At 34.1% G+C, this 63,519-nt stretch overlaps 2 protein-coding genes and 1 pseudogene across 2 annotated transcripts; all 3 read right to left on the bottom strand.

Annotated features, from left to right (window-relative positions):
• Positions 1-31,073: 31,073 nt before the first annotated feature.
• Positions 31,074-33,154, bottom strand: LOC131945205 (uncharacterized). The gene is made up of 2 exons (XM_059306270.1): positions 32,844-33,154; positions 31,074-32,463 (listed from the first exon to the last, which is right to left on the bottom strand). The coding sequence occupies exons 1-2, from the start codon at positions 32,969-32,971 to the stop codon at positions 31,074-31,076; spliced, it is 1,518 nt and encodes a 505-aa protein (XP_059162253.1). The 5' UTR covers positions 32,972-33,154.
• Positions 33,155-44,958: 11,804 nt separating this feature from the next.
• LOC131949437 (dynactin subunit 5-like) lies at positions 44,959-45,504 on the bottom strand (annotated as a pseudogene).
• Positions 45,505-49,567: 4,063 nt separating this feature from the next.
• LOC131945121 (hepatitis A virus cellular receptor 1-like) lies at positions 49,568-51,331 on the bottom strand. Its single transcript, XM_059306157.1, has one exon. It carries the CDS (start codon positions 51,329-51,331, stop codon positions 49,568-49,570), a length of 1,764 nt encoding a protein of 587 aa, XP_059162140.1.
• Between the last annotated feature and the right edge of the window lie 12,188 nt (positions 51,332-63,519).

The following is a 63,519-nucleotide window of genomic DNA, read 5'->3' as shown; positions in this document are numbered from 1 at the left end:
AATTAATATCTAATTTGTCATACTTTGAACACAAACATTTAAACAAATAGCTTTAACAATAAATAGACTTACTGTCTACAATAATATAAAAATAAAAGAAACCCACCATTACTAAAGAATTATTTTAGAAATTCCGACAACCACAGCGAATCTGAATCCAAGTATTGCAAGAAACTATTCATTTATCTATATATATAATTATCTTCTGGGAGCCGTTAGAAAACAAGCTGCAACCTCGCCTTACAGTCCCCTCTCTTCCTCTCTATCGCTACTACCCCCCACCCCCACCCCGTCACATGGTTTGGTGAGCTGTGGTTCACGCTGTTTACATTTTACAATCATAGAGACGGGTTTGGTGACGGCTATTAGGGGCAGATAATTTAGTTTGAAACGATTTTAAACTTAGAGGAGGTAACTAAGAGGAGGCTGCTATCACGTGGGGGGGAGGGGGGTTTAGTGTCTTAAAGAAATATTTTCAGTGTCAGCGTTGGTACTGTCGAATTCACAAATTATGAATCACTGAAAAGTAGAAAAAAACAACAACTAAATAGCGGCGCATGTTATGCCGCGGGCCGGCTCGTATTACTATATTTATGCAAAGCTACTGAAAGTTATTTCTGATATTTACCCCGTATTTTTAGTTAAACAGTGCCTACAAACTACTTAATCACTAAATGTATCTGTATTTTATGTACTAGAGACAATCTAAATTCTTTGGGTTAGCTTTCTTACAGTTGGTTTGATTCTAAGAAATAAATCACAACTTAAATGTTTATTCTACTTCATAGCTATGGCTTAAAAGGCATACATTTCACCGATGGGTACCTACCTATGGATAGCTAAATTATATTATACTATTTTCTTGATAATATTATTAAACATAATTTATACATTTGATACTGATTATTTCTCATAACAGTTAATTTGCATTTAAATAAGTTCAAACAATAAATGCTATCTTTTACCTGAAAAAGTTTGAATCATTAAAATTAAACTTTTGGTTGCTCGTAGTAAACACAATTCTTCCATCAAATTCTGCTTCCTTGAAAATCATCCAAAGCATACACAATTGTAATACAATGCAACCTATTTTAATGTATGTATGAATGGTTCTGCTTCCGATTAAATATTTGATTCGGTGAAATGTGTAACACATAGCGAACTGTGTAGGCGTTCAGATATAGACTTGAATTTATAGTCGATACTAAAATTCATTCATTAACATTTACTTCGTTATAAAGAGTTTTTTTTTATGGTAAGCATAGTTTTGCATGACCGAATCTTTATGTAATAAATCAAGTGGATCAAAACAGCGGCTGTCAATGCATAACGTTGAAGCATCCGGGTATCTATGCCGGGTCTAAGTCGAAATGCTTGTATCTGTGCTGGAAACTTAAAACTTCAACGTATGACCTGGATTTACTTTTAAAGTTAAAGCATTAGCGGAGCATGATTTTATCTTGATAAATAAAAACGAAAGGGTGTGTGGGAGGGGTAAGAGAATTCGCAACCCAGTTTTCTGTTACATTAACCACGATATCGTAGATGTACGTTACTCTACATTTGGTTTTATTACACTATCCAGTGATGTTGTTTTGAATAATTTAGTTTATCAATGTAGAATCCATGGGGTTGTGCCGTTTAAACGGAAGAGCACAAGATACAAATCCAAAGAAAATATGATCTTGTTCAAGAACTCGCATTTGGTTGTGTATACAATGTGCATCTACTAGAAGCTGAAATTAACAGAAGGATATAAATTTGCGATATGTTGTTACATCTATACACTGACATTGTGTCTATACACAACACACCATGTGTTGAAAGTGTGTGGGTATGGGATGTGAAATGTGTTGAGTCATATGAAATGACCCATTGAACGACACCATTCTCTGACCCACTTTTTAAACGTCCTCTTTTTAATACATTTTCTCCAATCCTTCACTTCAAACATACCGGTAGGTGTGTTACTGTCAAATTGTGTTTCCTGACAATAATATTACCAGCATAGATAACTGCAGGAGAACCTGTACGTTTGTGAAATCATAAAATTTACGGTTCAAGTCTTGTTCATTAAGCCACAATAAAATTACCAACTAAAGTGGCCGTAGATTTAATAAACAAAAACGCAACATCTGAATTTTAGCCGTCTTTTTTATCCATTGCTTTTATGTATACACATAGATAGCACAAGACGACTCTAATGCTAAGAGTAACCAACTGCTAGTGTAAACAAAACCAAAGTTTTGCTTTTTTAACAAGGAAGTATATTAAGATGTGCATTTTCGTTAGAATAAGATACCAGTCTTAAAGGGTTGCGTATCACAAGGTAAAGCCTCGACTTTTTACAATGCACGTAATGGTAAGAGGTAGAAATTTAAGTCGAGGATATGGTATACTGCAAGTTCTGTTTTTTGGTCGTAGGTTCACTTAAGAATTGTCCATAAATAAGGGGCTGCTGGATTTAAGGGCGAATTGCTTAATAGTGGGAGGGGGGAGTTGAGTGGTAAGATACGTTTTATGTAGCGTACATTGTTTATTTCTTTTAGCAAGGATAATTCTTTGTGATGAAATGATAGGTATCAAAATTAAGGGAGTGGGGGTTATGTGGTAATGGGGGGCTAATGATTGTAAAAATTAGGAATTTTGAAAGAAGCGGATGTTATGTCGCTCAAGAACCCCAAGAGACAATAATATACGTTAAGTATTTTAAACACAGACCCATTGACATATTTTACCTTACTGATATATGCATCTGATGTATAACTCTTGTTTGTAAACAATATTTTGTAAACAGATTGTTTGTTTGACATTCAATAGCATGCAATTTTATGGAGACATTTAAGGTCGTATTTATTAAGATTCCTTGTAATATAAGAAATATCTGCCAATGCATAAACCAACCTTTAAGGTGATACCTATACCGTTATACCTTTTTTTAAGATCATTACATTTCAGTCACAAATATTAAATGAATAATAATAGTTCGACAATTCAAAGACAAAAAAATAAGCAAGTTTTGAAAAGTTTTTTTTATTACTTTTATTGAGGAAAAGCTAATTTCTTTACAAGTTTACAAATTCACAAAAAAAAAATCAGGAAAATAGAAACAAGATATAAATGAAAAATGAAGAATGATATTACAAACATAGCAACATTAAAATATGTTTAACCCAGATTTTTAAAACCGTCTTGCGTATGCATAACACCGTATAACCCAAACGATCGACTTGGTGTCCACTATAAGTTAATCTTTGGGTGTGAAGTCATATTGATTCGTGTAGTTATAGGGCAGGTCTTCTCTAATCTCCACTGTATCACCGGAGTTATTTACCCATGCCCCGACATCAATAATCTGTAGAGTTGTCTTCCCTAAAACAGGTTTAGCGAGAGTATAGGGAGATAACTCTTGATCTGCCATCACGAGTTGTTCTTGTTTTACTGGAAGTAACTGTTGGTAAGGGTTTTTTAAATCCCGTATTTCTTGTCCTAGTCTTTGGTAGTCACTGCTGGCTTTTTCTACAGTACTGTAGTTCTCGACACCGACATACTCTTTATTGTTTTCTACAGCAATGTTGTTATCGATGTTAGTTTCTTTGTCTTTAAATAATCCATCTTCAGTAACGTTTTCAGTTATAGTATTGGTTTCATCAAGTATTTTCAAATTTCGTTTAATATTTGATGCATTGTCTATCATGTTCTTTGTATTAAAGTCTCTTGAATTGTTATCTACTTTTATACCGGTACATCTCAAGGATTTTTCTTCATCTACCTTTGCATTTGCGTAATTATCTTCAATAATACAATTAGAATACCCAGCGAGAACATTAATAGGCATACTATTTAACACATATTGCGATTCAGTGATTGTTGTTCTATTAGTCGTAGTTTCTTGAACTTTCGTTCCATTCGTGTTCTTATGGTACCTTCTCCAGACAAGAAAACCTATACCACAACACAGAAGAGATACTATAACTCCAACTACACAAACACTGATAATTATTGGTGTATTTGAGGTTTGATCAGGCGATTCTGTGTTTGAAGTCAGCATTGTGGTATTCAGTGAACTGCTGCTAAAAAGAGTTGTTGAGGAAATCGTGGTGGTTGAAAGCTTGGTTGTGGTGTTAATCTTCATCGGCGTTGAACCATGTGGAGGCTTAGTAGAAGATAACGTTGTTCGTATGGTTGTAGTCTCGACTTTACGATAGAACGTTAGGTGATAACCAAAGCAGTATTGAGTACAGCTGCTTAGCATACTGCTGTTCATAATAAATATGTAATCTGCGAACAGAACGATGCTATCGTTTTCTGCATAACAGTTTTGTACTAAACTATAACAGTAACTAATTTGACTAGTGAAACAACGTAATGTGTTGATATCAGTTGCGCATTGATAAACATTCCTTAATGTGTTTACCTCGGTAGTCATATTGATGTCAGTCACGTTATAAATATACCAATTATACTTGTTAATGCTCTTGATACCTTCAAACACAATGTGAGCAGAGCATTCATTGCGTTTCTCAAGCATGCAGTCGAAAAATTTGAAGAAATTAATAAATTGACATATTTAGAGCACTGAGTGGATATATATAACAAATTACCTGATTATAAGTATCTTGCCACACAAACTCCAATAAAAATTAAAAATATTCCTAAAGAAAACTTGAATCACTTTTTACATAGTAGCAAAACTGAAATGATTCTCATATCGATTATATATATATATATATATATATATATATATATATATATATATATATATATATATATATATAATATATATATATATATAATATATATATATATATATATATATATATATATATATATATATATATATATATATATATATATATATATACATACAAATTTATAGAGAAAAACAAATTCCAAACTTAAAGGTCATATTATATATATATATATATATATATATATATATGTATATATACTATATTTATATATAATATATATGAATGTATATATATATATATATTTCTTTTCAAATAGATACTGATTCTTAAAGTAAGTACACCTTAATTTAATATGACAAAAATGATTACTATTTCAGGGAGTAAAGCGCTAGAAAATCCAACACTGTAACACTAACTAAAGGTAACATAAAATTAAACATCGGGTTATTATTTGAGTTCTCTTTGGTATGTTCGATTGTATTCAGATATTCTTAAATTTTATAATATATTTTTAAAGCAGGTACTATTTCGCATTTTCAGAAAATCTTAAACTCAACGACAACACAAAATTATCTTACCGGAATCTACTTGATATTAAATTTATAGAGAAAAACAAATTCCAAACTTAAAGAAGGTCATATTAAAACTACAAAGCAGTATTTTCATCACATTTTTTTTATTGACAACGAACATGACTGTATTAATTAATAGCGTGCTCATAGTTCTCAGCCAGTGGCGTAGCGAGGTCGGGTGTCACCCGGTGCGGCACATAATGGTGTCACCCCCCAGAGGCGCAGCGACCCTTCCCGGGGACAAACTTTCAAATTTTGGATTTGCACCCCTCCCCCCTCAGACTTTCGATTTGCACCCCCCCCCCTCCAAGTTTTTCTCTATATATTTTGCTATTTTTTACCTTGGTGTCACCCCCCTAAATGGTGTCACCCGGTGCGGTCCGCACCCCCGCCCCCCCCCCCCCCTCGCTACGCCTCTGTTCTCAGCGTAGAGAGACGTAACGTTTTAGGGCTTTCGGCAATACGTGAACTTTTATGACGTTTGACTTTGTTTTCTAAAAAGGAGTTATTTAAATGTAATCAGAACCGATGCCATATTTTTGGATCGTGGTTGTCCACAATACCGTCGCAATAACCCCAATGGTTGCTGTATGAAAGCCTAGCGCGTAGGTTGAAAACCCTTCGTAAGAAGAAGACCGTATCGGGGATGTAGCATGGACTCTTGTGATCCATCAGTTGCATTATCGTAATCAAATGTATAGTCCCACTATGCCCCTAGTGTAAGGTGCTCTTTAAACTGACTGTAGTATCAGAGGCGTAGCGACCCTTTCCGGCGCCCGGGGTCAAACTTTCGATTTGCACCCCGCTCAGACTTTCGATTTGCACCCCCCCCCCCTTCCGATTTTTGATTTGCACCCCCCTTAAACTTTCGATTTGCACCCCCCTTCAAGCTCTCAATTTATTTTTCTAACCCATTTTGGCGACCCTAAGGTCGGCGACCTGGAACATATGTCCCCCCGCCCCCCCCCCCCCCTCGATACGCATCTGCATAGTATACACAAGTAAGCTGGGACATAATACGTTACCTGACCGCGGGGACGCCGGTGCACGCTCCTGGTTCGATTTCGTCAACTATCATAATATATCTTTTTATCCATAGTGAATGGCACTCTTTAAAACAAACGTAGGCTCTATTGTGCTGCGGGTCACCCGGGGCGCCGGCTAATGCGCCTGATGTAGTTTGACTTTTAAATTAAGTATTATTTATGTTCACAGAACAGGAATCCCGATCAACAGATCACAAGATAGCCACTAGGGAGCCAATGGCCTCCCAATGTTAAGATGCCGCCCCTCCGATGTATTTACTCATGGGGAGAAAGCTCCCCAGGATTATTCTCAACAGCTTTATAGTAAAAAGTATTTTCCTGTTTCTACTTAAAAAATATAATTAACCTAACATACTTTGAAGGCTACTAAGTGTGTATAATATCATTGATTTTGAATATAAAAACATACAAAAATGAAAAAAAATGATCAATAAATTCAACGATTGATTGAGCTTTTAGAATGTTTAAACATATGTATAACAAAATAAGATCTTGTTTTAGTTACTTACTTTGTAAAAAGTCCATCATCAAATCTAATATAGATAAACGGAATAGCAATAAAATTATGGCATTCAATTAGTTTAAACACCACACAAAAAATACACATTTGTGACAAGATGCAATTGATTTTAGATGTCGGCATATTTTCTACAGTTAATTTTAAATAATATATTAAAATAAATGCACAATACTCCACTTAAATGGTCTACAGTTGTTTCATTTTGTCATTCTTAGAAGACTGGGAGCTTCAGATAGTTGCGAAGTTTAGTAAATCTGAGTATTTAAACAACACATCCGCAATGAGGCATTACAAATCACACTATCAGGTGCGGGGAGAGAGCGGGTGATGGGATTTATTTTTTCTCTTTGCAGTCACATGTAGGAGGATGCAAATACAGGCGACTAAATTCTTTGGTCCACTTACCCAGCGGCCTTCGTTGCACATGTTTGTTTTTACAAGCTTTTATTTAACTCACTTCCTCTGTCTGTCTGTCTAGACGGAAACGCAGGAGTGAAAATTCGGACAGTTCTACTTGACCGATACGATTCACAGTTGGCACGTGGGTCAAGACATGAAGACAATGCAATCTGAAACTAAATTTGACTTAATTGGATGCCTAATTAATTTTTTATGAATTAATTAAAATTTGGACCGAATTAGTAGGCATGTCTAGCCAACCACATCACCTTCAATAGCTTCAATGGCTGCGTTCAAAAACCATTGCGCGCCTACTGAACGTGATGTTTAGTAGGCGCGCAATGGTTTTTAGTCATGTAACTCTATTGTAAATAAAACATGTAAAGTACTGAAAAAAAATTCATAAAAAACGTTTTAATAACAAGCTTTTATGTAATGATGCACTAAAAAGTAGAAAATAAATTATAGACTACTATTTAAATAACTATAAAAAAGCGTGGGTGTCTTCCTTTACATTAGTAAAGGTATCCAATAGATACTAAAGTGACCCACGCTTTTCTTTATAGTTATTTAAATAGTAGTCTATAATTTATTTTCTACTTTTTAGTGCATTATTACATAAAAGCTTGTTATTAAAACGTTTTTTATGAAATTTTTTATACTTATTTATTCAACACCCGAAGTCTGAGTCTGAGTCTTTTAAAGTAACTTGTGCTTTTCGCTAGTCTACCATGTTGGTGACGTGGAATAAACAATTAGGCTAACTAGTTCAATTATGTAGAGTAGAAAATAATAATGTAGGCAAAGAAATTGATTAAGCATACTTCATCGGTAAAAAAATTATTTTCTACTGCGACAAATTAGTTTATTTGCATATGTATATGAACAGGATTGTGTATTCGTCGTTCTTGGAATTACGATAATCCCGTAAATGGTTTGATGTATTTGAACATAACAGTTACGTCTCGCTGCTTTGTTGAGTGTGGTTTATGTTTAGACTAGCAGTTTTCTAAGTCATAATAGATTTACGAATAAGAATTAATCTAAACACAGCATTTCACACAGATGTCATTGCAAATTGCATACAAGATACAAGAGAATAAGAGACGGATTAAAAAACAATTAAAAAAGATCTATCAAGTGTCACAGATTACAGCACAATTTACATCCGGGTTACTCAATAACAATCCACGACAATCTAATGCAGGGGCGTAGCGAGGGGGGGGGGGGGGCGGGGGGTGCGGACCGCACCGGGTGACACCATTTAGGGGGGTGACACCAAGGCAAAAAATAGCAAAATATATAGAGAAAAACTCGAGGGGGGGGGTGCAAATCGAAAGTTTGAGGGGGGGGGGGGTGCAAATCGAAAATTTGAAAGTTTGTCCCTGGGAAGGGTCTCTATGCCTCTGGGGGGGGGGTGACACCATTAAGTGCCGCACCGGGTGACACCCGACCTCGCTACGCCGCTGATCTAATGTATTTTCTGTTTATTGTGTAACAAATACAAGTCAAGGACAAAGCATTTACAGCAGTGAAACATTCGTAAATTCGTAAATTGTATGTTTTAATGCTTGCAATTTGAACATTATCATCTTGGTATAACAGTAGATCTTTCATAACATATAGTTAGCTGTGAAGAACGTAGTTTAGCATCAACATAGTCATGGAAGGGCGTGGTTAAGCGGTAGAGAGCTAGACGGCTAACCCGAAAGACTCGAATAATAGTCCAAGTAGAACGTCCCTGTGTCCACCCAGGTCTGACCTAATTTACATTAGGGAAACAAGGGAGGCTGGGCATACTGCTGAATACATTATCTTTTCATATACCGAGGTCTTTGAAACATATGAACTCTACTTTATCTGCCCCCTGTGTCTTGGATACGAAAGTAAAAATATGATGATGATGATAAAATATTGTTAACTGTCAGTTTAGTCAGTTTTTCTTTTATCACCATTATTATTAACGAATCGTTAAGGAACATGTTTTAAATCTGTTACAACCAATCAGACACAAACAACCGACAAACACCCATATAATGAATTATATGTTTATTTACTTCTTAAACTCAAAACTTTCATGTTACAAATGAAATACGTGAGTTTGGTATAATTACTTAAACTTTTAAAAAAAAATTATAATTCAGTGCAGTATAATTTTTTAAACGTTTTGACTGTAATGATACTAAGATGAATGATAAGTCATATAAATAACGTAAAATGACTACTTAAGGACTATTGAATGAAAACCTAAATCAGCCTGCCATCGTAACCTACTACCCTGTGTGTAGCTACGCTGGTGATGTTAACATTTGTTAACATTACAGACTTCAATAGTAAAAACAGGTTACATGAATAGAAAGAGGAAGTAAATACAGACTAATCTCTGTTTTTTTTATTCTCAGACATTTTTTCTGATAGCAAAGTTATCTTGACTTTGAATAAAAAATAATCATTCGCTTGTGGCATTAACGTTGGAGACACTGCTATGTGCAAAGTAAGCATTATATAAAGTAACTGTCTTATAGATAACGTTATCAATTTACTTCCTGTTAACAAAAAGAGCTGCAAAATAGATATTTAGAGATTGAAACAAACCACAATTTCTTTTGTAAACTTGCTTAGGCTTTTATATAGTTACTTGTTCAACCCAAACTATGACGGTCACGTTCGCTGACTTGTATTGTATAGATTTTTAATTTTTTTTATGATTATACTCTACAAGTCCCTTTCTAAATCACAAACGTTATCTATCCATGTCCTTACGTCAATCACCTGTAGAATTATCTAACTAGTGGCTCACAAGAGCGCCCAAAGACGTCCCAGACAATTTAAAATATTAGTCACGAGCTGACCCGCGACGTAGCACACGCCGCTATTTAGTTTAATTTCTATGTTTAGTAATTCATAATTTGTGAATTCGACACTACCAACGCTGTGACTGAAAATATTTGCTTTAGAGCACTATCGGTTGATAGTGAAGGACGATTATCGTCACCCGTCACTTGTAACTCCCACCCCCCTACCCCCCAGCCTCCGTAAAAGCAGCAGTCTGTGACAACAGTTTAAAGACTACAATGACAAGAGTAAGCAGAACATGTTATTACCTCCCCCTCATTTCAAGTCGTTCAACAACTAAATTATCTGCCCCTAATAGCCGTCACTACGATTGTAAACAGCTCATCAGACAGGTGGGGGTGGGGGACGTAGCGATATGGTCTGCTGAGCTTACGTCTTGTGGTGTTTCGCATGGTCCCCACGTAGATAATTATATACAGAGATAATAATTTAGTTTAATATTTAGTTAAAGTATGTCAAGAAAAGTTATATTTAAAAAAAATAAGCACATGGATCCAATACGCGAAAGTCAACAAATAAAGTATTGGATATTTTCTTAAAACACTTGCGTCAGGCTATGTATACAATGTGTATCTATTTAAAGCTGAAAGTAGCAGAGAAAGCTCTAAATTTGCAATATGGTATTTCATCTACGCAGCAATGTGTGGGAAGTGTGGGGTTTGGGGATGTCAAATGTGTTGAGTCATATGCATGGACACATTTCACAACACATTCTCTGGTCCACTTATCTAACGCCCTCCTTTCAGTTTATTTTCCTTAATCGTTTATTTCAAACACACGGGCAGGGGTGTTAGAGTCTAATTGTATTTATTGCCCTAATGCTAGGAACATTGCATTACTACATTGAACCGTAATGTTATGAAATTGAAAACCTCCTGGTTCTAGATTGTGGTACACACAACTAAAAAAAATTGTATAAATACCGCAGGAGTAATTTTAATATCGCCAAACATATAAGCTGAATTGTAGACGTCACACTAAAATTATTCTTTATTTTATACTCGTCACGTATAAACTCACGGAGACACTTTTGCTATCAGTAACTGACAGTCAGCCTTACCAAATTTCACGGTAGAACAGGGAAGTATATTAAAAATGTACATACGCTCAACACAGATAACAATCTAAGCGTGTTGCGTGCCTCAAGGTAAATTCTCGAATTTGTACAGTGCATGTAATAGTAGCGTGGTATGAATTAAAATCAAGGATATGTTAGAGGGCGATTTTGTTTGCTATACATTTACTTCGGTAACGTCCATAAGAAAACATTCAAGTGAGATGTGAATGTTGGCTTTTGTGAAGATCTGCTTTAAACAAAGTGCTGCTTGTTTAGAGGTTTATTACGATGGCAACATGCACAGGGTAATTCGTGTTTTTTAAAACAATTATATTAACATTCCATAAAAATGTGTTTCTAGATCAGTAGTATTGATGAGAGAGGTATTAAAAGCGGGGTGGTAGTAGGGGTGTAGGGGGTCTTAGATATTGTGAATACCTGTCAAGATAAGGATAGTCGAAATGTAAAACGCAGATTGTAATTTTTAGGTTGCTCAAGAAAAATTCCACAAATTAAATTTTAGAAAAAGAAAGAAGCCATACATAATTTTAACATATATACAAAAAAGCTTCATTAAAATTAGATTAGGTTGGATTATTATTGACGATGAATGGAACCAAAAATATACGTTTTCTATATATACTTTCTATTTATACCTATTCTTAGTTAACACCAGTAATTATATTTACATATAATACTGAGATACCATAAAATAGTAGTTTCTTGCACATGTACATGCGTCTCAAAAGTTCGAACTTTAGAAAAATAAACAAAATATTTATTCACTTCTTTTAGGTATCAGCTTCCGATTTTAGTATTGAGAATAAGATATTTTAGATACAGAGAAATTCTTACTCATCTGCATTATGGGCAGTACGACCGAAACTAGGGGTTAATTTACATACTAATTTATTTACATTTCATAAAAATCACAAACGTAAACAAAAAATACATATTAAAGTACAATTTAGATCTAGAAACGAATAAATGTAACGTCAAACACATTAATAGTAATAAAACATAATGTTTTTTTGTTATTTTCACAGCTCGTAAATATTTCGATATGTTACCCATTTCACGACAGCTGTCAACATTGACGCTAGTCAATTAACAATCACCAATCAATGTTAAGCATATAACCAATTACAAATAATCTGTATCAATCACAATAAATATAATTAATGCATAGCAGAAAGGTAAATGGCAAATCAATGGATTTTACATTCTGAGAATTAAGTTACAAAATATATAAGCATTTTTTAATAAGCAAACTTAATTAATATGCATGCTAATTAATTCAGACTACCTTAACTTCATAAATTTGCATTAAGATTACATATGTCATTGACAGCTAAAGTGAATGGCAGCATCAAATTTGTTTTAAAGATTTTAAAAGTCTTATTGCTTAGACATTACAACAGTGTAATCCAAACTATCGCGTTTTATATCGAGAGTAGGTTCATGTGGTGTGAAGACATCTTGAAGGGTGTTGTTATAGGGTTGGTCGTCTTTAGTCCTTTCTGTGTCAATAGAGTTATCTATCCAAGCCCCTACGTCAATAATCTGTAGAGTTGCTTCCCCTAAAACAGGTTTAGCGAGAGTATATGGAGATAACTCTTGGTCTGACAGCACGAGTTGTTGTTCTTTTTCTACTTGAAGTAACTGTTGGTAAGGGTTTTTTAAATCCCGTCGTTCTTGTCCTAGCCTTTGGTACTCACTGCTGGGTTTCTCAGCCGTGTTAATGTAGACGGCGTAGTCATTGTTAGATTTCTCGACAGTGTTGTAGTACATATCGGCGTCGTCAATTTTAGAAGAAATATCGTTAGCAATATTTTTAATACCATTATCTGAGCTATTATTGCGTTCATGATTGGTTGAAGTTTCATTTAAAGTTTCTGTAAAAATGGTTTTAACATTTTTCTCAGAATCAGGACTATTTTGTAAAGCAGTGTCATTTCCACCTTCTGCTATGGTTGTGTAATCACCTTCTACAACACAATTAGAGTATTCCTTAATATTTCGTTTACGTCCAGTTTTTATCAAATCTGGTGGATTGCCAATAAATTCGTTTACGTCTGATACAGGCACGTTACCATGGTTACCTTGTGCACTTTGGTTATTGGCATAATAATGACATTTCTGAACACTTTTATCATTGTAGTTGCCAGCTGTATTTTTCCGATATTTTCTCCATAGCAGAAGGCCAATAACAATACATGCTACAAGCAGTGCAACACCAACTATACAGCCAATGATGGTTACAGTACTGTGATCATCAGTTTTGTCATTGTTTAAAATAAGACTGGAAGCATTTACGGTACTGTTTATAAACAAAGCTTCTGTTGATGAAAGTATCTGGAAAACTGTTGTGTTTACTGATGAAGTCGTTGGTAACGTTGTTCTTAGTGTTGAACTAAGTGGTTTCTTTGTTGTGGTTTGTTTAGTTGTTGACCGGGTAGTTGATGGATCTCTATAGTAAAGAGTTAGATGCTCAAAATAGCACATATATGAGCAATTTCTTATGTTATATCCCGAAATGTACATGTTCTCTGTTAGAATCACAACTTCGTGAAAATTTGAAACACAGTTTAAAAGTAAATACACACATGTTTTCCAGTTTACATAACAGTTTAAATTACTTAAAGTACCAGGATACGATTCATACGTGCATCTATAATAGTGTCTTTCTGTTAAATGATACCTGAAGTCGAAACAAAGTACTGTTTTTCCCGATTCGAAAATTTAGCTGTACATGTTTCGTACTGATCAAGCATGCAGTCAAAAAGGCTGCAAAATAATAAAAAGTATGTCTAAATAAAACATGGCGGGCCATAATGCAAGTAAAAGTGAAAAAAATCATAATTTAAAAAAAATCTTGTTGATTTTAATTTTTATAAATTAGGATAATACATTTTATAACAATAATTAAGCAATATTGGAACAGCTTGCATAAACATGTTATTTTAATACATGTATGAGTAATGTTTAGTCGTATTGATTTCATAACATTTTCGAACTAAATTAAAATCAATACAAGTCGTCTAAATACACACACACACAAACTAACTTAATCATGAGTAGTTACTGGTCTTATGAAATATACTATTTAAAGGGAGTTGTCGTGATTCGTATTTTTAAAAATTGTTTTTGTATTCACGTTATTTTGCGAAATATTATTTTACAATGTTTTTTAACATACTATCTATATACTACTAAAACTCAAGTTTGTTTACATGTTTGAATATTTCTTTTTTTTGTTTGTCTGATTGAATACTGGAGAGAATCTGCGCTAGGTGGAGAGCTGTAAAATAGTATGTAGGCAGAGAACAATTTTTGTTTTCAGACAGACTGTTAATCACAAATTTATTTAAAGACGTTAATTAATTTATTGATTTATTCATTGGTAGATTAAATACATTAATTTTAAATTTTCAAACAATGGCTTTACCTTGACTGAATAGTGAAGTCACATGATTTGTTTATTTTTTTAGTACAATAATGATGGCGGCTTCCATTATAGACTTTGTGGCCCATTCAAAAGTTTAACGCGTTCTAAAGCTAATTATATGTCGGCCATAACTTTAACAATACGTCCGTTTGCTGTTTTTATTACGTTCCAACACTTATATAAATTTTCGAATGTCTTTTTCATTTAGTTTTACAATAAATTTCTCTAGCTATACAATCTGTCCAAGAAAGTTATCTATTTATTTATAGATCTAAATATCATGTGGCCAAGAAAGTTATTTATAAATCTAGATATAGAATCTAGGTAAAACCAACGATTAATTAGATACAAACTAAAGATTAATAAGATAAAAATACAATCCATTTTATAATCAAAATACATTTTTAGTCCTTAAATATTTGATATACATATTTGTGATTTATCTATCTAGATCTAGAACTATCTAGCTAGAATAGGTCTAATGATTAGATCTAGATCTAGATCTAGCAAGAGTTACGCAAAAACTAGACTCAAGACTTAAGCAAACGAGTCGTAGAATCTAGATCTAGATAATTCTATCTAGATCTAGATAATTTCAGACCTTCATTATTTTTTATACATCTTTGTTTGTTTAGCTATGTAATTGGCTAATTTAAGATAAAATTTAATTTGAAAGTTACTACTACTAGACTTGGATCTAGATCTGTGCGCGTAAATCAAGTAGCATAAGGAAACTCAAAGTATTAAACGATACTATAAAAAAACATCTATGACGTCACGAGTTAAATAGTTAAGTTGTTAGTGTAATCGGCTTTCATACGGGTGGCACAGGTTCTAGACCAATACGTCAAAGTTAATTTTTTTTTTCAATTTTATTTTTTTATTTTTTAGATGTGAATGATAAAGTTGCCTATCTGAACTTGGCGGGATACAGGGCAGGTGAAGTAGAGTTCATCTGTTTCTTTGTCCTAAGCATATGAAGGGATAGTGTGGTCAGAGACATGCTCAGCTGGAATCGTTTTTTAATACGATAAAAACATGTTGTTTGAGACTTGGCGGGACACTTGGCAGGTGAAGTAGAGTTGAGTAGGTCACATGTGACGTCAGTATATGAAGGGATAGTCCGAAATCGGTGTTTTCGGTGTTTTCAAAAAATAAAAATAAAAACTTTTTGAATGTGGGGGTCTGGTTTTTTGTGACGATAAGTGACAGACGTGATGTTTTTTGGATGACCCCCGAAACCCACAGTTATCCAAGGGATGACGGGTAGTCTAGTAATTTATAAAAGTAGTTAAAGTGCCAAATTGTGTTCACACAATGTAAAGTCGACTTTTCTTTGAATATGTATCTAATGATATTTAAACAATTGGCTATACAAAAATTGTCTATTTAAATAATGCAACGAGATTATAATTTATTAGATACGGATCATTAAAACCCGATTATTCATGGGTATTTTTAAGATTTCTTTTATCCCTGTTTTTATCTTCTTTTTTCTTAGCGGATTAAAGAAAAACGTGGTAGTTGTACGTTCACCAGTATTGGTTTTCAATTTGTTTCTGCAAACAAACAGCATGTAGATATTCATTGAGCTGGATTGCATTTTTATAGAAATCTATGAGTATGCAGTAGTAGGCTATATTAAAATATTTTACCTTGAAAAGACTGAATCACTAAAACTTAATATATTGCCATTAACTGAAATCACATTTTGTTCATAAAGCTCAGCGATATTAATTGTCCAAATAATAAACTGTTGAAATATAAGGTAAACATATTTATTTAGTGGCATTGTTCAAATGTTCGACTAGTTGTTAACTTTTCTCAGATAGTACACGTTAAAATAGTCTACGATGATAAACACAAAACTAATAATCACTCATCTGAATGTATTTTTAATTTAAAATGGAATATTGAACACACTGAACCAGATGGTTGTAAACATAACGTTTTGTATCAAAAGAATTTCCTATCACAATGTTCGCATGATCAGCAACATTTGTCATTAATCCAATGAATCCCAACAGTGACTGTCAATCCCGCTGTTTCTACTATCTAAACATATAGGTGACTTTGCTTTTGTGGAATCTTAAGACGACTTGTATGGCCCAAACTTTGGGCTTTCGTGAAGTGACACCAACAGGAGTAGGGCATGTGGTGGTGCAGACAAGTAGATATGAGCGAGTCAAGAGGACTTAAACAAAAAAATCCGTGATATGGCGCATAAGATTTTAACCTGTTCCCGTATTTTATTTTCACTTAAAGATGTCAAGTTTCATATTACTTTAACGATCCATAACTTTTTTTTAACGACGGGGAAAAAATTTACTCAATGAATTTAACAAGTTAAACTTTTATTTATCACACATTTTCGTCTCGACCTTTCACACACAAATTGATTCTAGAGAAACAACGCCTGATGTCCTTGCTGTTTTTAAGTTTGTTACTAAACAGTGAAGTATTTTATTCTCCTTCATGTAGCCAATGAACTGCTATCTGAACAAGAACGTTTTTTAAAATATTGCATGCCTTCACCAAAAGCCAATCTTAAAGTTTTATTTCAGTGTTTAACTTTTTACGAATGGACGTTAGATGGTTGATTTTAGTTTTTAATACTTCACCCACAACATCTTGTGTGTCGTCCATAAATAAAGACACAAATCAAAGTTGGATTTGAGTAATAGCTTTTGCGACAGTGTGCAATACAAAATAAAAAAGTCTGACAAAGAACCAACTCTGATATTGTACTTTCTTTCTATTAAAGTATCCCGGGGTAATTCCACACACGGGGTAATTCCACACACCATATACTGAATACTCTCTATTTTAAAAGGGAGTAAAGTTTTAATAAAAGTTACTATTCCCTGTTTCTAAGAGGTCATTTCTTGTACTTTCTAAAACTGTTAGAGAAGCGTTCATCTACAATCAGAGCAAGAATTTTTGTTTTATCTGCATCTTTATTCAAACATCCTTATGTAAGTACAACCCCTGCACTTTTTAAAAATAGTTTATTTTGTCTAAATATTAATTGTTGTCAATTATTTATTGATTTTATGAAAGCTTAATCATTTTTGTTAATGGTGACAATTAATGATGCTAGATTCAGCCTTTAATTTAGAACAGGAAAGCACATTTTTCTCATTAGTAGGTGTGGGGCAATTCCACACACATGGTGTGGGGCAATTCCATACCCTATAGTTAGGGATTTCCCATGTTGCTTTTTATACTCTTTAGAGGGTTTAGCTATTATTTTAAATCATTTAAACTGGTTGTGGCTAATTCTGTAATTCAGAACTCATGATTAAATTTTAAAAAGTACTTAAATAGTATTAGATCTAGTACTATTTATTTTTAATAAGACTCTGCTTTAAAATTAAGTAAAATTGCCAAAGACTTCTTTTATTTTTTATCTATTATTATTTTTACAGTACCTATATTATTTATTATAATGTATGCAATATTTATAGCTAAACATTCCCATACACACATTAGTAATTAGACTTTCTAACATTTAATTTTTTTTTCTTATTTTAGAATGGTCCCCAATTACAAACGAATAACTTCGGCCTATGACAGCTGAGAGTAGAAATGTGGAGGAAGTAATTTAGGCTTTCTCTTCATCCAGTGATGAAGAGTGGCTGCCCCCAAGCAAAATTGTTTCCAAGGGGAAAAATGTTTTCTACACATTTTTAAATACATGAATTTTTACATTTTCATAATGTGTGTGGAATTGCCCCACTTGCCATGTTTTTGTAATAAAAGTGAAATATTTAAAAATTGTATTTTTTTTGTGAATTATCTCTATATTTGTTTGCCATCATATAAGTTATGCATGTCTTGTTATACCATCAATATTATATTGTGGTAGTGTTAATTTTAGATTTTTTTACACATTTTTTAGAAAAGTAGTGTATGGAATTACCCCGGGTTACCCTACGTAAATATATATGTGACAAACATTTTTGTTAATATCAATATTTACATACAATGATTTCAACGAGATTTCTTAAATAAAGTAAAACAACCAAGGTTAGAGTGACAGATTTGAATTTACGAGTAACTAAAAATATGAAAGAACAAGTTATAGCTAAGGCAGGGGCGGAACTACAGTGCCGCCATATCCCGCAATGCGGGGGGGGGGGGGCACGCCATTTAGGGGCCCATAGCCGACCATAGTAATTTTTTTTTAGATAAAAACATAATTTTCTTGCATTTTTGACTTGACAGTAAAAGCTTTAGTAAATAACATACAGATATAATACAATAGTGATGTTATACAGTAGCTAACACATGCTGTTGCGTAAAGAAAATATACATGCCTGAGCTGCAGTGTGAAAACGTTCAGAACACTTCCATGAATTATTTCCCTTTTTTAAATGGTTAAATAAGTGTGCTCATAAGCTCCTTTTAATATATTTGTACTAAACAAATACATACTAAAGATTGAAATAGCATAAAAAGGAGATATATTTTAAAAAAATAATACAAATACAAAAAACATACAAATAAACATAACACTAGAAACCATTTACCAATACAAAGCTTTCACTCTTTAAATTCTTTTGACCGGCTTATTACTAGAGGGCAGGCAGTTTACAGCAAACATATTGAATAAACTAGTCAGTGGCGTATCCAGGATCGTCTCAATGGGGGGGCTCCAATTTTTACCCGGGGACAAACTTTCAATTTGCACATCCCCCCCCCCTCAAACTTTCGATTTGCACCCCCCTCATACTTTTTATGACCCCCCCTAGCCCCCCCCCCCCCCCTGCCTACGCCACTGAAACTAGTTCTAAATCTACAAAAAAAAATAATTCAAAACAGACTAGTGCACTTACACACATGAAATGTTGTAATATGTTTAAATTGAAAATAAAACATTTTTTTTTCAAAACCCGATCAGGCCAGCAATTACTATATATATATATATATATATATATATATATATATATATATATATATATATATATATATATATATATATATATATATATATATATATATATATATATATATATATATATATAGGGGGGCCCAGAATTTTTTTTTGCGGGGTGCCCCTTTTTTTCTAGTTCCGCCACTGAGCTAAGGTGCTATTGTTTATCAACATGCATCGATCGTTGTATTACAAAATTGAAAGAGGAAGTAAATAGTGGCTAATCTCTGCATTTTAATGTCAGACGTTTTCACAGATAGCATAATTATCTTACCTGCAGATAAACTTGGGACATTTATTTTGGAAATGGCATTGCAATTTTTTATATAATACGAAGACAACTTAAAAAATATTGTCATACACATGTTGAGGCTTTTCCATTGTGTGGATTAAATGTATCCAGGCTGTAGTTAAAATCGTCTAAATGAAGTTTAGTATTTTGTATATGAACTCAGAAACATATTAAGTCTACATCTTCTGCCTAATGGAGCTCAAGACCAAAAATTGTTCTTTTACAGAAAAATTGGTATTCTCAGATATAATAACAGGATAACCAAAATTTTCCTATTTGACAATTCCCTAACATGTCAAATTTTGTTTGAGATATTTTGTTAAGGCTTATTTTAAAGCCCCTCTCCCCTTTAATATATGTATTATATGCAAAAGCATAAATCATATTTATTGTCCAAATTCTAGTTTACCATTGTAAAAAGGAAAAAAAATACTATGTTTAACATGAGGTACGGGGCACACAAAAACTGTTTAAAATGGCATAGGAAGAATGAGTTATATTTTAAAATAGATTTTTCATTCATGCTATGAATACATGTTAATAAAAACATATGAATAACAAAGCATGTGCAAATTATATATATTAGTTATTGTTCATATATCGTAATTATGCTAATAATATGTTCTTCGTTTCGCAACAATTTGTCAACATCAATAATAGTGTCGTCAATGCCATTTTTTTTATTGTAAGTGTATTTTGCAATAGATATTACTAAAGCATCGAGAAGGGTGTTTTTTTTTATATTTATATAAACATATTCTGTATTTGGGAAAGGAAGTAACAAAATGTATTAGCATTATTTTTTAAAGAAGCGAAAAAAAATATTCAAGCTGAACATTTCAGATTACAGCAGCGTAATATATTTCTTTCTAAGCTAGATGAATAAGATGAACAGTTAAAATTGAATGGCAACTTCAATATATTTGTAAACATGATATTTTCAAATTTTATTGTTTATGCATCACCATAGTATAACCCAAACAATCGTGTTTTATTTCCACTGAACTTTCACGTTGTGGTGTGAAGACATCTTTAATAGTGTTGTTATAGGGTTGGTCTTATCTATTCCCCACTGTATCACATGAGTTATTCACCCATGCTCCTAAATCAATAACTTGTAGAGTTGTCTCCCCTAAAACAGGTTTAGCGAGAGTATAGGGAGATAACTCTTGATCTGACATCACGAGTTGTTGTTCTTGTTCTACTTGAAGTAACTGTTGGTAAGGGTTTTTTAAATCCCGTCGTTCTTGTCTAAGCCTTTGGTACTCACTGCTGGGTTTCTCAGCCGTGATGTTGTAGAAGGTGTTATTTAGGTTGTTATTTTCTAAGGATTTATCCTGTATGATGTTTACATTGCTTTTATCCGCTATATAATCACGGTTTGTATTGTTTAAAATGTCACTGTCTGCTTCTAAAACGTTATGAGTTCCAGTGTATGTTTTATAATCGAGAGATGTTGAAGTAGCTGAATTGTTTTCCTCTTCCCCAATAGTTGTGTACTCCCCTTCTACGATAAATGTTGACTGCGTGTTTATGTCATGTTTTCAGTAAATCGGGTGGTGCAACCGCTTTTTTATTTCTATATGACATATGCTCGTTACCTTCCGTCACAAGGTTGAGATGAGGACGGTTTTCGAGTTAACATCATGCTTTTCTAATTTCGTATCATTAGAATTCTTGGGTTTTTTTATTCTGCGTCTTCTCCAGAATAATATGCCAAGAATAGAAAATATAACTAAGCATACAACACTAACTACACAAGTAATGATGATAATTGTTTCGCTTGTGTTATCGACAGTTTCATTGTTAGAAGTTATCCCGGATACATTTACTGAACTGTTTTCATGCAATGTCTTGATTGTTGAAGATATCAGGAAATATGTTGTATTTGTCGATTGGGTTGTTGGTAATGTTGATGATGAGAGTGTTGTTCTTAACGTAGATTTGGTAGTTCTTGTGGTTGTGGTACGTAGAATTGCTGACGTAGTTGTCGTTACGACTCTATAATAAAACGCTTGATCAGGGCAGCCATTATAACATGAATCGATACTATCACCGTACATGTTAAAGTTTTCATCTTTTAGAACAAGCACGCGGTTCGAGGATATGCAGGATGTATTATAAAACGCACATCGAATTTGTTCCTGTGATACACATTGTACGCCATAAAGATAAGTAGAGTAGTTATAATGCTGAGCGCATGTGTATGGTTCAGGTTCTGTTGATTTATCATCTGAGTGCAAAATGTCAACCACTTTATTACTATACCAATCAGTATAGACTGTGATACCTGTACACCTTTTGTATTGATGCAACATACAATCAAAAAATCTGGAAAATAATTTTAAAAAATTACAAGAAAGAAATAAAAGACTTTAAATCAGCGTTTATTATGTCAAACGTTTAATATATGTTGGCTTTCTGTTAAGACTTAAAATAGATTTAGAAGGTTAGCAAATGGAAAATATCTCTATACAATATTGTCATTTTTTCAACAAAAAATAAAAAAGTCGAATGCTGATCAACACCTTTTATACAAGTGCTATGAAGATTTAGGGAGTTGATGAAAATACTCCGTAGAAGGATTCTGTGAACATTAAAATTTCTTATGGGAGGCACCACGGGAGGGTGCGATTTTTGTCAATACACGGTTTGGCGCCCAGAATTCTATAGCGGCTATCTTAGCACTTTGTATTAATCAAATGGGCGTCCTGCATAGCGGTTAATGGGTTTTTAAACGCTAAAACTTAAACAGGCGCAGCCGCCGGCGCCCCAGCTATTGCCTGACGTTATGTGACCACTATGGTGCCTACCTTCGTTTTAAGAAAAAAAGGTAATACATAAAGCATTAAAGACACGATGGACAACAAAAATCTGTGACTATATTGAATCGGGCGCCTCCGTCAGCGCCCCTGCGGGGTACGATTTGGTGCGTGGGGCTTTCCTATGAGCATTGTGTCGCTTACGTTCGTTCTAAACATTGCGTAAGACTCTTCTTCTTCTTTCTTCTTCGTTCTTAATTTTTAGTGTTGGGAGGGATCGGGCCTTATCTGATAGAGGGTTTGAACTCGAGACTTTTTTTTTGCCGACTCGACCATGCTTCCATCACAATTAAGGATTACGTGTCAACTGGTTATGCGCCATTGAGGCCATTGACTCCGATTTCAGCCTGCTTTTCTTTTTGGATTTGCTTCCATAGCCTTTGTCCAAACAAGAACAAACTACAAGGCAGCAGTTGTTTGATTTTGGAGTTGTCTCTCCTAGAAGAGTGGCTGCTCCCAGCTAACGAGCCTCATCTGCCCGAGGGTCCGAACTCGAGACTTTTCGGTTTAGCAACCATAAGCTTTTACCGACTCGACCACGCCGACCCCTATTCCGTAAGACAATTGATAAGATGGGGCGTTATAGTTGCTCACTAAATTCAATCAGGCGCGTTTGCCGGCGCCCCAGCAAGGTGCCCCGGCCATCCATTGATGGTACGACGCCTACGTTTGTTTTAAGGAGCATCCTACAATGCTTGGCGGCATACACCAATCGATAATGAAGCCGAGTCAGGGCTCACGAGAACGCCCCTCTACGTCCACGATACGAAGGCGGTGAGTGATTTACGGTGATAATACAGTTAGTGATTAACGTAGTTTAGATTAACCCGTGTCCTGATAAATATGATCCAAGCGCAGGTATTGTTTACATTTCAAAACTCAGTTTTAGAAAACAAGGTCAAACGTTTAAAAATATGGGATTGGTAAAGCATTGATGAACCCCCCCCCCTAATATATTTCGTCGGACTTTATGGGTCTATTATGCATTACCACACCTTTCAACCGATCGCTAGGATACTTTGGAAAATAGTTGAGAATAAACCTCGGGAGATTTGTGCGAAAAATTTTTTATTTCGCACGGGTCGCGCCAAGCTGGGTGCAATTAGGCGCCCAGGGCTTTGTGAGCGCGATAGTACCTACGTTCGTTTTAAAAAGTGCGATAGACTATGGATACAATTGGAAATTATAGTCGTTCACTAAACTGAATCAGGCGCGTCCGCCGACACCACTTTGTGGGTTGCTTTTTGCCCCGGGCTGTCCTCGGACTTTCTTCTTTCCCCGCGGCCACGCACGGGGAGGGGGGGGGGGGGATGGGGGGGGGGGCACGCTAGTTTTTAACCAAAAATATTTAGATTGATCAACATACAAATTATAAAAATATTTTTTCTAAAAGTAAAACAATATCAGCCAATGTATAAGTTGTCACTATCAATTAACAAATGTAAAGCACATTTCAATGCTTTCATTTTTTGTTTACCTGAGAAAGAGGGAATCGTCAAAAGTTAACTTCAAGCGTGGAGAAAAAAACTGAATATTTCCATCAAGTTCAGCTTCCTTTAAAATTACCATAACCAAAAACACGTGTAACACTATGAAGAGGAGCTTAGATTGCGACATCGTACTTTTAAAAATAATTCAGAATCACTTTAAATAAAAGTAAGTCATAATTCTACTACACAAAATTATGCGTTGTTTGCTTTAATTTTCAAGCCCATTCGAATTACATCAAAGTTAACTGCAAAAGCAGGTATTTAAAATGATTTAATACATTTTGCACTGTTTTGGCTTTATTTTTTTTTTATTTTGGTAAACGGAGTCTTGAATGGCTAGCTCTCTCCATGTAATAATACAAGCGGATCAAAACACTTGCTTTCTATGTATTATATATCCTGCTGTTCCTGTTGATTCAAAGTCTAATCTAAGCGATGTTATCTGAGGGTAAACTGTGGCCCGAACTTTGGGGTATTTTTTTTTTTTTGCAAAGTGACAGCTTAGCTTGACACAACAGGTTGTAGTGATTGTGAGGGTGGTTGGGAAGGGGGGAGTAGGACTAGGTAATAATGGATGTCATGTGTAAATACAAGACTAGAAAACACATGATGTGGCACATGTATATAAAGGCCGGAGCCTATCATTTTTCAAAAACTGAATACACTGTACATTGTAAGACATCATATCAGTTCAATAAGATTATCAATGTCTGATGGACGATATAGTGGGTTTTTTTTTTAATCGAATTAGCGTACCCGGCAAGCGTTGCATCAATCTATACCTACATTTCACAATGACGAAAAGTTCTGAAGAAACATCTCATACTGGTCAACTTTTTAAGGATTATTACAAGATCAAATATAATGTGAAATTGAATACCTCATGTTAAATTAAATCAGAAATTACAAATTATTTTTGTAGAAATGCTACTTGAAAAAAAAATTCCTTTTCTTATGTATGCGAGTATTATTTTTTTTTAAATGGTTATAATAAATATATAATTGTGCAGAAAGAATGGGCAATTACAATTCAATTAATTCTCGACATACTTGGTAAAGATTGAAACCGTTGAAGTTGTAAAATGTAGGTAATTTATTTTATTTTTAGACCGTAGTACACAAAGCATACATTGTTTAAATAACTAAGACAGCTGTGAACAGAATACAGTACTATACAGTGCAATGTTTTACTACTTGATAATGCTTTAAGGAAGACCAGCTATTTGAACGAGGAAGTATATTAAAATCGTGCATGCGTTCAATAGCTACTGATATTAAAACCAACTCAAGATTTGACTTTTTATTTTTGTACTAGTTCAAAGTCAAGGATATGTTAAGTGGTTGATGTATTGCTTATTACTTCACCCACGATAGTTTGATGTCGTCTATAAATAACAAATCAAACCGAAGTTGTATTTTAGTTGTTGGCATTTTTGACATTGTGCTATGAAAAGCCAACAAAAAAGCAAATCTAGTTAGTTTATGAAATGGACCATATGGCCATAAATGGTACTAACTATTTGATAAGAAATGTAATAGTTTTATTTTTTCCTGACCTTTATTATCAAGTGAGACAAATGCAATTTATTCTTATTTTATGTCGTCCCTGTTAGAAATATGTTTCATAACATTAAGTATTAGCTAAAGCGTAAACAAATAGTAGTTGCTCAAAACATAGCAGGTCTATATCACGTGACAAGGGCGAAATGTAAACACAGTCTTCAACAAGATTCACGAGTAGCTTAAAGATGTCAACAAATCAACCTTGTGCAGAAATAAATAAATGTTACTACACAATGTATGTCCTAGTTACGGCATTAAAAAACAAAACGGAAGTAAATTACAAGTATTAATTAATTTAAGTATTAAATGCAAAAGTATAAGCTAGTTTTATTTGTACTAACTCTAGTTTATCGTTGTAAAAAGCAAAAAAAACACTATCTTTAACATGAGGTACAGGGCACACAAAAACTGTTTAAAAATGGCATAGGTAGAATGAGTTATATTTTAAAATAGATTTTTCATTCATGCTATGAATACATGTTAATACAAAGCATACTAATAAGAAAGCATGTGTAAATTATATAGTTATTGTTCATACATCGGAACTAAGCTAATAATTTGTTCTTCGTTTCGCAACAATTCATCAACATTGATGATATTGTCGTATTTTGCAATAAATATTGCTAATGCATAAGAAAATGGTGTTTTTATATTTATATAATCATATTCTGTATTACGGAAAAGAGGTAACTAAAGGTATTAGCATTATTTTCTAAAGAAGCGTAACAAAAAATAATTATGCGGGCTGAACATTTCAGATTACAGCAGCGTAATAAATTTCTATCTAAGCTAGATGAAAAAGTAGAACAGTATAAATTGAATGACAACTTCAATATATTAGTAAACATGATATTTTCAAATGTTATTGTTTATCCATCACCATAGTATAACCCAAACGATCGTGTTTTATGTCCACTGAAGGTTCACGTTGTGGTGTGAAGACATCTTGAAGGGTGTTGTTATAGGGTTGGTCTTCTGTAGTCCTCGCTGTATCACATGAGTTATCTACCCATGCGCCTACATCAATAACTTGTAGAGTTGCCTCCCCTAAAACAGGTTTAGCGAGAGTATAGGGAGATAACTCTTGATCTGACTGCACGAGTTGTTGTTCTTGTTCTACTTGAAGTAACTGTTGGTAAGGGTTTTTTATATCCCGTCGTTCTTGTCCTAGTCTTTGGTACTCACTGTTGGCTTTCTCATTCGTGTTAATGTAGAGGGCGTTATTTGTTTGGTTGTTTTCTACAGATGTATCCTGTATGGTGCTTACATTGAACTCATCCGTTTTACAATCACGTTTTGTATTGCTTAAAATGTCAATGTCTGTTTCTACAGCGTTTTGAGTTCCAATGTTTGTTTTATAATAGAGAGACATTGAAATAGCAGAATTGTTTTCCTCTTCCCCAATAGATGTGTACTCCCCTTCTACAACACAATTTGAATAAATTTTGACTGTATGTTTATGTCCTGTTTTTAGTAAATCTGGCGGTTCAACAGAAGTTTTGTTTCTATACGGCATATGATCGTTACCTAAGTCACAAGGTGAGTTGAGGGCGTTTTTCGAATTAACATCACGGTTTTCTAATTTCGTATCATTACAATTATTGGTTAAATTTGTTCTATGTCTTCGCCAGAAAAATATACCAAGACTAGAAACTATAAATAAACATACAGCACTAACTACACAAGCACTGATAGTAATTGTTGAGCTTGTGTTTTCGTCAGTTTTATCATTGTTCAAAATCAACCCCGAAAGATTTACTGAACTGTTTTCATGTAATGCTTTGGTTGTTGAAAATTTCTGGAAATCTGTTGTATGTTTCGATGTTTTTGTTGTCAGTTTTGTTGTCGGAAATGTTGTTCTAAATACAGATTTTGTAGTTCTCGTGGTTGTTGAAGGTTGAGTTGTTGACGTGGTCGTTGTTTCGACTATGTAGTAAAACATCTGATACAAGCAACCATTATAAAAATACTTGATATTATCACCAGATAAGTTAATGTTAACAGTTTCCAAACCAAAACAGCGGTAGTTGGATCTACAGTAAGTAAATTCATTCTTACATCCTGTTTGTTTTCGTAAACTACAATACAAGTTGTAGCTGTCATAATTGCAATGATATATGTATAGTTCTGGTTCTGGTTCTTTGTCCATTGACTCCTGAATGTCGAATACTGTATAGAAATTTTGATTTTCTGCAAAACTCATACCCGTACATACTTTGTATTGATTTAACATACACATAGCAAATCTGAAAAATAAAAATCAATTCTTGTTATGCAAATGTAAAACTCATTTTCATTTTCTTTAATGACATTAAATTGATTTAGTAAATTAGTTAACATTTTTTAAAACTCATACTATGATAATCACGTTAAACACAAGCTCTAAAATATGTATGTATACATTTTGCACTAGTTATCTTTTATTAAATTGGAAAAAAAACTAAACACAAGTCTATGTTTTAATTGTAACTATCAATCAGTATGTTTAAAGAGAATGTGCAGGTTTTCACTTTTTTTTTACCTATGAAAGAGAGCATCATTAAACCAAAACGACGCGTATGGTGAGAAAAACTGAATTTCCCCAGAAAGTTCAGCTTTCTTGATGATTACCATAATCAAACACAAATGTAACACCACGCAGACGATTGTAAACTGTGACATCGTTCTTTTTTAAATTATTTTCACTTTAGTTAAATGTAAATCGAAAATCTTGAATATGGAGTGTTTCTTTTAAAGTTAATATCCAATCGAATAACACCACTGCTAACTACTTAAACACGCATGTAAAATACTACAGAAAGATTTCACCGTTTTCATTTTAATAATTTTTAATTTTCGGTAACTGAGCCTTGCATAGCCAGCCCTTTAGGTAACTAATCAAGCGGATCAAAACAGTGGCTGGTAACACATAACATATCCGGCTGTTTCTATTGGTTCAAATTCTAGACTAGGCGTCGTTATCTGTGAAGCAATGTGCATTGACAGTGTTTGTCTGAACTTTGGGATATTTTAAGACGCCGGCGCAGCGACAGCGTGACAAAACATAGCGTAGGGAGTGTGAGGGTGGGGGTTTGAATAAATTGATGTCACTTGGACTTGGTCAACATAACGTGATGTGGCATCATTCTGTTTTTAAATAAACTTTACATTCTGAGACATATTTTAAATATAATAGGATCTAAAGTAGATTTTACAAGTGTATATCGATTTTAAATCCTTTGACTGCTACATGTAAAGTCACAATAATTTAGCAAGAAAACATGTAATTTGTCACGTAGCTATTCCCCATTTTTCACACGTTACTTCTAAATAAATTAATTAATGTCCGTGATAAGATCATTGTAATATATATAGCCTATATATATATATATATATATATATATATATATATATATATATATATATAGGCGTATACTATTGAAAAGAAAAATAGTTTGTCATTAAAATATACCTTTCAATACTTGACTTTTTATCGCTAACGAAAAATCTTTGACTTTACTGTTTGGACAATAGACAATATAATATTGTTACTCTCAATAGTAATTCTTCATGCTAAACCATAATGGTCATAAATTACATATCATACCATCTCTGCTGGGCTAGGTTCTAAGAACAGTAATCCATGTTACCTACAAAGAGATGAAATTTATGGTGGGCAAGGATCGTCTACTTAAACTTAAAACGCAAACAGTAATACTAACTGTGTATTTTTATTTTGTATTTTCGGCCACATATTTATGTCATCCACGAAACTGTCAACAACAATATAAGGATCTTCAATTCCTAAGAGTTCAAGTTTTTTAACGTATTGTTCCTTTTCCGCGGGTGCACTGTGAACGCGTCCAGCGCTGGTGAACAGCTGATTGTGTTTACGTCCGGTGTACACCACCGTGGCGGCGGACGTAGGTATCACGTGATTTAGGTCACGTGTTTGTAAGGACTCTATTGTCTGCGTTTTTATTTGTAATGTGATTGCATTTTTGGGGCTATCCTTCTGTTTCCTTTTAGTTCATATTGGCTCAGTATCCATTACTATGTCTGATTGTGTTGGTTAAGGAAGCCTCTTCATCTGGGATTCGGTGTTCGCTATGGTTATTCGAGCCGTTGTGGCTAAGCCCTATTTGAGATTTGGCTTCAGAGAATTTCCGGTTCCTGTCGTAGTTTTTTTTTTCTGAGAGTGATTTTTTCTTGAGTGGGTGGTGTATCCACATTTGTTAATGTTGTCGATAACTCATTGCAAGGTGTATTTCGGTGTGTTAGATGACAGTTGTTTGTCAAGTAGTGAATGTAATAGTCTTCTCCCCGGAATTAGGATTAGAATATTTTTGCTGAGTTTTCGTAGTTTAGTTTAATGTAATGTTGGGTGTTTGCTTCTATTGTTGGTGATCAATCGTGCTTATTGATAGTTACCTTATGCTGAAGAGTCGTAGTGCTTGCTGGAGTATTGTGTAATTGAATGCTGTCTTTTTCGTAAACTGAGAAGTGCAGTGTGTATGGACCGTGTGTTGTAGTTGTTTTGTATACTGTGGTAATGTCGAAGCTGTCGGATGAGAAGTACCAGGTTACAGTTCTACTATAGTATAGAACAATTAAGTGTGTGCTGTTATTGAGCTACATTATTATAGAGTCAACTCCGATATATAAAAAAAAACTTTCATCTTTATTGTATAAATCGAAAAATTAAATTTTACCAACATCAGCAGTGATGTTGTTCCCACTTGAATAAGTTCTAATGCTAGAAACGTTGAGAAGAACTACTTGAGCCACAGATCTAGCAGTATAATTAAACAATAGGGCTGGTAAGTAGGTCACCAACCAGTTCTATGGCTCATGCAGGTTTTATTGAGCCGAAGAACTGGATGGTGACCTACTTACCAGCCCTATTGGCCCAAATTTTTTCAGGTTAAACGTTTTTACCAGTAACACAAAGTAAATTTACTTTAAAAATAGTATTGCATATTTTTTATCGTCATCGTCACAATTTTCACTCTTGAAAGTTAATAACGATGAGTATTTGACATCTACTGTGTAAAGATGTTTTGATCAATTTTTACCAATTTATTGCAACATTTTTATAGGATAGGCTAATTCTTTTATCACAAAGATGATTTATGAATTCATTAGTAAAAAGTATAGGTAAAGTTATAATCAATATTTACAAAATAATAAATAGTGCTGATAACTGATAAAAACAAAACATTACAGATTACAGATACATTATATATATATATATATATATATATATATATATATATATATATATGTGTGTGTGTGTGTGTGTGTGTGTGTGTGTGTGTGTATGTGCACGCGAGATACAGATAACAAATTACAAGCAAAAAAGCACGTGAATAGAAAATGTTATTGAGATTTTTAAACTGTTATTTTTTATCCATAGGTAATATCATTGTATATCCCAAACAATTACGTCTGATTTTCACGGTCGGTTCATGTTGTTGCATATTGGTAACGTGTTGGATCTCATCATCATCTGGAGTGTTGTTGTATGGCTGATCCTCGCTTGTGGCCCTTTTATCACAGACTTTTACGTCAATAATCTGAAGTGTTGCCTCCCCTACAACAGGTTTAGCGAGAGTATAGGGAGATAACTCTTGATCTGAAAGCACGAGTTGTTGTTCTTGTTCTACTTGAAGTAACTGTTGGTAAGGGTTTTTTAAATCCCGCAGTTCTTGTCCTAGTCTTTGGTAATCACTACTGGTTGATTCAGCACTATTGTAGTAGTCAAGAGTAGAATCTTTATTGTTACAAGATTTACCTGGCTGGGATTCTTGATTTATTCCTTCAGATTTGTGACTTCGTTTCACTTCCCACTCAGAGTCTATTGAATTGCTACTTATGGTCATAGTATTTGCATACTGATCTAAGTTTTCATGGCCAGTTGACGCAGCTTGCATGTCCCCTACCTCTACTATTGTTGTGTAATCAGTCTCAGCCAGACAATTAAAATATTCCGTAACTTGAAGTTTATGTACAGTTTTTACCAAATCTGGTGGATCTTGAGTTGTATCTTTTGTGTTTGTTGCATGCTCGATTTCCTTAACACGTTTAGAGATTGTGGTGCTTTTCAGTTTAGGTGTATGGTTATTTAGTGTTGTATCAGTAGAAATACTCTTTAGATACTTCTGATGCCTTCTCCACACGAAAATACCAATGATAAAACATAGAACAAGAACCACAGCACCAACTACACACACGCTGATGATTAGTGTTGTTTCAGCGATGTCATCACTTGTATCGTTGTTGGAAACTATCCCAGAAACATTCGCTGAACTGTTATCACGTAATGCGTGTGTTGTAGATGGATAGAAAATATTTGTGTTAATTGATGCTGTTGTGGCTGTTGTACTTGATGCTGAACTGGGTTTTTCCGTCGTCGTCGTCGTCGTTGTTGTTGTAGGTACTGTTGTTGATGTGGTGGTGGCTATGGATCTATAATAAAATGTTAGATCTTTAAGCCAGCATAAAATTGAACAATTCATGATGTTATCACCAGAGATGTAGATGTCGTCTTTTTGCAAAACTACTCCAGCTCTATTTGAAGTGCAGGTTTCCGGTAATTTTAGACAGTCTTCTGTTAGTATGTTAGCAGTACACTTAAGGCTATACAAATTAGGGTAGACGGTGCAAACATAGTATATATTTCCTGTCAATGTATTATTATTTCCTGAAGAATGCACTATGTATTTATTATACATAAAATTGTAGGTAGCTGTGCATTCTGTTATGTTTTCACGCATGCAGTCGTGAAATCTGCAATATAAAATTGCTCTTTTTTACTTGGAAAAATATATGACTTTAATTATTGTGAGGTGAAGTGAAGTAATAAAACAATAAACACAAAGGTAAAAATTTGTATTTTCTAGAAATTATTAGTCTATTCAATTGTTTTTTTTTTGTTATACGTTACATAACTTTTGTTTACATTTAAAAAATAATTTAAAAAATCAGCTTATTATAATAAGTATGCGATCATGTTATTTCTCATTGTAATTACTGTTAAAGTTAAGTAGCCTAAACCTAATAAAAATACCTTAACATAAATTGATTATTATAGCTTAAAAATAATGATTTGTTAATGATAATTTTTTTCATAATTTAAAGTATCTTTTGTATGTTATGGTAGCATTTACCTGTTAAAGTTTGAAACACTAAAATTAATCCTCTTGCCACTGGTTGAAAACACGATTTGTCCAGCAAGTTCAGTTACCATGAAATTCAAACAAAACAAACACCATTGTAACATCATAAACTTCGACATCCTTACAGGTTCTAATTTAAATTGTATTTTTTAATATAATTAATGCAAGTATAGTCTATGTTTCCTACTTAACTCACTACCTTATGACGCTAAGAATAAACATACGAATCACACGCTTTAATGTTAAAGTGCGTTTTAATGTTTTCGTTTTTAAGAAGTTTTTTTCCTCTGTATACAGAGCGTGCATGACCAGTTATGTATGTAATTAATCAGGTGGATCAAAATACTGGCTGTCAATGTATAACATATCCTGTTGTGTCGAGGTGATTTTATATCAGGGGAAACTTAAAGCCCTGTTTTATGGCCCGAACTTTTGTGTATCTTGTGACGTCTGTGCAAAGATATCGTAAGGTGACACAGCATGGTGTAGGGAGGACGATAGTGAGGTTGAAGTGGTGGGGGGAAGAGGGTTGAAGCGATAGCCATGTGGCGGGGAGGGAAGTTAACAATAACAATTCAGTACTTTTAATCTAGAGCAACACTATATTTTAAAAAATCTCTTTACCGTTCATGTCAATGAATGTTTTCTATTTAATAGAATTATGTTTTAAATACGACATGACGATGCAGTACATCGGTATAACGCGTTAGTGTTTGTCCGAAAGTCAAGATATCAGTTTATGAAAGTGGACAGTTTAGTTGTAACACAGTTCGACCTCTGCTACACATATTATTTATAGATGAACAGTAGCTCGTGTTTAGTTTTTTAAAGTTTCACCCGAAACTAATATGCTTTTAATAATTTGCTGCTCTTATTTTTTTTTTTTTTGCAGAAATAATTTTGTTAAGAACAATTCCGATATTTTAAGAATGTTGACAATCTTAATAAACCAACATCTATCCAGTGTCGTGAAAAAAAAGTTGCATCTGCACAAAATATCTGTTAAAACAAAACGTAAATTTCCTTGATTAGTTTGTTGAGTTGAAAAGGGAAGTAAATACAAACTAATCTCTGCCTCGTGTCGTTAGTGGCTAAAATAAAAAAAATAAATAAATTAATAATGCATCCTCTGTAGACTTAGCCATCTAATGGGCAGATGAAATAGAGTTCTTATGTTTATTTACCTCGGAAGGTGTGATCAGCACTTTATCCAACCGCCATTACTTTCCCTAACATGAGTTAGGAACCCATCATAGCTGGGTGGACTCAGAGACGTTCAACCGGGCGCTCTACCGCTTAGGCCACGCCGTCCCTAGTCCTTCTATTTTAAAATTCTAATATTACCATACATTATTATTATTAGCATACAAACAATACGTTAAAGTGACACCCCATTCAATGCTCTTGAGTTAGTGGTTATTTCTGTTAATAGGATCATTAATGATTGATTGTACTAAACCTATGAGGCGTAGAGGTGACTAAAGTCACGTTTAAAAAAAAAAAGTATAACATGCAAAAGTAATTAACACTAATGCTTACTTTTTGGATCTGGGCTACAAACGAAGATTAAAGAAAAAATACAATTACATTAGTTAATTACATGCTGTTTATTCCATGACATAATCTTACAATATACAAACTATATTATAGAGTATCAAGTGAATATTAACATTATTTTGTGTCAGAATATTTCTGAATATTTTAAAAAGGTATATCTTCACTAATCTCACCCATATCGCAGTGATATAAACACATGTCTTTTCGTCAATAATCTGTAGAGTTTTCACCCAATGCATTCAAAAGGAGAATACAGTTAAATCGGTCATGTAATAATACTTGTGTGATTAAGAATTTTTTTAAAATCCCTTTTTCCGTTAAAAATTGTTTCTGTTAGTTTAGAGTTTACTTTTGTCTCATTGACAATTCTAAAAAAGGCTTCGATACTCTGATTATCTTGACATGTGTTAACTTGTCAAAATACAACAGCTAAAACAACTTCGCGGGGATAGAAAGAGGAAGTGAATTCAGCAAATCTCTGTATTTTAATGAAAGAAGTTTTTAACGATAACCTTATCGCAATCTACACCGCAATCACATTATTTTAAATCAGATCCTGAAGATATTTATCTTGTACATTTCATTGTAATTTTCAGTGCAGCAAACATAAAAGATAACTTATGAATGTGGATAATGGATTACATGTGACATCTCCAATTTACATCCGGGTGATATATAATAGTTTAAGGCAAAACAAAAATAAATGCGGCCCAGGTTATCCAATTTTTTAAAAAGATATCCTGGTTATTCTTTTAAAAACCATCACGGTTGAGTTCGCCATCTTGTAGATTGTTGGGATAAGAGCTGTCTATACTCCCCCCCCCCCGATTGCATGGCAAGAGTTATATGCCCATACTCCTACATCAATAACCTGTAGAGTTCTCTCTCCTAAAACAGGTTTAGCGAGAGTATAGGGAGATAACTCTTGATCTGACAGCACGAGTTGTTGTTCTTTAAACAAAGTAGGTAACTGATCGTAAAGGTTTTTAAATTCCCGTCGTTCTAGTCCTAGTCTTTGGTAGTCACTGCTGACTGTATCAACGCTGTTGTAGTTTTCTACATCCTCCATCTTACTTTGGTTATCAGTTTCTTGGTTCTGATGAGCACAAATACCAACGTTTTCATAATTCAAAAAATTCGGAATTGAATCATGAATACGATTTACGTTATTGTACGTTCCAAAGTTTTGTTTCAAATGTGCTGATTCTAATTTGATATGATTGTCTCTACCTTCTGCTATAGTTGTGTAATCATCAACTATGAAGCTACTGTTATTTTCATGAACCACAGCTTCATGTCCAGTCTTTTGCAAATCTCGAGGCTTATTTTCCTCTTTGGTTATTGATAGAAACTGACTTCCACTTTCGTTAATAGATTTTGAATTATTTTTCTCGTTTTTCTCGTTGTCAGATTTTTCTACGATTGAACTTCCTCTCCGCCAGAGTAAAAAACAAATAATGGAGACGATAATAATCACAACAACACCAGCAACACTCACACTGATGATTGTTGTTGAAGTTGTGCTGCTGTCTAAGTTGTTTGAGTAAAATGTTGACGAATTTGTTGTCCTGTTTAGAGTCTGCAAATCTGTATTACGGTTTATTGTAGTTAATGGAAATTCGGTCTTTGACGCATATGTTACATTTATCGTTGATTTACTCGTTGACGATAGTATAATTTGTTCTGAATGTATTGTTGTAGTAATAGTCGTTGACGGCTTAGTTGATGGCTCAATTGATTTATTGTAAAATGTCCGATAGCTACATGAGTATGTGCAATTGTTTATGTTATCTCCAAGAATATAAGCAAAATTTGTATTTAGAACGACCCCAACATTGTCTGAAAGACAGTTTTCAACAAAGTCTTGACATCCGCGCAATCGACTAGGGGTGCATTTAAAATAATTGCGATCTTCAAAATCAAATAATTCGCACTCATAGTAATAGCTTCTTTCAATGTTTTTTGTCTCGTCCAAACGCCATGTTTCATACACTACAGGTTTTAACCGAGTTTCATCAAAAGTTATATTGTAATAACCATAGCATACCTTGTATTTATTCACCATGCAGTTGAAGAAACTAATGAAGAGAAAAAAAAATAAAACCTGATCTTATTATCACAGTTACAAGTTTTAACCCAGTTCATTCATTTTAAAATCTAATTATAAAAAACCTACTGTAAAAATATACACATTTGACTTTTAAAATACAAATGATAAATCTCTTACCGGTAAAAAACTTGATCGTTAAGAAATGTAAGGCTTTTTCTCATTTCGTTTCCATTTGATGAAAATATTATTTTAAGAGAACTTTCTGAATGGTGTAACATCAACCATACCATTAAACACACTATCAAACAATGGTGAGTTTTGTATAGCAACTTCATTCTGTCTGTAATATTCACAAAAATATATAACAATTATATGCACAGTTCTTGTTTTTTCGTTTATGTGATAATAGCAAACGAACCAACAGCTTTATCTTAATCTTAGAGTGAAATCAGGAACAGAAACCTTCAGTTTGTCAACTCTAAAAATGTTACACTTCTGGGTTGTCCGTCCTCGCTTTGGTTTATGTTACGTCATCAATTACCAAAACAATAAGGGAATCCCCGACTTACTAAAAATAAAACGAAATGTGATGTCTCGTTTGGTTTAGTTTTTCATTTAACGTAGTGATGTCAACAGCTTAGGACTAATGTTTTGATATACACACACACACACACACACACACACACACACACACACACACACACATATATATATATATATATATATATATATATATATATATATATATATATATATATATATATATATATCGATGGTCTCGGTCGCAAACCGTCTAACTCCGAAAATGTAAATTTTACAGGAGAGACAAAAAACTGATTATTTCCTTCTCGATCGCTCTAATACAATTTTTTTTTAAAGATATCTCCGAAGAAACTCTCTACCGACTATACTGTAGCGTTTTAAAATGGGTTTTGTTGACATTTACAAATTTATAGCAGGTTTAAAAAGATAGACGGTTTGCTCGGTCTAAAATTCTCGGTGCAAACCGTCTATCTGTGCGCGCGCAGACTTAACTGTTTTGAGCCGAGAATTTCGGTCTCAGCCGCGTTCGTTCGTTTTGTCCAATGAACGTGATTTAGTTATGTTTATGTTTTTAAGTTATAATTAACACTTCATAATATATAGATTATTGTTTTGGGCTCATATTTTAATTATTTGAGTTTATTCAACATTATGGGGTCAGTTTAATTTTTAGTAGAGTTGTTTTAGTATAGCTTAATCGCTTTCGACTGTATTCATTATGTCTGTTATTTATTATGCTTTATTTATTAAATCTTTCTATTCTCACAGTTTATTTTACTAAATCTGGTGGGTGCTGGGTTTGTAGAATGATAATAGTAAAAACAGAAATCGTTTTGTCAGATATATTATGAATGAGACATAAAACACTAATCACATTAATACTGACTTAATGTTTACTTATTTTACAAAAATGTAACACAAAAAAAATGTGTTTATTTTTTAAATTTATTCTTTGAATAAACGTCACATATAGAAAAATTAAAATGGCAACATATTTTTAAAATCAGGGAAATCATCATAAAAAGGTGTGTTTATGACTTGCTTTTAGGTGCTCAAATATGACAGCTTTTATCTTTTTTTCTGCTCTTGTACAATTTGACAGGGGCTGCAAATGAGATCATAATCTTACAACCCTAGCTTAGCAATTGCCAGCTATCTGGTAATTCACTTTGAAGTAGACAGCAGCATCAGGCTTGTACTGCAGTGCACGAATATCTGTCGCTTTGAATTCTTGATAGGTCTGAGTGGTCTTTTTAGAGCGGCGGGTCTCTTGTATGGTAAGACTGGTCTTTTTGAGAGAGGTTGGTGTCTAATGTCTGTTATGTGAGGCTGGTCTATTGTATGTTACGACTGATCTGTTGAGAAAGGCTGGTGTCTTGTATGGTAAGACTGGTGTTGAGAGAGGCTTGTCTATTGTAGGATAAGACTAATCTTTTGAGAGAGGCTGGTCTCTTGTATGGTCTGTTGAGAGAGGCTGGTATCTTAGAGGGTAAGATTGGTCAGTTGAGAGAGATTGGTATTTTGTATATTACGACTAGTCTGCTGAGAGAGACTGGTCTCTTGTGAGTTACTGGTGCCTTAATGTTTCGACTTGTATGTTGTGAAAGGCTGGTCTGTTGAGAGATGCTGGTGCCTTTATGATTTGTCAGTTCAAAGATTCGGGTGTCTTGTATGGTAAGACTGGTCTGTTGAGAGAGGCTGATCTGTTGAGAGAGGCTGGTCTGTTGAGAGAGGCTGGTCTGTTGAGAGAGGCTTGTCTGTTAAGAGAGGCTGATCTGTTGTGAGAGGCTGGTATCTTGAGAGAGGATGGTCTATAGAGAGAGGCTGGTCTGTTGAGAGAGGCAGGTCTGTTGAGAGAGGCTGATCTGTTAAGAGAGACTGGTCTGTTGAGAGAGGCTGGTATGTCGAGAGGCTGGTCTGTTGAGAGAGGCTGATCTGTTAAGAGAGGCTGGTCTGTTGCGAGAGGCTGGTCTGTTGAGAGAGGCAGATCTGTTGAGAGAGGCTGATCTGTTGGGAGAGGCTGGTCTGTTAAGAGAGGCTGATCTGTTAAGAGAGGCTGGTCTGTTGAGAGAGGCTGGTCTGTTGAAAGAGGCTGATCTGTTGAAAGAGGCTGGTCTGTTAAGAGAGACTGATCTGTTAACAGAAGATGGTCTATAGAGAGAGGCTGGTCTGTTGAGAGAGGCAGGTCTGTTGAGAGAGGCTGATCTGTTAAGAGAGACTGGTCTGTTGAGAGAGGCTGGTATGTCGAGAGGCTGTTCTGTTGAGAGAGGCTGATCTGTTGAGAGAGGCTGGTCTGTTATGTGTGTTGAGAGAGGCTGGTCTGTTGAGAGAGGCTGGTCTGTTGAGAGAGACTGGTCTGTCGAAAGAGGCTGATCTGTTAAGAGAGGCTGGTCTGTTGAGAGAGGCTGGCCTGTTGAGAGATGCTGATATGTTGAGAGGCTGGTCTGTTGAGAGAGGCTGGTCTGTTATGTGGTAAGACTGGTGTGTTGAGAGAGGCTGGTCTGTTGAGAGAATATGATATGTTAAGAGAGGCTGATCTGTTGAGAGAGGCTGGTCTGTTGAGAGAGGCTGATATGTTGAGAGAGGCTGGTCTGTCGAGAGAGGCTGATCTGTTTAGAGAGGCTGGTCTGTTATGTGGTAAGACTGGTGTGTTGAGAGAGGCTGGTCTGTTGAGAGAGGCTGGTCTGTTATGTGTGTTGATAGAGGCAGGTCTGTTGAGAGAGGCTGGTCTGTTGAGAGAGGCTGATATGTTGAGAGGCTGGTATGTTGAGAGAGGCTGGTCTGTTGAGAGAGGCTGGTCTGTTGAGAGAGGCTGATATTTGAGAGAGGCTGGTCTGTCGAGAGAGGCTGGTGTGTTGAGATAGGCTTGTCTGTTGAAAAATTAATCATAAAAGCATTTACTAAAGACAACTAACCATGTCGTTGAACATGTACGCCAAACATTTTGTAACTTACCATATAAACATTTCTTAACACGTATCTAAACCCTCAATCTTAAGCTAGTAGTGAATTAATAATTAGTAATTTTTTGCACATTCTTGTGGAAATATAATTCGAATTATATTGTTTTGATTGATATTTAGATTCTAGAATGAAGATCTAGTTTCAGAGCATTGTGTTAGCCTGAAAAATTGTAAACAAGTCAGTTTGGTTATTGACAATCTGGAAATAGGCTATATTAAACAAATACTATTTGTTTATTATTCTTTAAAATGATAAAATGTAATAGAATAGTTGAACATAATTAATCAAATATCCTTACCTATAAGTACTGTGACTGCTGTGCAGTAAAATTATGTGATTGCGGCGTGCGACTGTGTTCCCGATCAAAAGTGTACTGACAAATATAGCGATATTCGTTTTGCGCCGAGATTTTTAGCGCTAGAAATAATAGGCGGTTTGTTCAAATTATTATATCTCAATAATCATTCTACAGATTTCTCTAATATTTTCAGGCATTATGGGGAATCATATTGGCTTTTGATTTATGTAAAAAAAAGAAAATCGAATTTTTTTGAGTTAGACGGTTTGCGACCGAGACCATCGATATGTATATTTATATATAAATATACATATATATATATATATTTATATATATATATACATATATATATATATATATATATATATATATATATATATATATATATATATATATATATATATATACATAAATAAAGGTTATCTATTAAAAACTAAGTCAATCAATATTCTGACTGTTGTGATAAAGTTTGACTCCTGTATAAATCGAGAGTTAAATACCTTATCTCAATGGATATGACTTTTGTGGTTTATCTTTCCTGAAACAACAATAGCGAGAGCCAAGGAGTAAACTCTTAATTTGACAGCACGAGTTTTTGTTCTTGTTGTATTTAGAGTAATTGTCGGTAAGGTTGTTTTTTTTCAAACCCGTTGTTCTCATCCAAATTTTTAAAATTCAAAACATAACAAGATGACGCATAATAATTAACTGTTTTGGTGGGAATCCCGCCCAACATTAACTAAAAAAAATGAAGAGGACAATTTCCAAACTTTTCAAAGTTTACCGTTGTCATCTGTTCTTATCGAATCCAGAGTTTCTTCCAGGCATCTCTTCGGGGTGCGAAGTCCCCCCCCCCCCCCCGAAGAAAATCTACCGCCCCCCCCCCCCCTCCGAAAATTTCAAGTGCCCCCCTAAAAAAAACTCTGGAAGAAACACTGATCGAGTTATCTTCTAATGACCAATTATTATATTATCACAGCGCATACCATTCTGTTTTAATCTAGTTTATAACGTCACGTGGCGATCGTATAGATTGATTATGTCTCGGCTTTTTTTGGGCCTTGGAAGTTTTCTTTCATGTGGCTATTACACTCTTTAGAACTGTTAGATGTGGTTGAAAGCTATTTAATTCGATGAATCAGTTTTCTTGGTTCTCCTCAGGAAAAAATAACAGTAAAAATAGACAGATTAAGAAACTACGCATACGGTTATAAATTGCTATTGTATTATGGCATTCTTCGGTATAATACTCACTTAAAATTTATGTTAATATAATAACATTAACAAGACAAAACAGACAAGTTGTTAAATAGATTAAATGTACATAACAGCTTGTGGTTTTTACACATTCTTATAGCAGTCATTGGTGTTGGTTAAAAAATGTATACATTCTTACCAACTAGATATTAATAGCGTTTTATGAAGAAAGATAGATTGAATATCAGAATACATTATGGATAGGTACGGCTAGGTAAACAGATTCGCGCATGACTAGTTCTATAGGTGTCACATCAAGTGGATCAAAACAGCGGCTGTCAATACGGAACGTATCCGGTTTGATTTAAAACTTGACTCAATGTTTGCGATATTTTAACTGTCAGAAAATGAAAATAGTATGTACTGTAAATATACTGATTTCTAGAGAATTTGATGTCAAGGCCACATTAGAAACCCTCCCTCATTTAACCCGTGAACAACATTTTAAGGGCGAGGCATTGTGTAAAATATAACATTAATTCTGTTCAGTAACACCGTGAAAGATACAGTCATTGTGTAGCTAGGTGGCTAGTTAGAACGTTAAAGTGCTTTGCAAACGCCGACTCTATTATGTAGTACATTATCATCTCTCTTTGACACTATATTTCTCAAAAGTTCGTAAATGTGGTTACAAAATCTTTTTTTATCGTTTTATATTAAGCAATAATATTTAATAATTTCCCGTCTTTATTGTCCCATTCTTTAGTGGTGAAGATAATGTTTTCCTGCTAAAATTCGTATTGAATGAGTCAGCAACCTTATCAGTCGTGTGGTGGTCTTTGTGTAGTCGTGATCTTGTTATTATAGTTATTTTTAGATTTTCTCAATAACATTAAAGTAAAATATGCAGTGATAATATTTATTGATTATTCTGTCAAAGGATCTACGATAACGAAACGCAGAGGAGAAATTCGTAAAACTGTCATCATTTTTCTTTGATTATAAATATCTTTCATCTTGTGACCTTATCTACTCGTATGCTTAAGTTGAAAATAGGATAATCTAAATGTGACATAACGTGAACTTCATCTTCATGTGCGAAGTGAGTGGGAAGTTTAAATGTAGTGTTTACATAAAAAAACACATTTTCTATGATATAATTGGTAATCAAATAATATAACTTTATGACTACCCCAATCCACTTTAGAAGCCAATAACATTTTTTTTTCTTTCTTTACGGACATTACCGGCTCAGGGGGTGTCTCCTATTAGCCAGGCAGACCTCAACACGGAAAACTCCGACTAGCTGGCTTGGGTATCGGTTTAATTACTGTATCGGTCGCTTCTGTCTTTCGGTTATGACAAGGCTTATCTTCCACCCTACTCGTACCCCACAGTACCTGGCTCACCCTTATAAAAGATAACTAAAATAGTACGTCACTGACAGGTAAAAAAATGCATTCTGAATAAAATAACATTCCCCATTTAACGATATTCGAAAAGTCGGCACCTCAGTAGCAGTAAACATGGAATTGTTGTCCCGGGGCTGGCTAAAGCACGACTGTGAGGCTGGGCCTGGTACCCAAGCGGCTCTCAACTGACCATTTATTTTCTACATCACCTATTCTCACTGTTCTCTCATCGTGTTTTAATCCTGTTTAAAGTTGTTTTTCTTTACAGTATAATATTTGTATGAGTTTTTATGAGTTTGGAAAGTGAAGTAATGTAATTATTAAAACGAGCCGACCCGCGGCGTATCATATGCCGCTATTTAGTTGTTTTATTTTCTACTTTTCAGGAATTCATAATTTGTTGTGAATTCAACAGTACCAATGCTGCCACTGAAAATATTTGCTTTGAAACACTATCAGTAGGTGGTTAAGGACGATAACCCCCCCCCTCTTATTTCCCCCAGTCCCTACCCTACAGCCCCCCGTGATAGCAACCTCCACTTAGTTACCTACCCTACGTGTAAAATCGTTTCAAACTAAATTATCTGCCCCTAATAGCCGTCACTTAACCCGGCTCTACGATTGTAAACATTTAGCGTGAACCACAGCTCACCAGACCATGTGGGGGTTGGGGTGGTAGAGATATGCCTAGAGAGGAAGAGAGAGGGAGCTGCTAGGCGCGCTTACAGCTTAATGTTTTCTATGGTCTCCATGAAGAGAATTATATATACGAGCCGACCCGCTGCGTATCATAAGCCGCTATTTAGTTGTTTTTTTCTACTTTTCAGTAATTTATAATTTGTGAATTCGACAGTACCAATGCTGCCACTGAAAATATTTGCTTAAAAACACTAAACCCCCTCCCCCCACGTGAAAGCAGCCTCCTCTTAGTTACCTCCTCTAAGTTTAAAATCGTTTCAAGCTAAATTATCTGCCCCTAATAGCCGTCACCAAACCCGTCTCTATGATTGTAAAATGTAAACAGCGTGAACCACAGCTCACCAGACCATGTAGGAGTGGGGTGGGGGTGGTAGTGATAGTGATAGAGAGAAAGAGAGGGGACTGCAAGGAGGCGCTTGCAGCTTGTTTTCTAACGGCTCCCAGGAGAGAATTATATATATAGATAGAAAATTTGGGCAATGAAATAGAGAGCCACTCCCTGACATCAAGAGAGCAGCACGCGGCTCGCGAGTCACAGATTTCGACCTAGTTTAAAAACGTATTGAGGCTGGTTAACAAACAATGAACTTTTTTTTCTGATTTTTTACATTGTATTTTGGAAGAAATAATAAATTGTAAAGCAACCTAGCATAGTTTAAACCAGGATAAATAATGATTTACGTCAGCATTAAACATAAAATACAAAAATTCATAAAAACGTTTTAATAACAAGCTTTTATGTAATGATGCACTAAAAAGTAGAAAATAAATTATAGACTACTATTTAAATAACTATAAAGAAAAGCTTGGGTCACTTTAGTATCTATTGGATACCTTTACTAATGTTAAGGAAGACACCCACGCTTTTCTTTATAGTTATTTAAATAGTAGTCTATAATTTATTTTCTACTTTTTAGTGCATCATTACATAAAAGCTTGTTATTAAAACGTTTTTTATGAATTTTTTTTCAGTACTTTACATGTTTTATCTACAATAGAGTTACATGACTAAAAACCATTGCGCGCCTACTGAATATCACGTTCAGTAGGCGCGCAATGGTTTTTGAACGCAGCCATTACGTGGTCGTGATGGCGCAGCTATTGATGACGCGTGTGGTGTGGTTGGCTAGACATGCCTACTAATTCGGTCCAAATTTTAATTAATTCATAAAAAATCAATTAGGCATCCAATTAAGTCAAATTTAGTTTCAGATTGCATTGTCTTCATGTCTTGACCCACGTGCCAACTGTGAATCGTATCGGTCAAGTAGAACGGTCCGAATTTTCACTCCTGCGTTTCCGTCTAGACAGACTGACGAGGAAGTGAGTTAAATAAAAGCTTGTAATAAATAGGAGAAATTGATAGATGTTAATAAATTATTGTTTTCATTTTGCTTTCCCATGGGGCTTGAAGTGTTGGTAGTAATTGACTGTAATGTCTATCATTACATCCTGTGTACAGTCAGGTAGATCAACTGTCATTTTCCCTGGTGATACTGAGTGTGAAAGGTGGAACAACGGTTCCAGAGGTACAACTGTGTTGTTTGCTGTTGCACAGCAATCTTTGAGTAGTGATCTTCGACCAATGCCACAGTTTTTTCCTATGTGCACAAATGATCCTACTTGAGCAGCATTGACTATAGAATCCTCTTCAATTAATACATGGTCACCAATATGAAGAGGAAAAAATGCCACACCTTTTGAAAAAAATTTAAAAGCTGGTCATATTACAGCATTTTTACTGATAATACAATGTCTCCCTATTCTCACATTAACCAGGGCTCCTCTAATGACATATCCAGTCATTACAATAGTGTTTCCTATTATGACAATGTTCTGGCTGCCACACAAAACTGACTGTCGTCTATTTTTATTTCCTGATGCCGTTTCAATATACTGTGGACAATTGTAGAATTCTTCCTGAAGCTCCATTTTAATGTCAAACAACAAACATCGAACTACTTTTTTTTTTTTGGCAGTACAAACTAAAGATTTATTAAACATATCAATAATATATGCATTTCAACACATATTGGTAATTTTCACATGCTACTAATACACATAAAAATGTATTTATATATGAAACTCATAAGAAAGAGATAAACTTCCAAAACTTGTGTTGGATGCTTTGTATTGAAATCAATGATCACATTATTTAATTGCATTATAATCCTAACCATTATTTTGGACCTAACACAATAAGTACCATTATTTATCTGTTTAGGTAAATTTGGAAAGTATTATCAGTAACTTAGTAAAACATATCTTTATTTTTTTATCACATGAGAATATTGTAGCTAAAATAAGGTGCTATAGCAGTTTTCCTAATGGGATTGACACAAGTGTGTATTTCTTGAACTTGTTTGTTGTAAGATTCTGGTAGCTAAGAGATTTATAAAAAAATTCATAAAAAACGTTTTAATAACAAGCTTTTATGTAATAATGCACTAAAAAGTAGAAAATAAATTATAGACTACTATTTAAATAACTATAAAGAAAAGCCCACTATCATCCTCGTAACTTGCTTAACATAATTGCTTTGGAACTTGTCCTCGATATTGCTTCGTTGAGGAGGAGATACGACTTAAAGCTGAGAACACACATCCATCCATTCCCAGAAAAGACGAGTTATTAAACGCAATTCTCCAGAATGGAAATTGCGCTAAAAAACTTATACAATCACATAAATTGTCGAGTATAGTTGTTCTTTTAGCAGCACTGCATGGCAAAATACACTTTTACCCCCTTACATTATTGTGATTACTAAAATATCTGCCAGATAATAACCATGTATTCTAGCTGCTGGAATATTTACAAATATTTACATCACTAACATATATTATGATGGCTAACAAAATTGTTCATAGCACTTTTTTATTTTACAAAACTGAATTTCAAAATTTAATTATTTACGCAATTCTCATACAACTATTACAACTATCACTTTACAACAAGAGAGCCAATTATATTATTATATTAGTATCTTTTATATCCTAATAATTGTCCACAACTTGTAGATTTTATTTGCTGGTCCTACAATGGTGTGGTGTCAAACACATTATTTCAGGTGTGGCATAATCTGTTTCTTCTGAGAGAACTTGTGCCATGTTTCATATTTCTTCACCGTCATGATTTTGAAATGTATCTGAAGTGTTTCGTGGTCATCTGTTTGGTGATGCTTCTAACTTTTCTTTTCATGTTACTCTAATAAAATTCTCTAGAATCCATTTGTATCAGTAACTAGCAGCTTCATCATGGTGATCAGCTGGCCCACATTCTCACGAAAATGAAATCGGAAACAAACATCGAACTACGAATGTTAAATCGCAATGAGCAGAAATGTTTAATTAACAAATAAATGATAAAAATGAAGTGTGTATAATAATAAAACAATGTTGTTTTGTTACTGTTTATAATTGGATATAAAAATCATCTAATTAAAAACAAACCCATTGAAATGCAGAATGTAGACAAGCATAATCTGAAACCATTTAGAATAATGTTGGCATCATAATTCTATGTAATCAATCATTGTTGATAGCATTCGTTATCTACCCAATCACTCTATGTTGATATTATGTAGAGTTATCTTTCCTAAAGTATGTTTAAAAATAACTCTTGGTCAGACAGCGCGAATTGTTCTTCTGTAAGTAACTGTAAGGGTTTTTTACCTGAGGCTAAATTAAACAGAGAGCAACGCAGCTCTTTTGGGGCCTTTATTGACACAGAGGAAGCAGGAAGTTTAAATAAAATTTAAGTTAGTGGTTTTTAAGAAGCGATTGGGATAAATTAAAAGAACTAGTAATGAAGACACACGGTGCACATTGTTGTCGGGTGTGATAATACCGGCTAATTACAACTAATTTAAAGTGTTATGAGTTGTGATGATGTTCACATTCACTAGTTTAAAAAAAAAATAAAAAAAATTATATGTATAAAAAATGTTGCTGTACTCAGTTCCGTATTGACACTTAGAATTTCATAACTAATAATGTTATCTTTTCTAATTCCCAAATATAAATATACCGACATTTGTTGTTATAAGGTTTATTAAAAATATGTTTGCTACATTTTCACTGTTAAGAAATACATTTTCAAAAAAGAAAATAAACTTCAAAATATAAATTCATCAGTTTTATTTAATTAACAACATTGACTTACATTGCGTATTCTTAGCCGCCTGATACTTAGAACTACAAAATTAACGTCATAGATGTGCTAGCCTTAGAAAATATGCTTTTCGGCTAGATATTAACATATACAATTTGCTTGATATACCCTTGGCATTCATAGCCATTTTCCTTATTTAAAAAATGCAAGCTCTTCTTCTCCAAAATATTTTAGTATGTGAATTTTGAAATAGTTTGCTCTAACGTATGCAACTTTTAGGTATTGTTAAAAAAAATGAAATGAACAAACAATACATATGTTTGTATTTATTGATATGTTATAAAGATACACTCGTATATTATTTTTAACTATATGTCGATACCAAACAATGGTTTAATTTTATTATTTTTTCAAACAAATCTAAGTTTTCTAATTAAATACATGGAAAATGTATAGTAAGTGATATATAAAACAAAAACACACTTGAAACGATAATGAACTGTTTTTAAACAAAGATAGTTAATTAAATTTATTAATTATTATTAATTATTTTAGCATATGTATATAAAACATTAACTTATTAGAAGAAATTGTAAACAATCTTGATGCTCAAGCTGTAATCCTAAGCAAAGTTGTTTTCTGAAGATGATGCGGTTTATTAATAAATGTTGAAATAGTTGTTGATTTCAGAGTGAAACACACATTTGCCTGATTTTGGTAATCTGAATTTCCATGTGGCGCTAAGTGTATTGACTATGTAGTTCTAGACAAGTTCCTGCTACATATTGAGGCCACTTAAACAACATATCTTAGGTGGGGGATCATAGTGTGATGTATGGGATGTTTACATCTTAATCTGTAGGTCTATATGATGGTATTGACCCTTCATATATCGTGTGAATACTGTACATAATTCTCCAGGGGGAAATACGTATATGAATGATACAACCTGCACTGTTCAAATGTCAATGTGTATATATATGTCAATAAATATATTCCTGATCCTAATTACCTAACTCCGCAGCCCTACACTTTACGCCTACTATATCAACTACTAGTCTTCACAATATATATGCTCAACTTCTTTCTAACAATCGACTTTTTCCTAAACGCCATATTGCGCTAAATCTAATTACTGCTAACTCCTGACACTTGGTAAGCTGATCATCACACGTGATCGGTCATCTCGAATATCACTTATCATTGGTTCCTACCTGTTCTAACTAATGTACATAACTTGTCTACTTGACCTCTGGATATTGTTAATTTTCTCCTTTCTGTTTGACCTATTTATAACCAGTCTAACGTGCGTCATCACACCATGTTATATGCCAATATAAAACATAAAATATACAACAGCATTAAAGCTATAATGTGATTGTAGAATACTCAAAGTGTACTCATGAGGTAGAAGTAATGCTCGCTGTTGGCCCACTGAACATATTTAAAACAAATATAAGAAATCATTTGTTCAAAATTGTCAATGCAATGTAAAAGTAATAATTTATAATTAAAGTAAAACATATTTATATAGAAGTTAGACTAATTCTGAAACACAATTTTTAATACATCGTATTCGGAAAACCGAAATTTAATGGCTATATATTTAATCTATAAGCTAAGTATGTTGATTATAAAATATAAAATATGACTTTTCTTAAAATATTTAGAATAATATAATAATCATGTGGGGAAAAATAAGTAAAGTTTCCTTCAAAGCCTGACTGTCTATAAAGCAAGTAGAATTCACCTGTTTCTGTGACCTCGGTATACGCGGGGACAGTTTGGTCAGCACACTGCTCGCCGCCTTTACTAACATGAGTCAGGTTTCCCATCAGTGCTGGGTGGACTCAGAGGCTTTTAAAGACTTGTACAGTGATTCAAACTACACAAGGTATTGGTGTTTAGTAATTAATGGAAGAGTATAGCCCATGCTATCTCTTTGAATGTCAGCGCCACTTTCTGCTATGTGTGGTGCGAGGGAAGTAACCCCGACTTCATTACTTCCTTGTATATTTTCTGAGTTATCTGCACCTGTCGCTATGACATTTGTTTGAGTTGTCTCTCCTATAGCATGTTGAGAGAAGGTATGGCCAGATAACTCTTGATCTGACAGCACGAGTTGTTGTTCTTGTTCTACTGGCAGTAACTTTTGGTAAGGGTTTTGAAAATCACGTCGTTCTTCCCCTAGTCTTTCGTATTCGGTTCGTGAGGAGTGATTGCTGTCAAGATGTCTTGATTCCATACTAATTGGCGGAATTTGATTAATGACTGTGCTGTTTATATAATAACTTGACATTATATTACCATCATTTTGGTCAATTGTTATAATGTTATCTGAAGATGTTTTGGCATTTTCGATCTCGTTTGTAAACGCCATATAACCATCTTCAAGAAATCCAATGTGATGTTCTGTTTGCGAAATGCTTCTGTTTTCATCCGTCGCTAAGACAACAGGAGTCGTAACTACAGCATGGTTCGTATTTAATCCATGTGATGATCGTGCATTAAAACTAACGTTTTTGATAACTTTGTTTTCAGTAAGATCTGCTGACGTCACAACTACAGATTTGATATGTGATCGATCACGTCTTTTCTTTTGACATCTCAAGACAAGAATGACAACAATAATACATACAACAATGACCACAGCACCAACAACACATACACTGATGATTATTGTTGTAGTTTTGTTGCTTTCTGTTGGCTTTAGATCAGTATTTACAACAGTCGTAGTAGTTGCAGTAGTTGTGTAGTTTGATAATGATGATGTTTGAAAAGTGATGGTGGTCAGTATCGTGGTTGCTAAAATAGATGAAGATGTTGTATAACTAGAGGTATATATGGTAATTTGTTTGGTTGATGTGTTTGTTGTTGTAGTTGTAGTAGGTATTGTAAGTGTGATAGGTGTGGTAAGTGTGGTAGGTGAAGGTGTGGTAAGTGTGGTAGGTGAAGGTGTGGTAAGTGTGGTAGCTGTAGGTGTGGTAAGTGTGGTAGGTGTAGGTGTGGTGGTCAAATACATTGAAAAGCTGGTAGTAGGTGTGGGTGTAGTTGTAAACGTAGTGGATGTGGTGTTCGAGTCAGACGCTGTTGTTGCTGAAGTAGTTGTGTAGGGATATAGAGTTTGTAAAGCAGTAGGTGTTGTAGTTATGACTGCTGTTGATGATGCTAAAGTGGTAATGTTAGTAGATGTTGGTACAATGACAAATGCAGTACTAGTATCTAATATAGTTGATGCTGTTGATGATGACATGAAGTCAGTAAAAGTGCCTGATAAATTAACAGATGTGGTATCGTGATAAGAATTATACATAGTTGTGTTCATTATATCAGTAAGTGTTGGACGAATATCTGATATGGTATTCGTGTATTCAGTACTTGACGTTGTATCTGTGCTGGTATCTGTGGTTTGCTCTACATTAGACGAGTTTGTTGGTGGTAGTAAATACATTGCATAACTGGGTATCTTTGATTCGTCGGTAATCAATTTGTAGATAAAGTCTGATGTAGTAGCAGTTTGAGTAGTTGTCGAAAATGTTTCAGGAGCTGTGGTTGATGTTGGAGCTATTTGTTCTATGTAATAGAACGTTTGAAGTTGACCGGAACATGTCGTCGAAAAGTTACCAACTTCATCACCATACATGGTCATGTTATTCGTTTTCAGAACAACTGCTTTATGATTTGAGCTGTAGTATGAACTCAGATCTGAACAGTTTAAACTTGGCGTTGGATAGCACTCAATGGAACCGTTACGGGCATTAGTACCCAATTTACATTCATAAATGTTTGCTTCAGTACCATTTCTCTCTGACGGAATTACACCAGTCACGTTATAGTAATACATCAAGTTTTGTTTTGACGTTGAGTTGAAATTCGCTAAACACTCATCATGGTGATTTGACATGCAATCAAACAATCTGAAAACAAAACATGAATATGATCCATTTAAACTAATTAAACAATAGGAGATTAAAACGTAAAGTATCTATTTTAAAATAACGTCATTTTTTACTTTCTCGTAAAAACGAAGTATAGAGAAAGTATTGTAATCGTGCACAAAAATAACATGAAATTTTACAGTTTTCACCGTTTTATTAATCAGTCCTTCATCACATCCGGAGTATAGAGGACTTATTTTAATCAGGCAAAATTTATAAATACAAATATATAACTATTTTGGCGTTTTATGCGTTATCGAGTCGTAAAAACTGGACTTTGCAATTCTGTCCGAATGTCTGTGTGTGTGTGTCTTGAGTATCGTTACAGCTAGGTTGATGAAATTTCATATATAAGTATTTTATCCTGATCAGCTTTTGAGCGATTTCCGATAACCGGAAGTAGTTCTTTTTCTACTTTGAATTTTTAAAAAGCCTATAACTTGAGTACTATTTCAAATAGATAAATGAAATTTCAAAAATAAGTAAAATATCTAATTCTCTACCTTCTGTTAAATTTTGGATAATTTCCGTTGACCAGAAGTACTAATTTACGCTATTTCCGATTTCTCAATAAAAAAACGAATGTGAATTTATAAAGTACTAATAATATTCCGCACTATTATGCACGTTTTATTTGGCGTTCACAGGTGTGCAATTATTTTTTCTACGAGAATTTATTCTATTTTAAGTTTAAGTATTTAAAATAAATTAAAAGTCATGTCTATATCCCGAGTTCCCATCCCCTGTTTTTTTATGAAAGAATATTCGAGAAAGTTTAGGGGAGATCGCTCACGGTTTATTAATGTTTATCTTTTTTTTAGAAATACAGTTATGGTTAAGTGGCGTATTTATAATATCATTTCATAGTTTCAGATATTTTAATGAATTTGTTTAAAACAAATTATACCAATTAATTTTTTTAAAGTAAATTTTTACATGTAACAAAATACGTTATATAATTATCTCAAAATACGATGATAGTGAACTAGTAAATAGAAAACAATTTGCAACTGGATGTGAAAAAACACATTGTTAAACTGTTGTCTTATTATTATATTTATTGAATGATGCATAAAGACAGTTATTTCTTTTAAATTATACTAAAACATAAATATCATTTGTAAGTATATCATATTTACCTGTGTAATGTGGAACTATTAAAATAAACATCGAAAATGTAGTTCTTAGGAGAAAACACCATGTCGACTGAACATTTTGAGGGCTGGTACATCATCCAGAACATACACATTACAAACAGAAAGCAAGGTGGTTGATATCTCGACATCTTCTATTTCCGAAAAAATGTTTTTAGGATATAATAAAAAAAATATAATCTTCCTTAGTCAATCAAGTCGTGTAAATTACAACATATACTGTCAGCAGATAATCTAAATGTATTTTATATGCGATCCGTTGTTGCAAAGTAAAATGCGAGTGAAATGTGTGGCGGATATAAAATAGTGGATATTGCTCTTTCTTGGGTCACGTTTCGTGAAAGAAAACCCATGTAACTATATTTAGCATTTCCCTGGTCTCATAATACTTTGTCCCAGTAACTACAACTGACATCGGTGCTGTATTTACTTTAAGTTTACTCAAACATTGTGACGATAGAAGCTTCCTTTAATATGATTATCCCTATTCTATCCATTGATTTGAAAAAAAAGAGATGTTTAAGTCAAGCTTGAATTAGAAAAATACACATGTAAGAACACAAGTATCATATATTTATGAATGTGTTTGATAATTTTCTAAAACAAAACTAGTCTTTAAAACGATGGGTTTAGATTGTAGAGATACTAATTCAGAAACTGATGTTTTAACATTTTAATTTTGATTTCCTTTACTCACATTAACCCTTACACCTTTTTTTTCTCTCTTTACGTTAACATGAGGTATATTTTAAAACTATATTACAGACACTTATTTTTTTTAAATGCAAGTGAAAAAGAAATGTGTTTAAACATAGTAAACAAATGAATGCGTGCAGCATTTGGTTATTAGTTTGTTGTTTACTATGATACAACAGACAACTTCTTTGTAAATTATTGAATATTTATATTTAACAAAGATTATCATGCATTCATATCTTGCATAGAATATAACTGGCAGATGGATTGTTAATTTATAACATATAGGATATAATTTAACGATTTGTATTAAATAAAATAATAAGAATGAATTAAAAATTAAAAAAAAATAAAATAAAAAACAGGTGGCATAATTACTATTGGGCGGCTATCATTTATACGTGTATAGTCCGAAATCTGTAAATATACGGATATTTTAAAACATTAGTGCGAAAACACGTGTAAAGACAATTTCTAAGTGCGATACACACAAGGCCTACACATTTACAGCGCCAAAAATACACAAGCTAATTCAGAGACAAAGCTAAAAACATGAACTATAAAATCACTACATGTTTCTACAAATACATAAATAAAGTGAGGTCACATCTGAAGAAATACACAACACATAAATGTGAAAACACAAGAAAAAACAGCGCTGAAAAGCGTGACGCCTCAACATATCTTTTATCTATTCATTGGGCTATCTATATATAATTCTCTTCTGGGAGACGTTAGAAAACAAGCTGCAAGCGCGCCTTACAGTCCCCTCTCTTCCTCTCTATCGCTACCACCCCCACCCCCACCCCCCTCACCCCCCCCACCCCATCACATGGTCTGGTGAGCTGTGGTTCACGCTAAATTTTTACAATCATAGAGCTTGGTTTGGTGACGGCTATTAGGAGCAGATAATTTAGTTTGAAACTATTTTAAACTTAGAGGAGGTAACTAAGAGGTGGCTGCTTTCACGTGGGGGGGGGGGGGGTGTTAGTGTTTTAAAGCAAATATTTTCAGTGGCAGCATTGCTACTGTCGAATTCACAAATTATGAATAACTGAAAACTAGAAAAAAAAACAAACTAAATGGCGGCGTATGATACACCGCGGGTCAGCTCGTATCTATTATTAGCCAACAAAAACAATGAACCCATCACCGCAATTCCACCCTGTGCTATTACATCAGAAAAAAAATAAATTGGATCTCAACATTCTCAAGTTCCAAGATCAACAGAAACAAATAGAGCAAAGAGCTCACTAAATGTAACAGCACACTTTGTATTCTGTAAAATGTAAATATGTACATGTCTGGCATGGCGAAAACATATAACTTATCATATAACTCAATCAAGAATAGGAAGCATACTATAACAATAAAAACAATGATTATGTTTGCAAGTTTCAAATTATACAGATCGTCTTGGATTAATGTTATTGCTGTTCATTACTCATAACCAATGTATAACCCAAACTACCTATTGCAATGTCTTCATTAGATTCGTGTTTAGATGTATCTCCTTTCTGTGGTATTTTGTAAGGCAGTAGGTCAGTAATTCCATCTGTATTACCGTCTGCTATAGCCTCTACGTCAATTATCTGAAGAGTTTTCTTTTCTAAAACAGGTTTAGCGAGACTATAGGAAGATGACTCTTGTTCTGATTGTATCTCTTCTACAAGAGGAAGTAACTGTAGATACGAGTTTTCCATTTCACGCCGTTCTTCTCCATTTAAAATTTGGTAATTATGTTTTTTCGGTGTTTCTAAACTGTTGCTGTGTACAACTGTGTTTACATTTTCATAGTTATTACACTGAAGAATTGTAAAGTTCGTATCCGTACTGTTATTAGAAAACTGGTCACCGTCATTATGTGTAGACATTATGTTTAAATTGCTGTAATATCCATTGCTATTACTGACATCAGACTGCCTGGGTGTACGATAATAATCATCGCCGTCTTCTAATATCGTGTAAGCATCATTTTGAGGTTCAGTTTCATGGTTTCTGAGAGATGTACTACCAGTTTTGTTCGTAATCAAGCTTGTTGACGTTTTCGATTTCCCCTCACTCGAGTTTGGTGTAGCGATTGCGTTTTCCTCGACGCTATAGTTTTGATAGAGTTTATTTTCATGAGTTTCACGTGGTGCCCCTACACCTGATTCTTTCTTCTCTTGTACCTTTTTCTTGCGGTGTTTACAGACAACAACAGCAACAATACAGCACAGAACTAGAACTACAGCGCCCGCGACGCTTACACTGATGATGATTATTCTAGTTTTCTTGTCGTTCGTGTTGTCTGTAGAGGGTTTTGTACAATTTGTTGTGTAGTCATTTGGTGAGGAAGTTGGAGTAGATATATTTTGTGAAACAAGTATAGTAGATGACTGTGTAGTTGAGATTGATGTAGATGTCATTTGATCGTTTTGGTTTGTAGATATGGAAGGTTTGGTAGTTGATGCCATTGAGAATGTTACAGAACTTCTTGAATCGGCAATTGTGGTTGTCAACATGGTTGGCGTAGTAGTTAGTGCTGATGACCATGTTTCAGAACTAACTGTTGTGGTAGATGTGGTGGGCGACACGGATGGTATGGTAGTGAGCACGGATGAACGTGTGGTTGAGCTAGTAGAACTTGATGATGTGTCTGCTGTCACAGTTGACGATGAGGTTAAATAAGGTGTTGATATTGTAAAGCCGTTTCTCGTGGTTGGTTTGATAGGGACGGTGGTTCTTACTGATGTGGATGGTGCCACAGTTGACGTAACGTTTGCCTCTACTCTGTAATAGAAAGTTCGCACTTTATCCGTGCACGTCACCTTACAGTTCCTAATCTCACTGCCAGCCAGGTACATGTTAAAACGTTCTGATATAACGTAGATGTAGTTTGGACTGCATGTAGTAACGAGTTCTGGGCAAGTTGAATCAGTCATCCATCTGGTGCAATTAATTAAACCGTAATCTGTCGGATTGCCTAAATTGCAGTCATAAACGTTGGTCTTCGTAAAGGAAATGTGTGACGTGGTAATCTCAGTTACGTTATAATTAAACCATGTACGATTGTTATCAAATTGCTTAAACACAGCTTCTATTCCGTCATATTTGTTTAGCATGTAATTGAAGAATCTTTAAAAAAAGGAAAAAACACATTAGCGTGAACATTTCATACAATATGAAATGAGCTCTAAGTCTTTTATGTTGCTACTAATATAATTTAGAAAGTTATAGAAAATTAAAAACACGCTATTTTATTTCCTTTTTAAAGAAATTTAGTACACAGACTATTAGCTAGATAGTTGTGGCATACAATGTTTAAAGTAGAATCAGGGCCGGCGCTACCTATAAGGCGAACTAGGCGGTCACCAAGGGCGCTGTCCGTAGGGGGGGGCTTCAAAATGGATTGGAAAAACAAATTGAAAGTTTGAGGGGGGGGGGTGCAAATCGAAAGTTTGTCCCCGGACACCGGGAAGGGTCGCTACGCCCCTGATAATACGGGGGCACGAAAAAAATTGCGGGGGGTGTGGGCTCTTTTAATAAGTTTTGCCTCGGGCGCTAAATAACCTTGCGCCGGCACTGAGTAGAATGTTGTATGTTGTTGCCTGTTTAGCATAGGCAAAAAGTGTGTTATTAAAATCAATGTGTAATATTGTATCGTTTACTTTTTATTATATCGAAATTGAATGCGCACAAATAAAACTAATTAAATATAAGTGTGATTGTGTGTGAGTATTGTGTGAATGCCTATAACTGCGTTCTTTATAGAGCGAGCTCTACCAATCCGTTTCACATAATTTAACTTCTAAGTCAAAGTTTAATTGAATGCAGCTAGAATAGATATCAAATCTTGGTTACTATGCAATGAGGAAAAATGAAATACTAATAATTTTTAATTAAAGTACGTTTAGATAGAAAAATTATGTTACCTGTTGAACATAAAGTCATTAAAATGTATGTCTAATATGCCGGATGTTACAGAAATAATAAATTCTCCAGCACAGTTTGTTTGGTGTAAGCTCACCCAGAACACACACAATTGGAGCAGCATACACAGCGACATCCTTCTGTTTAATCTATAGATTAGAAAGACAGACATGAAGATGATATGATAATATGATAACGTATATATTACATTTAAATTGTTAGCTTTATAGTTATAGATTCGGCTATATGTTGTTTGAGAGCAACCCGAGAGTTAAATATTTTTTTGCAAAAATACAAAAAGTACTTATAAAACATAACTTTTTCATAAAATAAAATAACAAAATTGTGTTTTTCGTATGTTTTATTCAGAAACGCTAATCGTCATTGAAGTTTAGTTACAGCTCTCAAAAACGTCGGACACCTAATTAAAGTATAATGTTAAATTATATTTGTACCTACCAACTTTTATTCTCTTGCTTTACTAATGCAAGTATGGACTGGTAATATTATTGTCTGCAACTTACCTTCAAATCAAGAAACTTATATTGGACCAAAATTACATCCTAGTGTACCTTGGGTGTGGTTAGGCGAATCTGAATGAACCTAGAGTCACGATATGGAAATGAACAACGCCTGTAAAATGCTCTAAACTGCCTGTAAGAGAGAAACTACACCCATCGACATTGTTGAACTCGCAGCGACGCAGTTAAAAGTGTTGATCTATAGCGTAATATATACACCCATTTACATCAGTCTATATGATTTACTCACTTCAATGCTTCCAGGAAGTTAGTTAACAATGTGTATATATATACATTTATATATATATATATATATATATATATATATATATATATATATATATATATATATATATATATATATATATATATATATATATATATATATATATATATATATATATATATATATATATATACTAGCCGTCCCGGCCAGGCCCTGCTCTGGCTTCTGTGAAAAACCTTTCTGTTAAAGACCATTACCTGTGTCTTAGTAATCATCATAAACCCGGCATTGCCCACCCAAACCACAACCAACCAAAACAACAAAACGCAAACATAACGCTAACACAATTACAAATACAAACGAAAACAAAAACCTAACAACAAACCAAACCACAACCACAAACACCAATACAAACACAAAGAAAAAACAAACAAAAAAGCAAACGAAAACAAAAACCTAACAACAAACCCAACCACAAACACCAATACCAAAAAAAAAAAACAACGAAAAAGCAAACGAAAACAAACCAAATCCAAACGCAAAACCAACCAAAAACACAAATACAAACCCAAACAAAAAAACACAAACAAAAACGAAAAAAGAAAGAACAAAAACGAACCAAATCAAAACGCAACCACTAACGCAAACCCACCTAAACACAAAGAAAACACTAACGCGAACATAAACGCCCGGGGCGGAATCACCTGTTTTAGCTTAGTGAACGACTATAGTACCCCAACTTATTCATAGTCTTTTGCACTTACTTAAACGTACGCGCCTGTTTCAATTTAATGAACAATTTTAATACTCCAAGCTTATCCGTAAAATACCTACAACATTTGCACTTGATCAATCCCCGCTAATTATGTAATTATTTTTTTTTTTGCCCAACACCAAAACAAAGTAATTAAAAAGTAAATTATTTTCGACTAATGCAATGGTTTTATAAAGGGAAGTAATTGTGTTTTCCTAATTTATCAAAGGGAAGTAAGTGCTATAGGACTAAAAAAAGATATAATTAGAATTTTTGTAAAAGATGATATTTTTTTAAAACTTGTGTTTAATGAACATGCCGACAATTATTATTGTAATTTGAAAAATGAAAATTATTTCCCAACGACAAACATGTATTTTTACATACAGAACTGAGCTTTATATATTAGATATATATATATATATATATATATATATATATATATATATATATATATATATATAAATATGAATATATATATATATATGAATATATACACAGAGATGTATTCGTAGAACTTATCCCAATCCAGTCTTCAATTATTTATTACAAGAGACTTACTTTCTCCGTTCAACGTTTTTAACACGCTGGATTATGCTAGGTTAGATTCGATTTTGTAAATACTGTTTTATAAAGAATCAAAGCATCCACAAACATAGCAAAACATAATAGGCTACATACATAAAAGACTTAAGGAGATTCCTAAAAACTTGTTTCATAAACATTTTCCGCTCTGATTTTTTAAATTAAATTTTAAAAAATGTAAAAGCTTATCAGATCAAATAGTGCCCTGCCTTTATTAATTTGATTTCATGTAATACTTTCTGGTTTGTATTGTTTAATCTCATGTTTCTGTTATAAGTTTGTAGATATGTTAATATACATGATTGTATTTGCCTTTGCGCATATTAAATGTACAAGTTACAATGATAATTAATTAGGTTACAAACATCAATAATCTAAAAGCAAATTTTAAAAATGCAAGTTTTATAACATTTTGGGGTTAAGAATTTCATTTCTATTGCACGTTTCACATTCATTTCTCAAAATTATCGGTATTTCATAAATATCATAACAATTACACGATTAATTTTCGGGGATAAATATTAACATGCCTTAAATGAACGAATTGGTTGTTGTATATTAAAGTTCAATAAACATTTCCAGAAGGGAATTTTCTTCGACCTAAAATTACCTTTCATAGCTCTAGCCTATAATCTACTTTTAAAGTCAATACTTACTTAGACTATATATAGAACAACGAGGTCACGGTCGAGGTGTGTTGAAACAGTTGAGTAAATACGAACGTGTTGGGTAAAACCGTGTTGAATACTCGCCCTTGGTCTTTACATGCAGTTAAATAAACCCCATGGGGATTTCTGCTGACATTTTTTTAGTTGCAATATTTATAATATTATTTTTTTAATCTCAAATTTATTTCAGCTCCAGTTATAAATTAATACACGATCAACCTACCACAGCCAACCGAAAAAGAAAACAAAATATGCTTCTATTTTCAGATAGTTTAATTAGTATTTAATTACATATTAGCATTTTCCGGTTTTAAAAAAGTTGTAATTAGAAGTTGATTATTTTTTTATAAGTTAACCCAGGGGTCGGCAACCTTTTAATACGGAAGAGCCAAAAGTTACAATTTTCAAAATTTCCCAGTTTTTAAAGAGCCACAAACATTTTTTTATACCAATATTTTATTATTCGATTAGGATTAGGTAACTCAATTTGATTTGCTATTTAAAATAAATAGCTTTAAATATGACATATTCTTCTTTCGCGAGAAAAATGAAATTAGTAATAAAAAAATAAAAACATTGGACTATCCCAATCCACTTTAGAAGCAGTTAACTTTTTCTTTCTTTACGTACATCACCTGCTCAGTGGGTGTCTCCCACAGAGTTTCTTCCAGGCATCTGCCCCCCCCCCCCCCCCCCGAAAAAATTCTTCCGCCCCCCCACCCACCCCCGAACGAAATGAAATTTATATAATTTATATAGAAAATATACTTTTAACAGTGTCCGCACCCCCGTAGAAAGTCTACCGCCCCCCCCCCCCCCCCCCGAGCCTCAGGTTGCTGACCCCTGAGTTCACCCAATCGGGATTTCTGTATACAATTGAGATTTATGATAAAATGGACCACAGGCACTTAAAAAAGGAACTCGTTATATTGATTTCACTTCATTTCGAAGTAAATATTTAACTTTGAAGGGGATAGTGTTTTACAATTATACTTCTAACATTATAAAATAAAAAAAAAACATATAAACTACTATAATTTTTTTTTAAAATAATAACCTTTTTATTATATTCATTTGTTAAGATAAATTACTTAAAAAATAATTACGTATAATGTATATATTTATTAATGACTCTATGGAAGTTATTTATTGATCGTCTCCCCTGCTAAAAATACATAATCTTCATTTAAACGAGTAGATCTTATTATTGTATCGTCGTATAGATCACACAGATTGTTGAGAACTGGTTGTTGAGAAGTGGCAGTGTTATTATCCTCTTCTAATATTACATAGCCATCGACTTGCACTGCAACTTATGCTATTCCCTTGTCGTTTGTCATTAAATGTATTGGAATCTCAGGTTTGTCGTGGTTTGTTTTCAGTGCGAGTTCGGTGTTTTCAGCTATAGTAAAATTTCGATAGTGTTTCTTTTCAGAAGTTTCAAGTGGAGTATCTGCACTTGGTAGTTTTTTATCTGGTTCTTTTTCTTGTGTTGTCTGCAGGCTACAACAACAACAATACAAGCCGTGTTTCTTCCAGACTTTTTTCTCCGGGGGGGGGAGGGCTTTTGAAATTTTCGGGGGGGGGGGGGTCGGTCAACATTTCTCGGGGGGGGGGGGGACACTAGTAAAAGTGTATGTTTACTATATAAAATCCATCTCGTACGGGGGGGGGGGCGGTAGACTTTCTTCTGGGGGGCTCTACCTCCCCCCCCCCCCCTACCCCCGAAGAGATGCCTGGAAGAAACTCTGAATGCAAGACAGAGCTAGAGCTGCAGCACCAGCATGGCATGCATGGATGAGCATTGGTGTTGTCTGTGTTGTTTAGAGGAAGTGTTGTAGAGTTCCTATTAAAGTCATTGGGGGAGGAATTGGGGGAGGAATGTAGTAGTAGACGTTTGGGAAACTAGCAGAGTTAGCGTCTGGGTGGTCAAAATTGATGTAGGTTTGATAGCAGATGTCGATGACTATCTTTTAGAACTATATGTTGTGGTTAATGAAAGGGTTTGCGTTGTAGCTGATGACTATTTTTTCGAACTATATGTTGTGGGGGTTGTGGTTTAAGAAACGGTTGTTGTTGTATCTGATATCGATGAAAATGTTGTAGAAGTAAATGTTAAGGTAGTTGCAGTTGGCGAAATTGTTGGTGTGGTAGGTGTTGTCGATAACACTCTTTTTGGACTAAATATTATTGTAGCTGTGGTTGGCAACAGGTCAGTTGTGGTAATGAATACAGAGATAAGTAAGATTAAGGTAGTAGAATATGTTGGTTTAGTTGCTGTCATTGTTGCCGAGGATGTTAAATCAAGTGTAGGCAATGTTGAACTGTTTCTCAGTGTTGGTTTGATAGGCACCCCTACAGTAGTGGATGATATGGTCGGTTATGACTTTAAAAAAAATAATTTAAAAACTGATTTTTGTTGAAAATTATATGTTAGATGTATTAAATATTAAATTACATTTTATTTAAAGAGGAAAATAAAAATAAAGGTATATTCGAATGTAGAACAACATTTTTAATAATGCAACCGAAAGTTTATAGTTCACTATGATTCGCTTCCAATATCTTCCAATTTTAGAATATGAAGAAACGTACTATTTCATTCAATTTTTTTTTAAATATATAGATCTGCTTATTAAGACGTGAGCTATGAAACTTATATAATTCTCTCGGCCAAAACTAATTAAATTTTCTTTAAAAAAACAACTTAATTAGCATTGAACAGCCGGGTTTTTACGGAATTATTTAAGCCTCTTAATTACTGTGTGCATAATGTATATAATTTGGTTTTAATTTTTCGAATAGGTGTTGGTAGCCTATGTTGTTGTTTTTTAAAAGTGTCAGATTTTAGCTAGTTAGTTATTTCTCTGTTTTGTCACATATATCGTTCAATGAGTAGTCGAGCACATCGCGTTATGAACGATAGCAGTTTTATAAATTACGAGCTGACCCGCGCCGTAAGCATACGCCGCTGTTTAGTTATTTTACTTTCTACTTTTCAGTAATTCATAATTCACTACCAATGCTGCGACTGAAATATTTTGCTTTACAACACTATCAGTAACTGGTAAAGACAATTATCCTCACCCTCCCTCCCCAGCCGTCCCGCAAACTCCGTGAAAGCAGCCGTCCGTGACGACAGTTTACAGACGACAGTGAATAGTTAGGGCAGACATTCTTCTTACCTCCCCTTTTTAAATCTACAGTATCTGCCCCTACCCCTAATAGCCGAACCGGCTCTACGATTGTAAACATTCGGGGTGAACCACAGCTCACCTGACAGGTGGAGATGAGGGTGATGGCTACGCTGCGTGGTGTCTTCTATGGTCCTCATAAAGAGAATTATATATACAGATTGTTTTCGAACAAGTGTATTAAATATA

Source organism: Physella acuta, unplaced genomic scaffold (assembly GCF_028476545.2).
Source record: "Physella acuta isolate Inbredline_101_S28 unplaced genomic scaffold, ASM2847654v3 ptg000007l, whole genome shotgun sequence".
Taxonomy (NCBI): domain Eukaryota; kingdom Metazoa; phylum Mollusca; class Gastropoda; family Physidae; genus Physella; species Physella acuta.
The sequence above is the reverse complement of the archived record's forward strand: the minus strand, read 5'-3'. Positions and strand labels throughout refer to the sequence as shown.

Excerpts from the sequence above, each read along its gene's own strand:
- LOC131945121 (XM_059306157.1), bottom strand. The coding sequence starts at position 51,331 with ATGACCATGTATGGTGATGAAGTTGGTAACTTTTCGACGACATGTTCC.
- LOC131945205 (XM_059306270.1), bottom strand. The coding sequence starts at position 32,971 with ATGTCGAAGTTTATGATGTTACAATGGTGTTTGTTTTGTTTGAATTTC. Across the intron at positions 32,464-32,843 it reads AGTGTTTCAAACTTTAACAG|ATTTCACGACTGCATGCGTG; the intron begins GTAAATGCTACC and ends TTTATATTGCAG.